General features: G+C 39.3%; 3 protein-coding genes, 1 long non-coding RNA gene and 1 pseudogene across 4 annotated transcripts; all 5 read right to left on the bottom strand.

Moving 5' to 3' along the window:
• Positions 1 to 1,694: 1,694 nt before the first annotated feature.
• LOC131256135 (trifunctional UDP-glucose 4,6-dehydratase/UDP-4-keto-6-deoxy-D-glucose 3,5-epimerase/UDP-4-keto-L-rhamnose-reductase RHM1-like) lies at positions 1,695 to 6,469 on the bottom strand. Its single transcript, XM_058257184.1, has 2 exons — positions 4,907 to 6,469; positions 1,695 to 2,161 (listed from the first exon to the last, which is right to left on the bottom strand). Exons 1-2 carry the CDS (start codon positions 6,434 to 6,436, stop codon positions 1,718 to 1,720), a joined length of 1,974 nt encoding a protein of 657 aa, XP_058113167.1. The 5' UTR covers positions 6,437 to 6,469; the 3' UTR covers positions 1,695 to 1,717.
• A 16,623-nt stretch (positions 6,470 to 23,092) lies between these two features.
• Positions 23,093 to 25,902, bottom strand: LOC131256134 (EG45-like domain containing protein). The gene is made up of 3 exons (XM_058257183.1): positions 25,774 to 25,902; positions 23,799 to 24,075; positions 23,093 to 23,292 (listed from the first exon to the last, which is right to left on the bottom strand). The coding sequence occupies exons 1-3, from the start codon at positions 25,874 to 25,876 to the stop codon at positions 23,268 to 23,270; spliced, it is 405 nt and encodes a 134-aa protein (XP_058113166.1). The 5' UTR covers positions 25,877 to 25,902; the 3' UTR covers positions 23,093 to 23,267.
• Positions 25,903 to 42,155: 16,253 nt separating this feature from the next.
• Positions 42,156 to 56,016, bottom strand: LOC131256474 (EG45-like domain containing protein; annotated as a pseudogene).
• On the bottom strand, positions 42,713 to 43,489 carry LOC131256854 (uncharacterized). The gene is made up of 2 exons (XR_009176987.1): positions 43,340 to 43,489; positions 42,713 to 43,107 (listed from the first exon to the last, which is right to left on the bottom strand). It is a non-coding gene; the product is annotated as an uncharacterized LOC131256854 (long non-coding RNA).
• A 5,419-nt stretch (positions 56,017 to 61,435) lies between the features above and the next one.
• LOC131256133 (EG45-like domain containing protein) lies at positions 61,436 to 62,840 on the bottom strand. The gene is made up of 2 exons (XM_058257182.1): positions 62,744 to 62,840; positions 61,436 to 61,719 (listed from the first exon to the last, which is right to left on the bottom strand). Exons 1-2 carry the CDS (start codon positions 62,838 to 62,840, stop codon positions 61,436 to 61,438), a joined length of 381 nt encoding a protein of 126 aa, XP_058113165.1.
• Between the last annotated feature and the right edge of the window lie 7,576 nt (positions 62,841 to 70,416).

The following is a 70,416-nucleotide window of genomic DNA, read 5'->3' as shown; positions in this document are numbered from 1 at the left end:
TAATCCATCTATTGATCATGTAGGTCACACATCACAAAGATACAGCCACATGGATGAACAAAATCAACTGTCTACATTTAAGATGAACGGGTTGCCTAATGAAAGATTAGAATGGCATATCCGTACATATGAAGTCCGGTCGAGAGGTGATGGCCGAGCCAGGCAAGGTTGGGATAAAATGATCTGAACGCAAGCCTTAAAATGATGTCGGGTTGGTTTCTGAATTTTTGTGGTCCACCTGAGATATGGATTTGCCTCGTTTTTTGGACCATGGCCTAAAATGGTCTTTCAGAACGGATGCACGGAATGGATAAACAACACATCCACCATCGAGGTGGGCCCACGGAGGGAACCGATCACAAACGTCTCTGTGATGTGTGAGACTGACTGCCATCCAAAAACCCTTCCATCACATGGGAAACGGATTGGCTAGTGACGCTGCCACCAGCCAGCCAGGTGGCTAGTGGTTGGTGCTCTGTGGGACCCACCATGATGTATGTGTTTTATCCACACTGTCCATTTATTTTTAAAGATAATTTTATGACTTGAACCCAAAAATGAGGTAGATCTAAGTCTAAGGTGGACCACACCATGAGTAAAGAGTAGTGATTGAATGTCCACCATTAAAAACCTCCTACCGCCCACTGTTATGGTTATTGACATCTAACCTGTTGATTAGGTCATACAGACTTGGATGAAGGGAAAAAAAATATATCAGCTTGATCCAAAAATTTTGGGGCCCCCAAGAAGTTTTTAATGGTAAGCGTTCAATCAACACTGTGCGGTCCACTTGAGATTTGGATCAACCTCATTTTTGGGCTCATACCATAAAATGATCTGGAAGAATGAGTGGACGGTATGGATGAAACGAATACATCATGGTGGGGCCCAGTCCACCGACCACAAGCCATTGGCTAGTGGCAGGGTGAGTAGCCAATCCGTTTCCCATCACGATTCACCTGTGTCACCCGTGTTAGGCCTAGATCCCAGAATCTATCCTGATCCCTAATTCAGGTGGCCCACACCAAAGGGAAAGATGGGGGACAATCAGGAGGGTGAGGCCCACCATAGAAACTTCCAGATAGAATGTGGCATCTAGAATGTTGTGTATATGCGATCCATCCTAGTCATCAGATCAACCCCACCGGTGATGAAGGGGCACCAAATGACCAAAACTCAGGTGGGCCACACTACGTGGACATCTAGGGTTTACATGTCATTTTACATTGCTCCTGGTGGTGTGTCCTACCTGAGCTTTGGATATATAAGGATGATTGTTGGAATGTATGATGAACAGGAGGCACACTAGATTCACGGTTTGGATTCCAATACACAGTACTGGTGGGCCCCACAGCTCAAATACATAGAACATATATGATCATTCCCCTAATATTGCACATCCTATAATATACATAATACAACTATCACAACAGATGGACTCGATCTGTCACCTTTCAACAAGTGGCCCCCCACCCAATAAATGAAATCAACCATCGTACACATGGCTACGTGTACGGTGGAGATTACCATTCACCATACTGTCTTGCAGATGGTAATCCACATCTACATACAACAAACATGAAAAGTCTTGAAAATTTCCATACAAGAGTTATTTAAAAATCCAAGAAATGAAACAACACTAACCATGCAAATGTCCATACTCCTTCACACCGTTGATCATTGGTGGGCCCCTGATCAAGCATCCAACCAATGATCTTCAAGTCTTCTTATTAGGTTCGAATACATACTTGATAATTGAGTCCTTGATCGAAAGCAGGTCCGGGAATTCCTTCTTTAGCTTGGATGCATCCAATTCGTTGTTACTCCGTTGGGCAACGATCACCTTCGCTTGTTCCTCCAGATTGAAGTTGGCCCACTTGAATTGAGGGTCGATGTAGTCCCTGTACATTTCCAAAATCTCATTGTGGCTGATCACGCCGGGATTCGTGAAATTCCAGATCCCACGGCAGTTACGCTTCGCCATCTCGATCGAGATTGGCAGGAGCTCATCAAGCACCGTCATGCTGTTTGGTATGTTGACCACCTTATTGTAACGGCTGATCTTGGTGATGAAGTTGCGTGGATTGCTCAGATCGGACGAGATCGGCATTCGGACCCTGAGTGTGCACACATTTTCGTACTCCCTCAGGAGCTCCTCTACCTGCAAAATTACCGTAGATTGTATACACATACGTACACATACGTATTTCAAGATCTCAACTGTATACATGTAGTAGTACATCGCTTGTAGTAATAGCTTTCACAACAGTTTAAAAACCCGAGTTGACTCACCTAATTCAACTCGACTCGACCAGATTTCACCAAGACTCAGGGATGAACTCCATCTGGTCATAACTCGGTCAATCAAACAAGTTTCTCGATCGAGTTGACTCGACTCGACTGGGTTTTGGGTCGGGTTAGGTTTTCATGCTTCTAGACTATTGTTTGTACAAATGTATGTAAGATAATGCATACTATATATACCTTCCAATTGTGCCACATGCCCATGAATCTTGGCCTTCAATTTGATGGGCCACCTCTAAAATTAAATGGGTGTAGCCCAAAATTTGCACTGAACAAATAATCTTAAAATCCAATCAATGGACTTTATGTGGCCATCCAAAACCATGCTATTGATCAGATGATAAGGACCATCTGATGGACACATGTTTATTGAAGGCTATGGATCATTGAATGATTAGTCAGTATAGGTGGGCGTGTGAGTAAATTGAATAATATTGGAGATGCTTAAACATATATACCAAATCTCATTCTATATGGTAATCTAGACACTGTGCGTCGTTCAACACCAGTGGTTGAGGGTTCCTTACTCTTTTTTCTTTTTTTTTTTTGTTAATAACCTCACATTGAGTCTGGTAATGTTGTAAGCATAGGGCCCACTTTAATGGACGTGTTAGATATCCACTCAGTTCATCCGTTTTCCCAGCTCATTTTAGAGCATTGGCCCAATAATGAACCCAATCCAAATCTCATGTAGACCACACTACAGGAAATAGTGGTAAATAATGTTCTTACCATTAAAAACCTCCAATGGTCCACTGTAATATTTATTTGACATCCAACCTGTTGATGAGGTCACATAGACCAGGATGAAGGGAAACACAAAGACCAGATTGCACCAAAACTTTTGTGGCCCCCGAGAAGTTTTTAATGGTGGGCATTTATTCACCATGTTTCTCATTGTGTGGTCCACCTGAGATTTGGATCTGCTTCAATTTTAGGTTCATGCCCTAAAATGAGCTAGAAAATGGATGAAAGGTGTGGATATGCAACACATACATCAATGTGGGTCACAATTACGGCCAGCAACAATTTGGTTCCCTATGCTCCTGCCTCTTGCCGGAGGCAGATTGGTGAGCGAACCCAACTCCATGTGCGGAGGTCTACTGCGATGTTCCTTTAAAATTCACTTCATTCATCTATTTTACAAGATCATGTTAGGAGGTGGGCCCCAAAATGAGGTATATCCAAGCTTAAGTGGCCACGTTGAAGGAAATAATGGAGCTTGAACAACTCCCATTGAAATCTTTCCAGCGCTCAGTATGCTGATTACATGACATCCGAACTAACCATAAATTCATTCCTAGATCCATAAGATCATATGAAAAAACCGGTGGATAGGTGGATGTTTCAAAAAATCAATGTAAGCTTGGTGACTATTTCAATAGAGGAGGTACAATACCACTGATTCAGGTAGTGTGACCCACTTGAGTGTTGGATGTATCTCATATTTAGACAAACAACCTAAAATGAGCTGAAAAAAAATGGTGGACAAGGTAGATTTCTCAAAAATATCATGGTGGGACACTCCATTGTTTGAGCTCCTCCCTTAAGATGGTGGGGGTTCAATAACAATGTTTCAAATTGCTTGGTCTACTTGCATTTTGCATCTTCATTATATTTTAGCCACTGATTGAAATAAGTTGAAAAATTGGTGGACATGTTGGATTCTCACAAACATCATGGTGGGTCATACAACAATGGGTGCAGTTCAATGGTGGGCATTCAATATCAATGGTGTAAGTCATGGGGCTCACATGAGCATTGGATCTACATTATATTTGGGCCCACCTCCTAAAATAGGATGAATAAAATGGTTGACTGGGTGGATTTCTAAAAAATATCACGAGTAAATTCTGCAACTGGCACATTCATTCATCATATTAGATCACACTCCTGGCCATGATGACAGTTTAAGTTACTTTTCATGAGTTAAAAATCAATAAAAAAATAACTAAAAAAATGATTTACTTTATTTAATAAATTACTTATTTAAGTTTATTAATCAAACTAACTTAATTTTTTTTTAAAAAGTAGCTTATTGACTTAAATAAGTTTTTTTTTAAAAAAAAATTACTTATTTGGTGGTGTCTGAACGGGCCCTAAATGACTCAATTCGATACTTGATAAAATTTCTTTTTTATTTTTGAAAGATCATTGAATATATTATTACTTCCGAGAGGGCCTAAAGTGTAAAAAACCAAGACGGGAGTAAAGCTTGAAGAAAATATAAAAACCTATTAATTTTAATTTATTTAATGCATGTGAAATCCAATCCTTCCAAGAGCTTGGTCTAACCATAAGGATCTCCTAATGAAAAAGCCAACCCTATCTACTAATCAAATGTGCCGCACTATTAAAACACTATGTATCCATTGATAAATAGTAAAATAAATACGTGGTCCACTCGATCAGTATATATGGCAGATTATTCCACAAGGTGATCCGGATGGTTAGACCAAGCTCTTGAAAGGATTGGATTTCACATGTTAGACAGCTGAAAGTTAACTCAGTCGAGTTCTGAGTCAACTCACTGAGTTTTAGAACTATCCCACACGCATCAAGCATACCACAATCAAAATCAATAGAGAATTAGGGTTTTTACCATAGCCTTGGTCTTGGAATAATAAGAACCCATGAAATTCGGCTTATCTTCCTCCTTAAAACCAATACCAGATCCTTCCTTGTGCTCACTATCATACTCGAATATACACCCAGTAGCAAAATTCACCACCAGAAGTCCTTGATCCTTACAAACATCTGCCAACGTCAGAGTCCCAACCACATTCGTCCGAATCGTCTCCACCTTATGCGACTCACACCAATCCACGTTCGGCCTTCCCGTCACACCGGCAGCATTAAAAACATGTGTTGGTTTCACCCTCTTTATATCATCCAAGATCGTCTTCCGATCTTCCAACCGTCCTCTCCCATACTCAAACTCAATCTTACCATCTCTACACAGATTCCCAAGTAACCCTCCAATCCACCCCGTCCGTCCATAGATCAAGAACTTTAATCCTGACCCTTCGTTAGGAATGGCATGGCCCACCGAACCTGGATACTCGATGAAGTACATATCATCATAAGCAAGCCCCACCATCGACATTCTAGGGTGAGGAAGGAGTGCTCCAGTTACATCTCCCCACCAATCTGGATTTTTGGTATACCATTCCATTGTCATTTTCAGACCATCTTCCCATGTAGTTCTCTCTTCCCATCCTAGCTTCTTGAGCTTTTGATCATCCAAGAAATATCGTTTGTCATTGAACGGACGGTTCTCGACGAACTTGATTACACTGCTTGCATCTTGATGGAAGAGCTTGCACACATCTTCCGCCACGTCGATCACCCTCCTTTCTCTCTTGGTACCAATGTTGTACACGTGGCCCACCGCACCTTGGTGGAGGATCACCTCAAAAGCCTCTGCCACGTCCTCGCAATAGAGGTAGCTCCTCACGTTCGACCCATCTCCATGAATAGGCAACGGCTCGCCTTTCATCGCTAGCAAGATGAACTTAGGGATGAGCTTTTCCGGGAACTGATTGGGTCCGTAGACGTTATTTCCACGTGTGGTGATTGTAGGAAGGCCGTACGATTGGCGGTAGGCCATTACAAGCATTTCAGCTCCGGCTTTGGTGGCTGAGTAGGGGTTAGTAGGGAGGAGCTGGGATGCTTCTGGGTTGCCCACGTCAGCATACACGTCAGTCTCGCCGTAAACTTCATCGGTGCTGACGTGGATGAATCGGTTGATCTGACGAGTGACCTTGCAGGCCTCGAGTAGAACATGGGTTCCGTAGATGTTGTTGTTGGTGAATTCAAAGGAGTTGCCGAATGAATTGTCGACGTGGGTCTGGGCTGCGAAGTGCATGATGGTGTCGATGCCTTCAGCGACGAGGAGATGGTTGACGAGATCTGCACTTGCGATATCGCCTTTTACGAACTTGAAATTGGAGGAAGAACGAGCGGGGATGAGGTTTTTGAGGCTGGAGCAGTAATCTAGCTTATCAAGGGCTACTATCTTGTAGTTGGGGTAGTTTCTGATTAGACGGTTGGTAAGGTGGGAGGCGATGAAGCCAGCAGCGCCAGTTATGAGGATTGTCCTCGGCGTGTATTTGTCTGGTTGGGATGACATTTCTGCGTTTCTTCTTTTTCCCTACTGTAATGATAGAAGAAGAGGATGTAGATGAGATTATGGTTGCGGTAGAGTGGAATGATACGTTGTTTTTAAAATACCTCAACAAATTAAAAAGGGTCAGAGTCCTGTAATGATGTAATCGTGGGGTGTACTTTTAATGTATTTGTTAGATATCCACTCCGTTCATCTGTTTTGGTAAATTATTTTAGAGTAGTTGCCAGATAATGAACTTGATCCAAATCCCAGGTGGACCACACCATGGAAAACAATGGTAATTACTGTTCACCATTAAAAGCCTCCTTGGGCCCACTGTAATATTTATTTTCCATCCAACCTGTTGGTAAGTTCGCATAGACATGGACGGAGGGAAACACAAAAACCACCTTGCTCCTAAACTTTTGTGGCCTCGAGAAGTTTTTAATGGTGGGTATTTATTCACCATGTTTTTTATGGCGTGGTTCACCTGAGATTTGGATGCTTTATTTTTGAGCTTATGTCATAAAATGAGCCGGCAAAATGGATGGAAGACATGAATGTGCAGGGCATATATTAAGGTGAGTCCACAATAAGATATTCTTGTTTGTTGCATTATGATTGGGCCACTTTATCACAGGTTATATTTAATGCAGCTGCTTACAACATCATCGATGACATGGACTAATCATGATGGTGGAAAATAGAAATTTTCTCTTTGTTGCGATCAAAAGATCTAGATTCTTTGTTTCCCTTTGCTCTGGTCATCTTGTCGGAGGCAGATTGATGAGTGAAGCCAACTCCACATGCGTAGATTCACCGTGATGTTTCTTAAAAATTCACCCCATCCATCCATATAATGGCCTTAGGAGGAAGGCTAAAAAATGAGGCAGACCTAAAACTTAAATGGGGAAGTAATGGAGATTGACAATTACCATTGAAATCTTCCCAAGGCCTATTATGCTGATTATATGACATCTAAATTAATTGTTCATAAAGTCATTCCTAAGCCCATGAGATATAAAGAAACCAGTGGACAGGTGGATATTTTAAAAAATCAATACAGGCCTCGTAACTATTTCAACAGTGAAGGTTCAATATAATTGATTCTAGTGTGACCCATTTGAGTGTTAGATCTATCTCATATTTAGGTCCATGCCTAAAATGAGCTGACAAAAGGTGGACATGGTGGATTCCTTGAAAACATCATGGTGAGACACGGCAGTTTTTTGAGCTCTGGTTTACTTGAGTTTCGAATCTTCATTATATTTTGGCCCACTAATTAAAATCAGTTGAAAAACTGATGGATGGGTAGATTGTCAGAAACATGGGCCGCACAACAATATGTGTGGTTCAATGATAGGCATTCAATACCATTGTTGTAAGTCATGTGGTCCATTGAGTGTTGGATATACATTATATTTGGGCCCACCTCCTAAAATGAGATGAATAAAGTAGTTGGTAGAGTAGATTTCTTAGTCACGGGTGAATTTTGCAACATGGCACATCCATTCATCATGATTAGAGCACACTCTCCATAGAGACGACTTTTAAGTTAAAATAGCTTAAGAAAATAAGTTACTTTATTAAATAAGTTGCTTATTTAAGTTGATTAATCAAACAAACTTATTTAAGAAAAGTATCTTATTGACTTACATGCGTTAAAAAAGCTACTTGATTATTTGGTGGTATTCAAATGAGCCCTTAATGACTAGTGGTCTAATTGAAAGTTTGGCCCTTGATAGAGTAGAATGGAAGATCATGACTCATGTAACTGACCCCAATTAATTGGGATAAGCATTAAATGATGATGATTTAGTAGTTGTGATCATCCTTTCTAATGCATGGAGAAGTGTAGGTGTGCTTGAGATCCAGGTTATTCATTTTCTGGGGCCCATTTTCTATGTTCTGTGGCCCAAAAATTAGGCCTGTACGGTTATAATAAGGGCCAAAAAGTTAAGCCAGAGCACATACGAAGTGGTTCCTGCCTTGGGAATGCCAGATCTTCTACATATGTGCAACATTGGGTTCCTTTCTTCCAGTGACAATGGATTGATATTTCTTGAGGGTCTGGTAACATTATTTAAGGTTTTAGTTGGGTGGGAATGGGTCTAGGCTGCCTGCTGATCAACTGGTTGGTTGCATCTTAGGCTGTCTGTCTAAGCTAAATTGGGAATGGATTGGGCTCCGGCTAGAAATTATGGCTCATTTAAGTAAATTGTCAGGTTTAGGTTCAACTCTACCGCATCAAAGTGCAATGGTGAGGATAACAAACATATGGTCAATGAAATAATCAGTAACAATGGATGAAGCAACAATCAACCTTTTAGAAGTTCAACAGTTGCAAATGCACTGTCGTAAAAGAGGTGGAAGTTGATGCCCCATACACAAAAGATTGTAAAACATGGAAAGGTTAGATGTAGTTTTCTAAAATTCCACCCTCTGAATGAAAACTTGATCAGACCATAGAGATGCACTGTGAAGGCAGGTCATCGTAATGGGCTATTATTTTCCTAAACTCAAAAACAGAGTCAAGGATGTTTTCATGGATAGCCGTGATTGAAAGAATTCAGGCCAGACCAAGGGGTCTAACACTCACTATAGCTTCAAATAACTATAATCTTGCAACAGGTTATATCCGTTTCGCACATATAATATGTCATTGGAAAGTAATTGATGAGGAATACATCTTAACTAATGCAAAAGGCCATTGGCCCTCAAATAGTTTTTCAAAACTCAATCATTCTAAGATTCAAATATGAATTTTAAGTTAAACTTTATTGTTTTTAATAAGTTATATATGTTTTTGTTATTTTGAGATGTTTTAGGATGTAGTGAGTCAAGAAATCACATAATAGTTTTTGTTTTTGGACTAAAAAGTTTATTATGTAGGAAAAGTTATGAATCTATGTCTTATATAAGTTATATTAATTAAGGACATTGTAAACATAGATGGTCCATTATTATTCTTTTTTAGAGGTTCCTATTTTGTGGATTCACAGTTTAATTATCACAGAAGAATAAAAAGGTAACCTCTTCCTCTCTTTACTCCACACACCTGCTAGAAACCATCTGATTAATGAAATATTTGAGACAACTAAAATAGATAATATATAGTCAAGGTTCAAAGTCTGCACTAATGAGAGGTTAGGATTGTCTAAGGGATTTCCCACTATTTGGACAGTTTAACTTAAGTTATATGTATGACCCATATAAAATTGGTATATGCATGTGTATGGAGGCATCACATGATATATTATCAAATAGCTTCCGACCATCCTTTTAGATCCCAACTTTTACAGGAAGATGAGGTCATCTCAGCTCAATCGACGGCTTAGGCTTGAGCATCAGTGGCCCATTACTAACCTCAGATTAAAGAAGTAATTTAAGATTAACCAGCTTTAGATCAGACAAAAAGTAAAAAAGTGATAAAAATAAACAAATTAAATTATTTTTTTTTCCTCAAAAAAATCTCCCCACTTCTCTCCATATGGTATGTGTGACATCCACTCCCTTTATCTGGTACATTCTTGGATGATATCCCTGCAGCTAAAAAACCAACTAGATCCACAACTCAATGGGCCACACCACATAGAACATTGGTGATGCGACACTGTGTGTGGCCACCAATGTGTTATAACTTTCATCAAATCTGTTAATCAAGTTTTACACACCAAGATGAAAAGAAAAATATAAAAATCAACCTGATCGAAAACTCAGATGGGCCACACTGTAAACATAAAAGTTTTAGGCACAAACTTTTATGTTCCTACTGGTATGGCCTGCCTAAGTTTGTCATTAGGCCTATCATTTATGTAGACTGTGAGAGTGGATTTTACATATACAACATGTTGGGCCCATGGATTAGAATTTACGTATAGAACATGTTGGCCCACAGAGGTCAGGTGTTTTATGACGGGAATATTCTCCGTGACCCTTTTTATGTGTAACATAAAACACCAAATTTCTGTGGTGCCCACCAGTTTTATTTGTAAAATTCACTCCATCCATTAGGTTTTTCCTGGAATCTAAGCCCTCAGGGTACAAATCAGCCACATCAACTCAGGTGGGCCACACCAACGGAACACTGAGGATAGAATGTCAACTATATATAGGTTTGTATGTGGAGTCACCATGGTCTACAACTCAGGTGGGCCATAGGTTTGTGTGCGTGGGTCACCATGGGGATAGGATAACAACCATAGGTTTGTGTGTGTGGGTCACCATGGTGTCCCATCATAGATTACTTATTCTTCTAAATAATCACTTTCTATTAGGCAATCCTGACAATCCCATCCATTGGTTGGAGAAAAATAGGTCTAATCTAGGATGGATTTGATCATCATATCAGTCTCACTTTTACGTGCTAGCCTTTGAAATATGTTGTAGACTTAATTGACGGTTTAGATCAATCTAGTGGAATCTCAAATTTTTTCTAATGCAACTAAGAGCACTATAATTAAAATGTTCTGAGAGAACGAGCATTTCTCGATATTATTTATACATTCTTCCCCATTTTTTTAAAATTTTCTGTCCTAACCAGTTTTAAGAAACTGCTAAAGCCGTTAATCTCAAATTGCTTGTTTAATCCGACGGTTAGTAATTGGCAACTGATGCTCGAGCCTAAGTCGAAGTTGAGGTGAGAAAGCCTTCAGGAAAATCATATGGTGTTAAACACCTATATCCAAAACTGATTGTGGATGATCAATGCCACCGTTTGATGCAATATTCACCCACAGCAAAGCTTCGGTGTGGGTGATATCAACCAATAACAAATCTACTCAATTGACCCAAAAAAAAAAAAAGACCATTGGATAGAGAGAGAGAGAGAGAGAGAGAGAGAGAGAGAGAGATCTTACTATTGTAGATAGCGGCTGTAGAGGTGTTATTTGAAATGGTGGAAGAAGCTTAAAGAAGTTCGTTATGTTAAGATTGATTAAATCTGAAGAACTTCAGAAATGGAATGATGGCTGAAAGTCTGAAAGTCTTAGTTAGTTAGAGAGAAAGTAGGCATGTCTTAAGAGAGAAAGTGAAAGAATTTCCTTTTCCCTCCATTGCAACTGAAGGTCGAAATGTATCGTCACCCACTGGGGCACACGTGTTGAAAATTTTCTGATAATTCAGACCGTTTATATTTCATTTATTATCATAAATAAGATATTAGTCCAAATTGATGATTCATGGATCATCTTAGCCTTCGATTTTTAGATCCAATTAAGGCCTAGAGAAAAATTTCTTTTCATTATTATAAATTTTTCTACAGATAGTGACTATAATGTTATCTCATGTGAAAATGTTTTCATAAAATGGACGGTTCCGATCACCGAAATACTTAACATGTGGACCTTGTGGGCTGCGACATACGCTGGTTTGTGTGTTGCGAAAGAGTAAAAAACACATTGAAAGAACGTGGACAAGTTCCGCGCGGGATAGAGAAACAAGGGAGGTAGTTACAAGGACAGGGCGGAAGGCGTGGGAACGTCCCACCTCCCACGTCCTCTTTGGATGTATGAATGTAGCAGGCATACAGGTTACATCTCTTCAGTTACAGTTGGCAAGTAACTCAAATCCAAACCGTCCAAATTTGGAACATACAGTAGATTGATTGTTTGAATAAAATGATGATTGATTAGGACAATATATGCACTTGATTAATGAACATTTTTATATCCAAATTGGACTGTTTAATGCCTCCGACTTTTATGGTCCATTAGATGCGGACCAATCAAACCAAATCTTATCATGCTTTCTGTGTAATGTCGAGATTATAATCTACTTATTAGTGGGTCCCACTAATTGCTCGGTTCTGATTTGAAGTACGTGACACGTGTATGGCAAAGGGCTGCACCATAGGGAACGTTGATGGTCTGCCGCGACTAACCATGATCTGTTCACAGCTTACTAGTGTAAACGTGGCTGTGCGGTTTTTGAATGGTGGATCGGAGCCTTTCAGTTTCAGGGTGGCCCTCAGATGAGGAAATTATATGGTAGAATGGACTCCATCATGGTATGATAGTGCTACCAATTCACCGTCCACGTGGAAAGGTAAAGAATCGCCCAATCTGGACCTTCAAATTGGTCGATCCCACGATGTATCGATTAAAAAAAATGATTCGACGGATTTAATTGGATCCTTTCAAATGGACGGTATATGCAAGCAATTGATGTTCAGGGGAAAGGTGAGAGAAAAAGGATGGCTAGGATTGTTCGATTGATGTGATCTTGGACAGTTTGCCATCAAAGGCAGAGTAGACTAAGTGGACCCGATCGCTTACATTCCTGTCACATGTACGGTGAAAAGCGGTTATACCATCGCTCAATCTTAACATTCCCCAAAACGAAAAACTACTAACAGCCCGTATTGTGTAGGCCATTTAATAGGTCCTAACTGTAAGGGCCATGAATAATTTAATTAATAAATATATATATATATATATAATTTTATTTTTATTATTATTTATTTATTTTAAATCTACTTTATCTCCTATCTTATCTAAAATTTTAACTCGTTTAGTTTAAATATATCTCTAAATACTCTTCACATCTCTCAAGATAAAAAGAGTTCTAGTTAAACTAAAATATTAACAAAAAGGCTACCTGTGACAATAGAAAAAGGGAGAAAGAAAATTTTGGAGTGCTTACATCGGGTATGTATATCGTCCTCAATCTAATATTTTTATATATCTAATATAAATTAATTCGGTGAATGCAATGAACGGTGTGGATTGGTCACACGTTCATTGTATTGGATTATGGGTGGAGGCCCTTTAAAGGTGAGGTGAACCTAAAATTATGTAATTGTAGTTGGTGCGCGTCTAATCAAATTAGATTTGGTCTGTACGGATCATATGATCCCTAAGGCCAAAATATACAAAGGCCCTAATATTCAGATCAATCTAACCATCAGATGGGCCACATTAGTTAGACCTAGAAGTGTTTGATAAAGGAATCTTGGATATTTTGCGCAAGTGTTACTATCACTTGGCGTAGAAGGTCAAGATGGGCCATAGGTGAATGTGTGGTTAGATCCACACCACTCCTCAAATGCATAGAGGTAAAACATGACAAGACCTCAAGAATCTGAATGATCTGACCATTCGATGGACCACCCTGATCAAGTAATTATCATTCAATTTTAAAATCTTATGAGGGAGAAAAAAATAGAATATAAATTTGAATTATTTAATTATTTTGGATCTGACCACTAGGATGTTAATCAAAGGTGGGCCCCACCATGTAATACAAATATATGAATAATAATACCGTTGATATAATTGATAGGACCCCGACATTCAAATCAACCTAATTACATTGCAGAGTCAATACTACCAAACTCAGGTGAGTGACCCAACTTGTCTCATAATTCATTAAAATTAAAATAAATCATTGTGATTGTTTGATTTATTTACTAGTTTGAATATTTTGATATGATGATTGTACGATAAATTTATAAGTGAATATTTTAATTGAGACAACTATGCTAAATATGAAAAATACGCATTTACTTATCATCCCTCATTCATTGCATTGCATAATGCATGGTTGATCCTATGGGCCCTCCCTGGAAGAAATGTCGATCCTGGTAGAGCGTTACCAGATGCGAGATATGCTCAAGCCTACCGAAAGGTGGAAGCCTACCCAACGGGTGGATGCGGGTTGACGACCTCCAACCTAAGCAGATGGACGATCACTCCATCTGATGCATTCATACCCCATTTTACATTCATATCTTTGTACATGTATTTTTGCATTATTTTAATTATTATGATTATGAACCATGCTGGGTTATATCACTAAGCCTGGCCAGCTTATATTTTTTTATTGATGGAAAAACCATACAGAGGAGCCATTAGCAGATGACGTGGCGCAAGAACCGGAAGGATCTACTGTACCTGAACACGACCCACCTAAATCATGGCCATACTTATTTGAGGATGAAGTGCCTGCATTAGAAAATTTTTAATTATATGTTTTATTTTGTTAGCACAGCTTAATTAACGAATAATACATACTGGTATTTATTTTGTGACTTTAAGGAATTATTTAGCTTTATTTCTTGGGACCAATATTAACATGGAATAAATATCATTATAGTGTAATGGTATAATAAATGAATAATTTTAAGGTTTATTTTATTTTAAGGATTATTAAGATTTATAAATGCTTAGTTGATTAGTGTTATGTATTATGTATGTGTGATTGAGATTATGGTGGACTTTATATTGAATGTAAATATCACATGTGATTAAACTGATTAAAGAATTAAGTTGGTATACTTTGTGTATAAGTTACGAACCAAAACTCGGGTCTGAGGGTGCACACTCTGTACCCGGATTTTGGGGCGTGACAGTTTGGTATCAGAGAAAAAAATAATAATAATAAAAATAATTTAATACCGCAAGTGACCTGTAGGGTATGAACCCCATACATGCATAATGTATAGGTCCTTGGAATTAGAAACTTACAACTTTCTATTATAGTGTTTTTATATAATGAAATAAAAAAATTATATATATATATAATTTATAATTCATTTATTATTATATGAAGTGAAAATTTAACTTATTTATATAATTATATTCATTGGAGACGTAAATCTGGACTTTTGAATAAATTTTAAAGTAATTTAAGTTGTAATGTACTGCTGGACAGCAATGGACAGTAGAAATCACTTATATTGAAAAAAATGTAACTAAATAAATACAACTCCGATTAAGCTGATTCAAAAGCCTAATCGTAGATATAGAAGTCTAAATTCAATAAAAAAATAATTGAATAATTTAAATATGACAGATACTATACTGATTTTAGGAATTAGTACAGACTGGTTAAAAATCGTCTAAATCTGAACAAGTCTGATTGCAGCAATTTTTGAAAATTTTGTAGTTGTCTGATTGAGCTGAAATTTTGTGAAAATGTTGTATGTTCATGTAAAAACTTTCAGAAAAATTTTGAGTTATATTTGAAATTTTTAACCATATAAACCAATGATTGGAATAGTAGCCACGGATAGTGGACTGGTTTATTTATAATGTAGCACAACTAACTTGATGATTTGTAGAATTTTTCTTTGTTAATAATGCTGACATATTTTTATAATATTAGAGAATCTATAAATTTTACTGAATTATTAATAATTTATCTTATAGAAGTTATGGCCCCTAAGAAGACACATAGTATTCGTGATTTAATACCATCCGTAAGTGCACCTCTCCCAAATACTCCCTTACCAAATCCTTCTATTCCCGAAGAATCTGGAACAGCTCCTGATGAGCAAGACGAGAATGAAGTCAATAAAGCAGGGCAAGCTCCTCCATCGCCTCCTCCTCCAGTTAACATGGCAGATGTTGGACCTAGTACGCAAATCCCGTTATCCTCAACCACTATTCGAACTAACCTCGCAGGACCAAATGTTCAGCCGTGGGATGTTGCCTTTGGGTTGGTAGCACAAATGGCGGGAATGCTAAAACAACAACAGGAACAGTTCGCCGTTCAGTGGGACATGTTAGCCACCTTAAATCAGACACCTCAACATCAACGGAACACATCTTCACTAAGGTTTGATCAACCTCGTGAGGTAGATTTGCTTGAAAGGTTTTCAAAGTTACGACCACCAGTATTCAAGGGTACATCTGACCCATCAATAGCAGAAGATTGGTTAAAGCAGATTGAGAAAGTACTAGAAGCCATGAACTGCCCTGATGATCAGAAAGTTAGACTGGCATCCTTTATTCTTCAGGGCGAAGCTGATGTATGGTGGAGAGCTGCAAAGAGAATGGTTCCAGCTAATCATGTGTGGACTTAGAATGAATTTCAGGAAAAGTTCTGTGAGAAACATTTTCCTAAAGCGTACCGCATCCAAAAAATGGTGGAATTTTCAAAGCTAGAACAAGGTTCCATGTCAGTAGCCCAGTATGAAGCAAAATTTGCTGAATTAGCAGGGTATGTGCCAAAAGTAATGGAAGATGAAGATTATAAGATTACAAAATTTGAAGAAAGGTTATGACATAATATCAGAACAAAATTTTGTTGTGTGGATGTGAAGAAATACTCAGAAGTAGTCGATGAGGCCTTACAAGCAGAACAAGATACAGAGCGGTTTCTCAAATCTCGTGTACAGTTAAAAGAAACAGGACAAAGATATAGGCCGTCACTTACCCAACACCAACCACCAGAGAAGAAACCTAGAATGGAAATTCAATCATCAAACCGAGAACCCAAGAGCGATATTTTTCAGGAAATTATGCGTGCTGTGGTAAGTATGGTCACATGGCTCAGGTGTGCAGAACTAAGATGAGAGATATGGGTATAACGCATCTTCAACAGATACCACCGCGATTGCAACTTCCAGTATCATCTCAACCAACAAGTCAGACATCACAAGCATCTCATACCCAACCGCCTCGACCACAGCAGAATCAGCAAAATCGACCATCTCCATCAATTCCTCAAGGCCAAGGGAATCATCCCAACAGGCAACAGCCACCACGTGCACGGGTTTATTCCATCTCATCTAAAGAGAATCTAAAAGAAAATAATAACGTTGTGGAAGGTATGATCGAAATGCATGGTACTTCGATTTTTGTATTATTTGATTCTGGGGCTACTTTATCTTTTATTTCATCGTCGTTAGTATCTCGGTTAAGATTGAAGTCAAAAATCCTAGATAAGCAAATTTTGGTAGAATCTCCCATCGGCAAGTCAATTATTTTGGATAAAATCTGTAAATCTATTCCCCTTATGATAAGCGATATTCCTATATTAGCTAATTTAATAGAAATGAGTATGGCGGGATACGATGTTATTCTCGGAATGGATTGGCTTACTCGAAATCATGCAACGTTGGATTGTTATGCGAAGACAGTTACTTTTGCAGCGCTAGGAAGAGAACCAATTATGATTCAAGGGAAGAAGAAGAATGAGAAGATCGAGCGTGTTATGACATTGATTGGTAATGAGAAACAAGAAAAAACAGTGGATTTGATTCCAGTTGTGCAGGAATATCCTAAAGTTTTTCAAGATATACCAGGACTACCACCTCGGCGAGAAGTGGATTTTAGTATCAATCTCTTACCAGGATCGGCACCAATATTTATGTCTCCATATCGAATGACGCTTATTGAATTGAAGGAACTGAAGGAGCAGCTGGAAGATTTGAGGTCCCGAGGATTTATTCGACTAAGTACTTCTCCTTGGGGTACGCCAGTACTTTTTGTAAATAAAAAGGATGGCACTCGACGGTTGTGTATTGATTATCGTCGCTTAAATCAGATGACGATTAAAAACAAGTATCCATTACCCCGTATAGATGATTTGTTTGATCAGTTGAAAGGAGCTCGATATTTTTTTAAGATCGATTTGAGATCAGGTTACCACCAATTACGTGTTAAAGAAGAGGATATCTGTAAAACTGCTTTTAGAATACGTTATGGTCATTATGAATTCTTGGTCATGCCGTTCGGGTTGACCAATGCACCTGCAGTATTTATGGACCTGATGAATAGGGTATTCCAGCTTTATCTGGATAACTTTATCATCGTGTTCATTGATGACATTCTGATTTGCTCGAAGACCAATGAAGAGCATGAGCTATATCTAAGGACGGCGTTGCAGACTTTAAAAGATAACCAGTTATATGCTAAGTTTTCTAAGTGTGAGTTCTGAAAAGAGAGTGTTAAATTTCTTGGGCATATTGTTTCAGAAAAAGGTATTGCGGTTGACCCTATGAAGATCGAAGCTGTAGTGAAGTGGGAACAACCCGCAAGTGTGTCAGAAGTTAAAAGCTTTCTTGGGCTCGTTGGGTATTATAGAAGGTTTATTAAGGATTTTGAAGATTGTCGGAGCACTAACGAGTTTAACTCGAAAAGGAGTGCCCTTCAAGTGGACTGAAAAGTGTGAAGAAGCTTTTGCTGAACTGAAGCAACTCTTAACCTCAACTCCCATTCTAACCCTCCCGAAGGATGGGTTGGTATTTTAAGTTTACACTGATGCATCAACTAAAGGTCTAGGTTGTGTATTAATGCAAGGGGGCAAGGTGATCGCATATGCATCAAGGCAGCTTAAACTCCATGAGCGTAATTATCCAACTCATGACCTAGAGTTGGGTGCTATTGTATTTGCATTGAAGATTTGGCAGCATTACTTATATGGCGAACAGTTCGAGCTTTATACAGATCACAAGAGTTTGAGGTATCTATTCTTTCAGAAGGACTTGAACATGAGGCAGAGAAGATTGATGGAATTTCTTAAGGATTATGATTTCTCGTTGTTCTATCATCCGGGTAAGGCTAATCTGGTTGCTGATGCTTTGAGTAGAAAAGAATATAAACAAAAGAGTGTAGCCAGCTTAATGGTACACGAATGGAAAATGTTGAATTTCATTAGAGAGTTTGATATTCGATTGAATTTTTAAGAAAAGAAGATTTGCATATGTAACATTATGGTAAAACGGACTCTTGTGGAGTGAATAATTGAAGCTCAAATGAATGATGAGTGGTTTTTAAAAATGATAGCCAAGTATCAAAATGATAAGACTTCAGATTGGAGTATGGGGGATGATAAGGGAATTCGGTATCAAGGTCGACTCTGTGTGCCTAATATTCCATATCTAAAAGACGATATTCTAAATGATGCACACCGAACTAAGTTTACAATTCATCCGGGAAGCACAAAGATGTATCATAGTGTGAAACGATCATTTTGGTGGCCGAATATGAAGAGAGAAATTGCTGATCATGTGTCGAGATGTTTTGTGTGTCAACAGGTAAAGGCAGATCATCAGAACCCATCAGGATTATTGCAGCCTCTGAAAGTACCCGAGTGGAAGTGGGATTGTATTTATATGGACTTTATAGTCGGTCTTCCTAAGACACAAAAGAAGCACGATTCAATTTGGGTAATTGTCGATCGACTGACCAAGTCAGCGCACTTTATTCCTGTCCGTATCAATTATTCAATGGAGGAACTCGCCAAGCTATACATCAAGGAAATAGTGAGACTTCATGTGTCCCTAGTTCTATTGTATCGGATCGAGACCCACGTTTTACTTCGCGATTCTGGACAAGTCTACAGGAAGCTATGGGTACGACTACGGATTACAGCACAGCATATCATCCACAATCTAATGGGCAAACGGAACGTGTGAATCAAATATTAGAAGACCTGTTGCGTGCATGCGCTCTGGATTTCAAGGGGAGCTGGGACGATAACATACATTATGCCAAATTCGCCTACAACAATAGTTACCAAGCAAGCATTGGTATGGTTTCGTACGAAGTCTTGTATGGACATCCTTGCCGAGCACCAAACTGTTGGGCCGAGGTAGGTGAGAAATGTTTAATTGGGCCAGATGTTGTTCAAGAAGCTGCTGAAAAAGTTGAAATTATTCGAAAGCGACTACAAGCTGCCCAGAGTCGTCAAAAGAGGTATGCCGACAATCGAAGACGAGATCTAAAGTTCACAGTAGGAGACCACGTATTTTTGAAGGTTTCTCTCATGAAGGGATTGATGCGATTTGGTACTAAGGGAAAACTCGCACCACGTTTTATCGGACCATTTGAAATATTAGAGCGGATTGGAGCAGTGGCATATTGACTTGCATTACCTCCTCAGTTGGCCAATGTCCATAATGTTTTCCATGTATCGATGCTACGGAAGTACAAGAGGGATGATTCTCATGTGATTGAATAGCAAGATCTCGATTTACAGGAAAATACAACTTACGTGGAGAAACCAGTTCGAATACTGGATCGCAAGGAGCACGTGTTACGCACTAAGATGGTGCATTTAGTCAAGGTTTTATAGAGTCATCATGAAGTTGACGAAGCATCTTGGGAGCAGGAAAGAGAAATTCGTGAAAAATATCCTCATCTCTTTGAGCAGTAATTTCAGGTAAATTTCGAGGACGAAAATTTTCTTTTAGGGGGGGTAGAATGTAAGGGCCATGAATAATTTAATTAATATATATATATATATATATATATATATATATATTTAATCTTATCTTTATTATTATTTATTTATTTTAAATCTACCTTATCTCCTATCTTATCTAAATCTTTAGCTCGTTTAGTTTAAATATACCTCTAAACACTCCTCGCATCTCTCAAGATAAAAAGAGTTCTAGTCAAACTAAAATATTAACAAAAAGGCTACCTGCGACAACAGAGAAAGGGAGAAAGAAAATTTTGGAGTGCTTACATCGGGTATATATATCGTCCTCATTCTAGTATTTTTATATATCTAATATAAATTAATTCGGTGAATGCAATGAATGGTGTGGATTGGTCACACGTTCATTGTATTGGATTATGGGTGGAGGCCCTTTAAAGGTGAAGTGAACTTAAAATTATGTAATTGTAGTTGGTGCGCGTCTGATCAAATTAGATTTGGTCTGTACGGATCATATGATCCCTAAGGCCAAAATATACAAAGGCCCTAATATTCATATCAATCTAACCATCAGATGGGCCACATTAGTTAGACCTAGAAGTGTTTAATAAAGGAATCTTGGATATTTTGCGCAAGTGTTACTATCACTTGGCGTAGAAGGTCAAGATGGGCCATAGGTGAGTGTGTGGTTAGATCCACACCACTCCTCAAATGCATAGAGGTAAAACATGACAAGACCTCAAGAATCTGAATGATTTGACCATTCGATGGACCACCCTGATCAAGTAATTATCATTCAATTTTAAAATCTTATGAGGGAGAAAAAAAATAGAATATAAATTTGAATTATTTAATTATTTTGGATCTGACCACTAGGATGTTAATCAAAGGTGGGCCCCACCATGTAATACAAATATATGAATAATAATACCGTTAATATAATTGATAGGACCCTGACATTCAAATCAACCTAATTACATTGCAGAGTCAATACTACCAAACTCAGGTGAGTGACCCAACTTGTCTCATAATTCATTAAAATTAAAATAAATCATTGTGATTGTTTGATTTATTTACTGGTTTGAATATTTTGATATGATGATTGTACGATAAATTTATATGTGAATATTTTAATTGAGACAACTATGCTAAATATGAAAAATACGCATTTACTTATCATCCCTCATTCATTGCATTGCATAATGCATGGTTGATCCTAGGGGCCCTCCCTGGAAGAAATGTCGATCCTGGTAGAGCGTTACCAGATGCGAGATATGCTCAAGCCTACCGAAAGGTGGAAGCCTACCCAACGGGTGGATGCGGGTTGACGACCTCCAACCTAAGCAGATGGACGATCACCCCATCTGATGCATTCATACCCCATTTTACATTCATATCTTTGTACATGTATTTTTGCATTATTTTAATTATTATGATTATGAACCATGCTGGGTTATATCACTAAGCCTGGCCAGCTTATATTTTTTTATTGATGGAAAAACCATACAGAGGAACCATTAGCAGATGACGTGGTGCAAGAACCGGAAGGATCTACTGTACCTGAACACGACCCACTTGAATCATGGCCATACTTATCTGAGGATGAAGTGGCTGCATTAGAAAATTTTTAATTATATGTTTTATTTTGTTAGCACAGCTTAATTAACGAATAATACATACTGGTATTTATTTTGCGACTTTAAGGAATTATTTAGCTTTATTTCTTGGGACCAATATTAGCATGAAATAAATATCATTATAGTATAATGGTATAATAAATGAATAATTTTAAGGTTTATTTTATTTTAAGGATTATTAAGATTTATAAATGCTTAGTTGATCGGTGTTATGTATTATGTATGTGTGATTGAGATTATGGTGGACTTTATATTGAATGTAAATATTACATGCGATTAAACTGATTAAAGAATTAAGTTGGTATACTTTGTGTATAAGTTACGAACCAAAACTCGAGTTTGAGGGTGCACACTCTGTACCCGGATTTTGGGGCGTGACACTACCGGATGGACGGTCAGAATCTTACCATCACGTGTCTCTTTGTCGGTAGTGGGATTTGATCCCATTTTGGTTAGTCGCGACAGACGAGAGACAAGATCCAATTCCATTTGCTAGGAGGACGTTTTAGCTTTGGCGCGTCTGATCCGGATGGGCCTTTGTCGCCCAATATCTTTCACGGGACACGTGGAACAGTGGATCCTGTCCATGGACGGCTTTCAGTCGAAAGTCACAGCTAAATGAACGGTTTTATTCACTTGCACGGGCCTCAAAATGTACGGTCATGATGAAACTGATTCGATGATAGAAACTGGTGACGAGGATCGTCCATCCAGTGTGACTACCTACCAAGGGCCATCTAGGGTTAGGACCCACTAGTTGAACGGCTAGATACCCCTCCGCATCAGCAACATTAGCTAATGAGCAGCAAACTTCCTTCATGGTCCATCCATCAGCTATTTTTAGAAGAAGATTATCTCCTCTTCTAGTCATGGAAGGCCCATTAAATGGACCCTTGATGATTAATCGACATTTATAAAGAAAGTTCCCATTCAAACGGTATTAGAATGTTGAGGCCAGGTCTATCTGTATTGTTGGGCCTTTGTGAATATCCAAGATGAGATCCACCATCAGTAGTTATTGGGCCTCAACATTCATTTCCAAGCCCAGTCTGCAAGCTTTTGCCTCAGCCAAAAGCCGGATTGAACGGCCATGCCTGTTTGAGCCCAGCCCAATTTCACCATTGGATGAAGATGATGACCAACCAAGATCATGTAAACAAGGGAGAGAATGGTGCATTTATTTGATATTATCATATTTGGGTCCATGCATTAACATCATAAGAGGCAAAGTACATGATCCTCATGATCGTATATGAAGCATGAGCCACAGCCAAGTAGAAAATACATGAGATATGTTGATTGCACCACCATTATTGCTGCTGTACTCCTCACTCCATCTTTATCATTTCAACCCTACATTTTCACAACATAAGATCAGTAGCTAATCAATGGTGATAATGATGATGATGACGGTATAGTGTATGTAGACCATCTCCGAGATTTATTTTGTACACATGCACACTGATCAATGGGCCATGGTCTAGATATTGATATAATGATCTGATTGAATGACCCAAATCATCTGATCAATGGCACTCTTTTGGATCGTGGCCCATAACTTCTGATCATGATCTAGGTGATAGCATTATCGATTACATGGTTAGCAACATCCCATCTACGTAGCTTTCGGGCTATTGCACATCCAATAGGTGACCCACTGAATTTGGGTCTCAGATCAACAAGCATATGCAATTATGCATGGATTTTGAATGGCCCTGGCCCGTGTACTAAGCCTGAACAGTTCAAAATACCTTCATTAGATAGCCCAATCGATCCCCGACCCATTGACATCTTATGAGGACCACACCAACGATAGTAAGATCATTTAGAAAAAATGAAGGACGATAGATGGGCCCTACAGTTCATAGTCAATCTTGATCTTGCTGGCTGTGAGGTTGGCAATGATAGAGAATGCGTCTTGAGATAGATTGAGGGTCTCATCGCAACCTGGCGCCGGACAGTGATCGACGATCTTGACGATGACGCTTTTTCCTGTACAGGGATGGAGGAACTGGTCTGCAGGGCCAGTGCAGTTCACGGAATAGTATGTCCCACATCCGGCTCCGTTATCATAGATAACATCAGTCGCCCCAGCGATTAACACGCCTTGGTCTTCAAAGCCGTAGCATGCTGACGCTGTCCATTGCAAATTTAAGGAGGTCAGCACACATCAGATGGAGATATCTAACTAGTATTAGAATGCAGTGGGCCTGATGAAATATCGCATGCCCCAGCAGAATACGGAAGCAGTTTGGCTAATGTACCACACACCACCGATCTGGCTGGTGTGGGTACGTGTCGTGCGCGAAGATGAGCGCTGCCGCCCTTCGATTTCCGAGTCGTATAAACGGTTCAAAGGAGATCAAAGTTACATGGCCCCCCAAAATGATGTATTTATTATATCCACACCGTTCATCCATTCTAAGATATCATTTTAGAGCATCATCCCAAAAATAATTCACATCCAAAGCTTAAATGGATCACACCACAAAAAGGAGTGGGACAATGAATGTAAGGCCCACCATAACGTTTATTTTCCATCCAATCTGTTCATAAGGTCACACAGACCTAATATTATAATGATCCAAAACTTCTGTTACCCCCAAAAGGGTTTCAATATTAGACTTTCAATCCCTCACTTCTTTTCGCCGTGTGGTCCACTTGATCTTTGGATCTGTCTTATTTTTTTGTGTCAAGCGTTATGAAGAGCTCTCAAAATAGAAGGACGGTTGGGATATAACACAAACCTCATTATGGGACCCATATAACTTAGTGACGTCAGCACACAGCCAGATCGGTGGCGTGTGGTACACCAGCCAATCCGCTTCCAGGCCACACACGGTCCTACCCGGACGCGGCCCAGACAGTAATCCGTCCTGGCGGGGCTCTGTGGGGCCCACCTTGATGTATTGTTTTATCCACACCGTTCAACGTTTTTAGCAGATAATTTTAATATGCGAATCAAAAAAATGAGACAGGTCCAATGCTTAAACGGACCACAAAGTGGAGATTGAACATCTACCATTAAAAACTTCTTGGGAGCCGGAGAAGTTTTGGATGAAGCTGAGATTTGTGTTTTCACTTCATCCACGTCTATATGACCCTATGAATAGGTTGTATGGTAAAAAATAAAAATAAAAATACATCGGCTTTTAGAAAGGTTTCAACGGTAGCTGTCATCATCAGTGTAGGTTCCTTTGGTGTGGTCAACTTAAGCCTTGGACCTGCCTCATTTTCCAATTGGCATATTAAAATTATCTGCAAAAAAACATTCAACGGCGTGGATAAAACACTTACATCACGGTGGGCGCCACAGAGCCCTGCGCCGCCCGGACGGTAATCCGTCCGGGTAGCACTATGTGTGGCCCACCGTGATGTCAGTGTTTTATCCACTCCGTTCGTCATTTTTCTAAAATCATTTTAAAATGATACCCCAAAAATTTGAGGCAGGTCTACAGCTCCAGTGGACCACACCAATGGAAGCTGCACTGATAATGACACCCACCGTTGAAAGCTTTCTAAGGGCCACCGTGATGTTTTTTTACCATCCAACCTATTAATAAGGTCACATGAACGTGGATGAAGTGAAAAAACAAATATCAGATTGATCCGAAACTTCTCCAGCTCTAAAAAGTTTTTAATGGTAGAAGTTAAATCCCTACTTTGTGGTCCATTTAATCCCTTTACCTGCTCATGTTCTGGTCCATAACTTAAAATGATCTGCGAAAAACGATTAACGGCGTGGATAAAACACTTACATCACGTTGGGCCCCACATAGCTCTGCCCGGACGCAATCCGCGTCCGCCACACACCATATAGAGATTCGTACTCACGAGTATAAGGAGGATCATAGTAACGGGCAGTTCCTGAAACTGCAGTCACCACCGAAATGAAACCTAATATCATTACCATCACCACCACAAAACCCTTCTCCATATTCTCTCTCTCTCTCTCTCTCTCTCTCTCTCGTATGATAACAAAGGAGAGGAATGGTCCCCTTTTATAGGAAAAGGTGGGACGCGGTTTGGCTGGTGACCCAAACATAGCCAGCTAGCTGATGTCAAAGCTCTGTGGGCCCGGCAATGATGAAGATGTTTTATCCATGCCGTCCATCCATCTTTTTCAGATTATTTTAGGAATGATTCGAAAGTTGAGGAATATGTAAAGATCAAGTGGACCACGCCACAGAAAACAATGGGGGTAACGATGTCCACCGTTGAAACCTTACTAGGACCCAAAAGTGATTTTTTTTTGGTCATCCAAACCTGTTCATAAGGTCATACAGACCTGGATGAAGGGAAAACGCAAATATAAGATCGATCCAAAACTTCAGTGGCTCCCAAGAAGTTTTCAATGGTACGCGTTCAATATCTACTGTTCTCTATGGAGTGGTCCACTTGATCATTGGATATGATTCAAATTTTGAATTATAACCTAAATTGAGCTGGAAAACGGATGGACGGTGTGGATAAAACACACACATCATGGTGGGGCCCACATAGCTTTGAAACCAGCGAGCTGGCCGGTGGTCACCCGCCAAACCGCGTCACCTTTCTTCCATGACCAGTCTCCTCGTCAGATTCTCGTGATAGTTGATAATCACCACGAATATGGTGGTCACTCATCCTCCTATGTGGCGCAAGCGTACGGCTATCAAGGCCATCCAAATCGAGGGGTAGTCTGTGGATGGAGAGTTATCTAAAAAATAAACCAAGAAATCCTAACCATCCAATAGATAGTTATCATATGCATCGGTAAAATCAAAATGTTGAGTTGTCAAAATTCTAAGCACAAAATCAGGTGGTAAGATCAGATTAATTTTGGGTTTTTGGTCGTTCTACAATTTGATAAACCAAACGTCTGGATTCTAAGTGTATCCATGACATGCCTAGTGTGGAAGAGGAAAGTACATCTCTGGAATGGTGGTAAACTATCATAGGAGCCACGCTACACCCACGACATTGGCATGAAAGAATCGTGCAAGGCTAAAGCTGCCCATTCATATGTCCCATCGATGGAAATCACCTCCCTTGGATCAACCCACTTAAATAGGACGCGGTTTCGATGGATCCCTGACTGTGGGGCTAGGTTGATGCGTTTGTCTTACATCCATGCCGTCCATCTATTTCACCGGATCATTTTAGAGCCTAAGAGCACAAAAACAGCGCATCCAAATCTCAGGTCGACCACACCACAGAAAACAGTAATGTTAGCTATTAAAAACTTCCTGGGGACGACAGAAGTTTTGTATCAAGCTGAGATTTCTGTGGTCACTTCATTCAGGTTTTTGTGACCTTATCCACAGGTTAGATGGCAAATAAACATTCCAATGCTCCCCAAGTAATTTTTAATGATGGTAATTCAATCACCACTTTTTCTTGAGGTGTGGTCAAAATGACATTTGGATCTGCTACATTTTTGATCTCATGTCCTAAAATAAGCTAGAGAAATGGATGGACTGCATGGATATAAGAACCATACGTTAACATGGGCCCTACAGTGAGGAATACATGATCCACCGAAACCGCGCCGGAAAATATGGACCCGAATCATCTTCGGATAGGGTACAGGTTTTATCCGCAGCGTCTATCCATTTTTCCGCGCTTTTTTACACCACAGGCCCAAAAATAAAGAAGATCCAAGGCTCAAGTGGATCATACAGTGGAGATTGAATACCTACCGCTGGAAACTTATCAGGGACACAGCACTCTCGTACAAAGCTGACATTTGTTTTTGTTCCTATTTTTTTTATAAAAAAAAACTTCATACGAGCCAGACAAAACTATGGCCGGTGGCCATCCCTGTTTTTCCCTCTGGTGCCCTATAACACACTAGCTATGTGAGTCCAATCAATTGTATTTTAAGATCCACTCCATTCATCAGGTTCTTTATCCGATTCTGGGCCTTGGAGACAAATAATCTGGATCAACAACCAAGGTGGGCCATGCCAAGGGGAACATGACTATTGGATGCCAACCCTTGGTTTGTGTGGGTCAGCTTGGGGTGTATCTTTCATCAAACCCGTTAATCAGGTGTAACTGATTAAGATAAAGTGAAGATTAAAAAAATCAGCTTATCCAAAACTCAGGTGGGCCATACCGCGAGAACTTAAAGGTTTTAGGACCAAATTTACATCTTTCCCATTTTTGTGGCCCATAGGAGTACTTTGTTAGGTTGATCTTGATTAATGTACGGTTCAGATAAGGGTTTCTACCTGATAGAAGGAGTGGATTTACATATAAATATGGTGGGGCCCATAGAGCTTGGATCTTACCCAGCTGGGTAGAATAGGTGATGTAGATGATTCCAATGAAGTAAAGCTCGTCCGTACGATAAACCTCGTCTATATGGGCAAACCACAAGGATCCTACAACACGTGAACACCTAATTTTGTCAGATCATCCACGTGGTGGGGCCACCTCATGTACGGCTCGAATGCCTTTGAACAAGCAAAGCTCATCCGTCTAATACGCTCCCAGACAACCAATTTGCAGAAAATAGATCGATGATATTAATCGATGCACACGTGCCAAAGTATCACACATGTGCAATATGTACCGACTGGGGATTTAAAAAATAAGTACATGTCCCGAAATCTAAGATGGTCCTATCATCTGATGTGCTAAATGCATATGACAAATAAAAACTAGCTGAGACTTTTCCAACCGTCCATTTTCATAACTTTATTTTGGCCCACTTGACGAGAGGATTATATAACCAGTATATATAGAGTGGTCGTAACTAATAAATTATCTTAGAAGATGTCACATAAGTGTGACCCACTGACAACCTTGCCGGGGTTCATCTCTTAAATTTACAACCGTGCGACTAGCTGAATTACATGTGGTAGGTATGAATGATTGGATACAATGGATAGATCAGAAGTTCCAAACAGCTACATTTTCCACACAACCTATCATAATTCTAGAATATCCAAACCGTAAAAAATGTGGGACTCGACATGCTAATTACGTAATCACAAAAATCAGAATAATTCAGTCCTTAGATATGCCATATCAATACCCTAAATTCTACCATTGGCTGTCCACTATTTTCAATTTTTGTCTTACTCAATAAGTGGATCAGTCTGATTTTAACTTCATTTGATTAACGTATTATTGAAAAAAACAAAAAAAAAAATTAAAAAATTAAAAAAATCACGGTTCAGATATTCTGGGTATGAAAAGTTCTTTGATGTGTTTTGAAATCACATTATTTTGGACGGCGGATTAGCTGCTTACGGCTTAAGCTAATTGATCTATATGGGCCTCATCATGATGTATGTATTATATCCACACCGTCCATCCATTTGGAGAGTTATCTAAAAAATAACACTGACCAAGAAATCCTAACCATCCAATAGATAGTTATCATATGGATCGGTAAAATCAAAATGTTGAGTTGTCAAAATTCTAAGCACAAAATCAGGTGGTAAGATCAGATTAATTTTGGATTTATGGTCAATCTACAATTTGATAAACTGCATGACATGCCTAGTGTGGTAGAGGAACGGACATCTCTGGAATGGTGGTAAACTACACTATCATAGGAGTCATGCTACACACAAAACATGGCATGAAAGAATCGTGCAAGACTAAAGCTGCCCATTCATATGTCCCATCGATGGAAATCACCTCCCCTGGATCAAACCACTTAAACAAGACGCCGTTTCGATGGATCCCTGATTGTGGGGCTAGGCTGAAGCATTTGTCTTACATCCATGCCGTCCATCTATTTCTCCGAATCATTTTAGAGCCTAAGAGCACAAAAACAGTAGATCCAAATCTCAGGTCGACCACACCATAGAAAACAGTGATGTTAGCTATTAAAAACTTGTTGGGGCGATGAAAGTTTTGTATCAAGCTGAGATTTCTACGGTCACTTCATCCAGGTTTTTGTGACCTTATCAACAGGTTAGATGGCGAATAAACATTCCAATGGTCCCCAAGTAACTTTTAATGATGGTAATTCAATCACCACTTTTTCTTGTGGTGTGGTCAAAGTGAGATTTGGATCTGCTATATTTTTGGTCTCATGTCCTAAAATAAGCTAGAGAAATGGATGGACCGCATAGATATAAGACCCATACGTTGATATGGGTCCTACAGTGAGGAATACATGATCCACCGAAACCACGCAGGGAAATATGGACCCGAATCATCTTCGACACGGATAGGGTACGGATTTTATCCACAACGTCCATCCATTTTTCCACGCCATTTTACACCACAAGCCCAAAAATAAAGAAGATCCAAGGCTCAAGTGGATCACACTATGGAGATTGAATACCTACCGTTGGAAACTTACCAGGGCCACAGCAGTCTGGAGCGAAGCTGACATTTGTTTTTGTTTTTATTTTTTATTTTTCCTCATACAGTGGTGAAGACCGTCGTATTGACCGTACGAAAGAATATATGATTTAGACACCCCCCATGTGAGCCAAACAAACCTTTGGTCGGTAGCCATCACCGTTCTTCCCTCTGGTGCCCTAAAACACACTAGCTATGTGAGTCCAACCAATTGTATTTTAAGATCCACTCCGTTCATCAGGTTCTATATCTGATTCTGGGCTTTGGAGACAAATACATTGGATCAACAACCAATGTGGGCCATGCCAAGGGGAACATGAGTATTGGATGCCAACCATTGATTTGTGTGGGTCAGCTTGGGGTGTATCTTTTATCAAACCCGTTAATGAGGTGTAACTGATTAAGATAAAGTGAAGATACAAAAATCAGCTTTCCCAAAACTCAGGTGGGCCGTACCGCAAGAACTTAGAGGTTTTAGGACCAAATTTACATCTTTCCCATTTTTGTGGCCCACAGAAGTACTTTATTAGGTTGATATTTATTAAAGTACGGTTCAGATAAGGGTTCCTACCTGATAGACGGAGTGGATTTACATATAAATATGGTGGGGGCCCATAGAGCTTGGATCTTACCCAGCTGGGTAGAACAGGTGTTGTAGATGATTCCAGTGAAGTAAAGCTCGTCCGTACGATAAACCTAATCTGTCTGGGCAAACCACCGTGATTCTACAACACGTGAACACCTATTTTTGTCATATCATCCACGTGGCGGGGCCACCTATGTACGGCTCGAATGCCTTTGAACAAGCAAAGCTCATCCGTCCAATACGCTCCCAGACAGCCAATTCACCTATTTTTGTCAGAGCATCCACGTGTTGGGGCACATCATGTACGGCTCGAATGCCTTTGAACACGCAAAGCTCATCCATCCAATACGCTCGCAGACAACCAATTCGCAGAAGATAGATCGATGATATTAATCGATGCACACGTGCCAAAGTATCACACATGTGCAATATGTACCAACTGGGGATTTATAAAAATAAGTACATGTCCCGAAATCTAAGGATGGTCCCATCATCTGATGTGCTAAATGCATATGACTAATAAAAACTACTCGCTGAGATTTCTCCAACCGTCCATTTTTATAACTTTATTTTGGCCCACCTAACAAGAGAATTATATAACCAGTGTATATGTAGTTGATGACAAGACGTGGCATGCATCTTTCTCTTTCATTGCGGTTGTTGACGTAAAACGCCGGGCAGGCCCAAGGGCTACGCCTTGGACGAATGAGCTTCTTTTATAGGAGATCATCGAGTTCCCTTTTGTTAAGCTTGCGTCGTTATTTGCTCATCTGTTCTGCACGAGCCTTTCATGGAATATCTTGATCTCTAAAACCTTTCTTATAGGGCAGTAGTATATATAGAGTGGTCGTAACAAATAAATTATCTGAGCAGATGTCACATAAGTGTGACCCACCAACAACCTTGCCGCAATTCATCTCTTAAATCTACAACCGTGCGACTAGCTGATAGATTATTTTCTTATTTATACAGCTTAAGAAAATTTTGCCATGCGAGGAACTTTATTTTGTAGTCTTTCTTGAATTAACATCTGGTAGGTATGAATGATTGAATAAAACGGACATATCGGAAGTTCCAAACAGCCACATTTTCCACACAACCCATCACAATTTTAGAATATCCAAACCGTAAAAAATGTGGGACACAACATGCTAATTACGCAGTCACAAAAATCAGAATAATTCAGTCCTTAGATATGCCATATCAATACCCTAAATTCTACCATTGGTTGTCCACTATTTTCATTTTTTGTCTTACTCAGTAAGTGGATTAGTCTGATTTTAACTTAATTTGATTAACAATATATTATTGAAAAAAAAAAAATCTGGGTTCAGATATTCTACACATCTGAAATTATAGTGGGAAAGCTTGTATTTATGGTAGCTTTTGATACAAATGTTGTATCCAACTATCACTGTTTCTCCTTCCTATTAAGGGGTCATTTGGCTGGTGTGAATTGATGCGATTTGGAGCTAATTAATGTGAATTGAAAAAAGTAAGGCTGCGTTCGTTACAGTGAATGGCGGGTATGAAATGGAATGAAAAGTTCTTCTTTGACGTGTTTTGAAATCACATTATTTTGGACGGCGGATTAGCTGCTTACGGCTTAAGCTAATTGATCTATATGAGCCTCATCAAGATGTATGTGTTATATCCACACCGTCCATCCATTTGGAGAGATCATTTTAAGGTATGAGGTAGAACTAAAGATCAAATGGGCCTAATCATTTAAAAATAAAAAATAAAAATGGAGACAATGACACCCACTGTTGAAACCTTCTTAGGGCCCACCGTGATGGCCCTAATGATTATTTGACATCCAACCTGTTCATAAGTTCACGCATACATGGACAAAGGGAAAACATAAATATCAGCTTGATTGAAAACTTCCATGGCCCTAAGAAGATTTTAACTGTAGGAGTTCAATCCCCACTTTTAACTACAGGAGCTCAATGCCCACTGTTTTCCGTGGTGGGTCACTTAGAGCTTTAGATCTGCCTTTTTCTTTGGGTTATGCCTTTACATGATAAAATTACCATCGTATCTTGATTTTGATGTGTTTGATGAAATATTCGTGAATTGCTACTGTTGTTTTGCACACCCTGAGAAATTGAAGGTGCATTTCATGTGTTTGAGAAAATGTCACACAAGCTTGGTTTGACCTCCGAAATGAGTCTGGCCAAATAGGCTTGAGAACCGAGTCGAGCCAAGTTCAAAATGGGGTCAGCTATTGGTCGAGCCGAGTCAAGCTATGCCAAGCTCGACTCAATTGGACTTGTGTACAACTCTAGCTTTTGATATATCTCCTTTTTGGGCTAGTTGTCTAAAATGATTTGTTAAAATAAAAGGATGGAGTGAATTAAAGATATAGATCATGGTGGGCCCTACGAAGACCTTAATATTGCCGTTCATGTCTTGGTGGGGGGATGCGAATTTCCTGCGAAAGCCTTTTTTAGGAAGTTTTGGCACTAGGATGCAAGGTGGGGGCCCATTGTGATGTTTGTGAGAAATACATGTCGTCCATGCATTTTGCAATCTCATTTTAAGACATTTCACCAAAAATGAGGTGGATCCAAAACTCAAGTGGGACACACAAGAGGAAAAATTGAGGAAAAAATTCTTGTCGTTGAAACCTTCTTGGGCTCAACCTTGATGTTTATATGCCATTCAAACCGTTTAAAATGTAATTCCCATTGGGATGAAGTGAAAACAAAAAAAAGTTGACCTAATACAAAACTTTTGTGGCCAAATGAATATTTCAATGGTAGTAATTGAATTCCAATTGTTTCCTCTCGTGTGGCCCATTTGAGTTTTGGATCCACCTAAATTTTTGTGGAAAGTACTACTAAAATGATCTCAAAAAATTGATGGACAGGTTGATTTCCCATAAACATCACAGTGGGCCTCATCTTGCATCCTAGTGCAAGAACCTTTCACTATAAATCCGCTTCCTAGCAGGGGTAGTTCCCAATATGCGCACGTCTAGTTCCACCCAAGGTGAGTGCCATTGTCTCACTATTTCTTATGAATGTCTTTAATTCCACAACAACCCTTGCTTTATTGATATGTTGAAGATTATATTATATGTCACATCGATATTTGTCGATATAGATGTAACGTCTCGGATTTTAACCAATATATTAGGAAAGCTAGGATACCCTTATTTTATCGTGGTCTCAACTGGATCACTAGGCTCGGTGCAGCCGAAGCGACTCTTTACCTGTGTCCATTGATCTGTATTTAGGTATGCCACTCGGATGACAAACTCTCCAATTAATGTGAGGCTAACACTGGTCCGACCAATCACTAAGGACCTGGATAACACAGCCCAGATGCACAGGGTTAGTGTAACACCCCAGTTTTCAGAACTCGAGTATACAACTCGTCCCCTAAAAACCCGGGTGTTAACTAAACTCGTAAATAGTTATCAGAGTGCGATGACATTACCAAGTGTAGCAACCCATCACATAACCAAAATATTAAGATCCTGGCCCACTCAGCTGGGGGCCTTAAGTACAAAACTCACGAGTTTTCAAATGTATTAGACATATACTAGAAAGAAAATAACTATAACTACTGATTAAGTCCGTAGTACTAAGTCGCCTCCTAACGTGGCTCTTCCTTATAGTAATCCTCCTCCAATTTTGTCACAACGGTATCGGGACTTGTACTATAGTCGTCCTCACGTAAACCAATATTCTCTATACAGTTGAATATACGATGAATGAGTGGCCAACTCAGTGTGAATTCCCCTCAATATTACACATCGCCACCTTAGCTAAGTATAGTTAAAAACAACAAGGCATTTAAAATAATACATGATGCAGTCTTGATTAATGCATGGATGCATGAGTGCACATTAACTAGGGATGCTCATCCAGTTGGCTTTTGGGTGAAACCCATGCATGTGGCTGGTCACTAGCGAAAGTACATCTAGTACATGAGTAGTACAAAACTCACCGAAAGCGAGTCGATAATCGATGGTCTGGAAGCCAGCGAAACGATACTACGACTAAGGGCACGTGCTACAACATCCAAAATTAGCTACCCGTCATCGCTCGTATGCTATGAATGCATGATTAGCCCAACCATTAATATTCTATTTACAGCCAGCCAGTTTAATAAAGCTCAAAGGTCACTACAAGGGGTTCATCACCTAGTATAGGCCGACTGCTCATGTATAGTATCTCATTCCCACCATTCCCGGCTCATGAGATTTTCCACCTTAGGATATTTAATGGAAGCCCATCGACTAGTGGCCAATCAAATTTAATATGTGGGAATTACCATCGCCTGGTTATATGAGAATGAACCGTCGAAGCCACATAGGGCAAATATCAAACCATGTGATAAATACTAAGTCGAAGTGGTAAAAGGTTTCACCAAATAAATATTAAATCAAAATGGTAAAGAGGTTGTATAGGGTAGCGTTAATTCAGAGTCGTAAAGAAGTCATTCCCAGACCCACATAGGTAAGACAAATTATAGATGGTAAACCCACGTTGATATTCCACCTCCAAGATAACCTCCAAATCGATGGTCCATTTCTAACACATTTCGTCCCGTTACATCCTAAGTATGGGTTCATGTACGTAAATGGAGTTTTCCACTAATAGATGTAGTGAAGCGAATTCCATAAGTGACTTACAAACAATTTATTAACATGTGAAAGTATATAGATACAACATGTAAGATATATGTCAAACAGTATGTTCATAATTATCACAATAGATCATAAATCAAATATATAAGCTATCAACTGGAATTTAGATAGAAGTTAACATGTTAGTAACTATTACATGTGATCATGGTTTACAAGCTATCAATTATAATTCAAATGTAAGTCATCCCTTAAGAGTTGATAACTAGTATAAGTGACCACAAGTTATAAGATAACATTTGTAATTCCAATGAAAACTATTCCTTAGGCTAATTTAGTAATGGAAAGCTTAAGGGGAAGAAGTCATCACCTAACTCCATTGCTTGATCGAAACTTAATGGTAGGATATTTTGTCTTTAGGCTATACTTCGTCCTATAAGGCTGTTTCAATGAAGTTTGGCCCAACCACAACCTTCCTGTCGTACCCGATTTGGTGGAGAGTTGGGATAAAAGTTGTAACGTCCTGTATTTTCACTGTCTTAGATTTCCAAAAAAATTCATGAATTTTTTTATGTAATTAACTTATATTATCACTTACTAACCATTAACACTCAATGTTAGTTTATACACGGGTGGTACCAGTAAAGAACCACACAAATCCGATTAATCAACCGTAAAAAGCCAACGAATCCACCGATCACTTGAACATCAAGTTTAGCCCCATGATTTACTCACATAGGGCTCAAATCTAACCGACTCATCGTTAACTAATCAAGACAATCATAACTAAATTAAAGATCTAACCGAAGCCGAGTCAGATAAAGCCCGGATCTTGACTAATAGACCAAATTAACCCTATTACTCTTTTAGCTTAAAACCGACGGTTTAGAATAATCATGACCAAATCTCCACTTTCACTAGTTATAAATAAGTCACACTATGAACATAGTTAATCCAAACCTTAATTATTGTCCACGAGAAATCTCAATACCTAATTCATTCCTGAAATATCCCGATTTTCCGAACAAGCTCTAGACCGCTTGTTTGTGGGCTACTAGTTCCAAAACTATAAAATAATGTCCGTCTTACTGGGATCGACGTTCATCGCGGGAGTCGGACCTGGGTAGTGTCCAGAATTGCTCAACTTGAGCCGAGGGACGAGTGCATGAGAAGTGTAAATACCCCTTAAGTGAATTGGGTCGTCCACTTTTACGCGAAGTTGAGAATTTCGGACCGTTGGTTTACGACCAAACTTCACACGTATAGTAAGGATATTTTCCTACTCATATCCGTATAGCCGCGTAATCTTACGGCCTATGTTTAAACACATTTTAGTATTTCTCATGTACTAAATTTTGTAAACCTTGTATTTGTTGATATGGAGACATTGGTTTGTATAAGTCATTATGAGCAGCCTCTTCTATATTCTAAATGTAAATTTCAACTTTTCCTTTATGTTGATTTGTCCATTCTATGCTAAATTGATATCTCTATGGAATTTGGTTCTCTATAGGTTAACACTTGATTTTTTGGAAAACGAGTCATATACTTGGGTCATGAAAATACGGGGCGTTACAAGTTAGGCCAGCCTAACATCTGGTTCGATCGACCTAAATACCTTTGGCTAACCCAACATAATTCGGGCAAGTTTATAGATTAACAAAGATTTTCCGCGGCAAGTTCGGCCAGTCAAACATGTCCACTCGGCTAGCCCTAAGGATGTTCGATCAAGTTTCCAGCAATGCATTTCTTAGAAATTAAGGGAGATTCAGCCAGCCGAACTAGAGGTTCAACTAGCCGAATTTTGGCTTGGGCCAACCGAATTTTTAAAAGATCTTATCCTGCAAAATTCGAGTGCCGTTGAAACGTAATCGTTGGAATTCAGCTAGCCGAACTGATAATCGAGCCAACCGAATTTTCAAATTATTTGGCTATAAATAGAGGCCTTCTCTCATTCATTTTTATAACGAAAATCTATGAGAAACCTCCTCAAAGTAAGAAAGAAAGTCAAGCCCTCCTTAAGCTATTTGTGTGGTAATTCTAATCTTATATTGGCTTATTTTATTCTCTTACTCAATTTAGTTTTAATTATTTTTAAGAGAGTTATTTAAACTTTACTAGAGATTTAGAAAATAAAATTTTCAGCAATTAGGGTTTTGTTTATATATATTGAAAATACATTAGATCCTTATATTCTTTTTAGGTTGAACTCATACACAGCTTCATCATTATCCCAAAAAAGAATATCGCTGCAATCAAGCTACAGTAATGTCTTTGACTCGACATTTGAAGAAAGTACTGTATTTACATTCATTTCATTTTGGGTTTTTTCTGAGATAACCCGGAATCTTAGCGGAGTTGTTTTGTAGTGATCTCGTGAAAATCACAAAGTGGGTTTTGTAGTGATAGCCCATGAAAATCACAAGAACTATATAAGGTTGTTAAGGTGACCCTGTGAAAACCTTGAAATAGTAAAAGTCAAAATTGTGATGGTAGTAATTTTGGGAGTGAAGTAGGTGTGAGTTTAAGCACCGAACCACTATAACTCCTTTGTACATTGTAGTGATTGTTTTAATTCTTTATATGTATGTCTTGTAATTGATTAGCTCTTGCTCAGTTTGATATTTTGATCTCAAAGACATCATGAAATAAGGTTGTCCTACCTAAATCTTTTAGGCGAAGGTTATCTTACGAACTATTTGATATCAAGAATTCAATACTTTAAGCAATTGAGTACAATTGTTTTATTATTCCGTATTGTATCGAAATATTTTGTATTGTCATATTCATCCCCTCTCTAGGACATATATAACTCGTCCTTTCAGTATAATTAGTTGTGAAATCGAATGGTTGAATTCAAGGTTTACCTCCGGTTGCAAGCGGTGATGGATTCGGCAAAGGATTTGGTAAGTTCAAGGGTTTGATCAATGAGATACAAACCCTCAAGCACTAAGATTTTTCCCTCCCTCTCACATTCACTCTCTTTCTCTTTCTCTGTTCTTTTTTCTCTCTCTCATAAGGCATGAAATTCGTATGGGATCAATGGAGGCCCCTAAATACCCTCCTTATAGCATCAGATTTGGCGCAAATGGCCCTAAGGGTTGAGTTTTTACTATACTAGCCCTATGAGAGTGTGTTTCTACCCTTTGGGGGCCACTACAGGGCATAAGGGTCGACACCCACCATAAGATAGTTGGCCCTAGTGATGATCCACGCATAGACACAATCGGCCAGCCATTTAAACGCGTCAATTAAAGGGTATGATTATAAGTCAGTTCAATAGTCACCGACCATTGATCGGGCCCGCGACCATACGGATTTGTGTAAGACATTACTCTAGGTTGTTGCCCTAAATTTAGTCACAATCTAATCGCCCAAAAGCCCCAACTTCGATAAAGACCGAACACAGGCAACTAACTTAAGTTTTGTATTGATTTCAAGACATCACATGCACTTATCCTTACGAGTCCAAGTTGATCAATTCGGGACACTATCCCTGCTCAACATCCGTGATGGAAGTCAAGCTTGGTAAGATGGTCGTTATTTTATAGTTTCGAGTCTAGCAGACCCCTAACGTGCGATCTGGATCTAATCTAGTGAATCTGAGCATTTTCGGGACGAATTGGGTAGTGAGATTTCTTATGAGCAATTATTAGGGTTTGGATTAGCAAATTTCATAGTGCGACCTATTTGTAATTAGCGGAAACAATGATTCGACTCTAATCAACCTAATCAAGAACCATAATTCAACTATATTTGAAATTACCTGATTTAGTAAAATATACTAAAATAGAAAATTTTAATTTAATCATATACGATGATTTCTAGTATGACAAGAAGAAATTTCTTAAAATTCACTGAGGATAAAAACTCTCAGATGAAAATGATACACGCAGCCCATCGACAACATATAGTTGTAGAAATTTTTTAGTTTCAATAAGTCTATTTCATATGATATTTTTGGCACTTTCAGTTACTAAATTATTTTTATTATTTTTCTATTAGTTTATTATCAAGTATACTTTAGCCCCACCAAATTTCATTACATTTCAAATTCTAATTTTTTTTAAAAAAAATTTCAGAAGTACCAGCTGCCTTAAACCAAAAATTTTGGTAGTTTTCAAAACTCCATAAAATTAACCTCCTTTGAAGCTTTTATTTATTTATTTATTTCTTTATATATAAAACTACACTCATCGAGCTTCAATTTGGCTTTTAAATCACCTCAATTGGACTTGTAAACTAAAAGATATGAATTTTTGAAGTCAATGCAACGAAATTATCAAAATCTGAAATGTATAATGTTGTTGAACAAGGGATGGCGGTGGCATTGCCACCTGCTGTCCATTTTTGTTCCGGTGGGACCGCCGGAGACTATCTAAAAACCTTTTTTTTTTTTGCGGTGGCACTGCCAGGGTTGGTCCACAATCATTAATGTTTGAACTTCCATTCTTTTAGTTGCTTTTGATGGACCCCACATTATTCATTTTGGTCCTGAACAAATGCGAATGCATGCACAGATATGCACTCAAATCTAAAAATCAGAGATAATACCCGAGGACGTCCAACTCCAAGTTAGCAAAAATACTCTTGCTCTGGTGATAGACTCTCAGGAGTTTCAACACCTCAGGGGTTCAAGTACCCATAGGTGGTGAAATCTGATTTCACTATGGTCCGAGTGGGTGGTGGTGTGTGTGCGTGTGTTTATAAAAAAAAAAAAAAAAAAGGAAATCCAATACGTTACAATTTGGTTGGTGGTTCACAAGAGATAACTATTTAGGTTGCCGCAGGCTGTTTACGAGGAAGATGGCCTTTCGAACATTGAATAGAACTCCCTGTTATGAGACGGCAGTAGGTCCTACAAACTCTACAATTTAGATTTTTTGAGTGTCTTTAGTATTTCTGATTCAAAAGCCCTCAGCGGTCACACATTATTGAAAGAAGTGGTGAGAAAATAAAATTCTAGACGTTATGGGCTTTACTGGAATCCATATAGGAATCAAAGATCTATCCGATATATATCGTCTATGTCATGCTTCTATAACAGGAAAACCAGGATAAGTCTATTCGAATGTTGTTTCCATGCTAGGGAAAACTATCGTTTTTTAAACTTTTACGCTTGCGTGCCAATTGGACTAGTTCACATGTGTGTAAGGTTAGAGGTTGAGCTATAGGTTTATTAAGGATTGTAGTGCTTAGTGGCCCACCCATTGAATGGTTGAGATCATCAAAAGTTGATGTCAATCACTTATTCTAAATCTGACAATTAGAAGATGTTGGATTTGAAATTAACGGTCAAATTGCCTTCGAAATTGTAAATAAGGTGTTTCACGGGGCTTTTCTTAAGGTGTTTGGGTGTAGATGAATGGTCAATCCTTCAGATCGATTGTCGGATGATGATTCTCTTGAGTGAGGTGCACAATGTAAGATGTATATAAGATCATCACATCTGATCTTTTTTGTTTTAGAAATGATAAAATGTGTAGGATTCTTCCTATATGGCTTAGGGGCTCTGAATATACGTTTAGACATTTTCCTATGTGAAATGTAAACCATTAGATTTATTGGGGGTCATCATAGATCGAAATGATAGCCTTTGACTGATTTTCAAGCGGGTTATCCCATGGATATGATGGAAATTTCAATGGACAGTAGATCTTCGGAGTCAAATGCTAAGATTGAAAGTATATAGCTCAATTGGATTTAGAATGCATTAGTTAAATTTTAATCACGGTTGGACCCGCATAAATAGATTTTCTGAAGAGTGATGTAAGGTATGGACATCTACACTATGGAGATTTTAGATGATCGATGATGTACTACTAACCGTTGGGATTAAAACTCAACAGTAAGATACGATCACGTAAGGGTATAAAATGCGAGGAATGGTTTAGATTCACAAATGGATAAGAGTGAGTATGAGGGATGGTTTAGATTCACAAATGGACAAGAGTGAATGTTGTTTGAAAGATCTTTTTTACTCTTTTTAGTAATTTTACTTATCAAATATTCATTTGTAAAGAGGTACCCCTGATGATAATGACAGCCTATTCTTGATCCGACACAAGTGTTATATAACTAGCCTGAGCCCAACCTAGCCTACTAGAAAAGCATTTTGGTCCAAGTCTAGCCCAGCCTGCTAGCTAAGTGCCCATTCCAATAGACTTAGAATGGTCGGGCCTGGCCCGGCTGTCATGTTGGGCCCATACGAATGTCACCACTAGTAGTCATTGGGCCTCAATACTCATGCCCAAGCCCAGCTACAGGCCTTTAGCCTCATCCCAAAGCCGGATTGAACAATCGTACCCGTTCAAGCCCAGCCCATTTTCACCATTGGGTGATGATGACGACCCACCAAGATCATGTAAACAAGGGAGAGAAGGGTGCCTTTATTTAATGTATCATATTCATATCCATGAATTTAACATCATAAGAGCCAAATGGTACATGATCCTCGTGAACGTATATGAAGCATGAACCAGACCCAAGTAGAAAATACATGGGAAAGGTAGATTGCACTACCATTATTGCTTCTATACTCCTCTCTCCATCTCTAGCATTTCAAACCCTACATTTCCAAACATAAGATCAACAGTTAATCAACGGTATACGTAGACTACCTTCAAGATATATTTTGTACACATGCATAGTAATCCGTACAATCCAATTAATGGGCCATGGTCAAAATATCAATCAGATTGAATGACTGAAACCATCTGATCAATGGATAACAGATGGGCCTTGCTGTTGATAGTCGATCTTGATCTTGCCAGCTTTGAGGTTGGCAATGGTATTGAAGGCGTCTCGAGATAGATTGATCACTACAAGAAAAGGGGGCATTAGCCTCGGTTCAAAACTGTGGCTAAAAAGGTTAAAAACTGAGGCTAAAGCCTTTAGCCTCAGCTTTGCCTCAGTTATCCAAACCGAGGTTGAAATCCCCGTCGCTAAAGGCTTTAGCTTCAGTTTTAGCAATCGAGGCTAAAATGACTTTTATAGCCTCGGTTCTTCAAGTGAGGCTAAAAGAACCTTTTTAGCTTCAGTTTTCTCAAAATGAGGCTAAATCTAAATATTATCCTCAGTTGCCTCCAATTGAAGCTAAATCTATTTTTAACCTCGGTTCTCAACAACCGAGGCTAAAGCCTTTAACCACGGGAGTTGTAGTCTCAGTTTAGGTAATTGAGGCAAAACTGAGACTAAAGATAGATTTAGCCTTTGTTGGCATCAAGTGAGGTCAAATTCAATTTTTAACCTCATTTATCAATAATTGATGCTAAATCTAGTTTCTATCAACAAAAGCTAACAATATTATAATCAACCAATCATTGAACCTGTGCATGTTTCACCCATTTAACATCCATCAAGACAACAATCAGCACAATACCAACAAAACAATTAATGGTCTATTGAAAGTTTTCAAAACAAACAAACTGCCACATAGCCTTCCACATGAACTATTTCAGTAAGGTCCCCTTCCACGTGACTATTTTCTCTCGGATCAGATCAATCGGTGGGTTTGTTACCTGAGCAAACATCTGCTTGAAATACTCAAATGTAAGTTTCTCTCTGTTGGACATCACAGCCAAAGGAGCATCATTTCCCATTGAGCCCAAGAGCCTCAGTGCCATCTTTTGCCATGGACATCAATAGCATCTCCAGGGCTTCTACAATGTATCTGAATGAGGAAACTCGATGATTTATTTCATTTTTTCAAACATGAGCAAGAAAACAGCACAGAAAAGGTCTGAAACTACTTACCCAAAAGGCTTTTATGGAGCCAACAATCCATGAATTCTCATGTTTTCCATGTTATTATCATCATGTCGATATACCTAAAGTATATATAAAAATGGCAGTAATGATCATGCTCAGAACTTATTAAATCAGAATACAAATAGAAAAACTACCTGAACAATCAAATCCTTGAGAAGCTTTGACTTATGAGGTTTTCTTGACTAATTGAATGAGAGCAAATCAACTTGTGCCTACAGCATATAGAAAAAATCATCACAATTTCTAAGTTGGCATTATACTATTCCTCCCACTCTCATCTGTCCATTTCCACAAGCTTGAAAATACAACCATGACTGTATTTGTATTCCAAGTTTTCTGAATTATGAATCATATCTAGGATGCTTTAATTCAATCAGCCATATGTTGATGATAACACGAAAAACCAAAAAGACCTTGCTCGAGTCTTTTTCTAGTGCAAGAAGAAACTGATTTCAATATCACATGAAGTTTATTGTGCTGCCAAGTTCAGAACAGGAAACAATGAATAAAATTTGGCTGCAGCAATCATAACTAATGACAGTTTAGATTCTAATTTTAAAAAGGAATGGATATCCCACCGTAATAGGAGCAACACCATAACACCATTTGTTCACCGGATTTTTCAGGTTGGTTACAGTTGCCATGCAACCATTCAAACTGGCTGCTACAATGTGATAGCAGATATGTTACAAAATGCTTGCATACAATGATGGTGGGCCCATACAAAAACGATGGATGAAAATAGGCAACACTGCTACACTTCTAAGACACATTCCAAACATCATATTGTTTGAACAGTCCTAACATATGAATTAGTGGGCATCTTTTTTGTTAAAACAGGAACATTGGATTTTTCACTTTTTAACTTTCCAATAAATATCCCATGTTGGAAATGTGGCTACATGGCCATTAAATTAGCCATATGTTGATGATGGTGACGCAATAGCCCAACCCATGACCCGATTCCTGCTTTTAATCATAAGAAAATTCTCTCTAATTAATGAGGAACGATCACATACAAACATTGGATGCTATGCTTACTATGCTACCCTGTAATTAGGACTGCTCATAGTAAGCTATGTACTTGAGCTTCACACATGGCGGATCCTCTGTTCAGGAAACACATTGCCTAATTTTCAGTCCTGAACTGGAAATTATGTTTGCCATACTCCAGTTGAAGGTTTTGGATCTTCTGACATAGTGGACTATTGCTAGCATATGGGTGACACTCCCCTCTATGCAAACAGCCTAAAAACAGAATATGCATGGAACAAGAATTTCAATGGAACTGTTTACTACATTGTTCCCCATGTGAATTGGTGCTTTGGGAACTCCAAACTCAGCAAACAGACAATCAATCAGAGTAGGGATCAAGGATGACAGGTACCTTGAGTTCTGCACCAGTTTTTGCAATATTTTGCCAGAATATCAGAAAAGAATCAGTTTTTAGAAAGTGCAGTTTTCATACCTAATATATCCATAGCTCAAGACCCTTGCTGACAAGCCCCATGAATGCATGAGTAGGATTCCTAGCACAACCCTGTTTAGTATAATAGAACAAAACCCATTAAAGGTTGAGTTAAATCAAATCAATTTTAGTTTCTATGATAATGTAGCTAAAGAATTTTCCAATTTGCACTGAAATAATTGACAATACAATACATTGTATCCAACATTACACTCTTAAACAGAGGATTGTTCAAGAAAAGAGAACAATCTTTGTTCTGATAGAATCAGTCCACATGGAAATCCTCTTCAATGAGTATCTTCTCGCGTGTAAGTAACAGGCGCCAAGCAAGAAATCCTCTTCAATGAGTTCTTGAGAACCAAATCTCTAAATTTACAATGTGCACATGATTAGTCAAGAAAAAAAGAAGTGCTGCTAAAGATGTGAAGAAATAGCAACTCAAGAAGGATCTAGAAATTTTGGCAGCAGCAACAGAGATGGTAGCAAAGATTATACTCATCAATCCAAATATATGCATCTAATATTTTCTTAAATTTGGCAAAAATTCTTGATTAATTTAAAAGCCAGTGGACTGCTATGAATTCCACAGTCTTGCAAGACCCAAACATGCACGCATACACATGAAAAAATTGGATCTAATTAATGCAGGATGACATTTCTTTTTGTTTATTTTTTATACCAGACATCATTCTCATCCTACACAATTTATTTACAAAAATTAATTATAATAGTTCATGCATAGTGGAAACTCTCCATGATACCAAACTTCAAAAGCGAAATACCTGAGTGCAACTTGTCTTGAACAAAATTTGAATTGGTTTTAGCTTGCAATAATGCCTACCATAAAACAAGAAAATGGAACTAAATTATTATTTTTAGCTTATAATCATGAGCTTAAAATCGAGTTTCTTGCAGTAATTCACCACAATTTCTTCCAAAAAAGGAAAACCCATAGAAAATTCGATTTTTATTTAATTTTTTTAAATTTTATCATAATGTCATAACCTTCAGGCATTGAACCCACTGTTCAGGATAAAAAATTTACGTAAGGGAACCTAAGTGCCCATCCTTGATGAAAATGTCACATCTTTTCAAGATAAAAATCATGTAAGAGAAGCTAAATGCATTTCCTTGATGCATTTTCGTCACTTTTCAGGCTAAAAATCAATATGCCTGCATGTAAATTTGTATCCTTGTGGCATATTCCCACTTGTCAAGGTAAATAACACCAGATATAAAAATTTCAAAAAGATGTAAGTGCATTACCTGTAATCTGAAAGAATATTAACACTGATTTCAAATCCTTGTGATCTAAAACTCCGCAAACTGTCAATACTAATTAAATGGAAGACCTAAAAATGGCACTTCCCTTTTCTCACTAGCTGTGCATTTGATTGCACCTAATCATGAAATTTCATGATATTTGATGCAACCAAATGCACTCTAAACCACAAACTGATAAAAAAGAAATTTCAGATGAAAGAAAATGAAATTTGTGGCCCTCCCCTATAGTAGCCCCTTTAAAATAAGAATTCAGAATTACAGACAGAATCATATATAAAAACAGGAAATTCAGAACATAGAACCCATACCATGAAGGACCTGAGCTCATTCTTCATGTCAGCAATGCCATTCAGAATCTCAATCTTTTGGACATGACCAAGTTTGCTGAGAAAATTTAACTCCACTCCTTCCTGTTGCTCCAATTTCTCCTTCCTCTTTTGGAATCTTGAGCTACTTCAACTGACCACACAATCTGTTTTCTTCTTCTCTATTGTTTCTACAACAGGATTTCCCTTCTCTAATTTCAGTTTGAATCTGTGTGTGTGTGTGTGTGTGTGTGTGTGTGTGTGTGTGTGTTATACACGCTCCTGAAACTGAGAAAGAGAAAGAAGAAGAAGCACAAACCTACTGCCATTCACTCGACCGTTCCATCCAAGCAATAGAAGCTGATGGCAAGAAATCCCTCCCAAAGTCATTCCTTTGCTTGTAAAGAACTGTCATCCCGTCCACTTCAGCAGCATTCCATTCCATAATCCTCTCCATGAAACAAGCCTCAAGGATCGGATCTAACCCTTGCGAAACCCTAATTCTCCCAATCCTCGAAAAATCCATGCAATACTCCCCTAAATCGCCGCCTTCTTCCACATTCCTACCAAACGTGGCCCTGCTCTTCGATCTGTGCCCACGGATCTCTGTTTCCTTCACATCCTCCTCATCATCCGCCTTCCTTAACATGAACCGGATCATCTCATCCCGCTCCTCAGCGTTCTGCCGCAACTTCTCGACATGAACCGGATCATCTCATCCCGCTCCTCAACGTTCTGCCGTAGCTTCTCGACACAGATCCGCAACTCGGCCTCCGATTTCTCCATATCCTCGATTCGGAGCGTCGGATCACCGATTTTAACGATACTTACCTCGATCGAGAGAGATGTTCCGAACGGAAGGTAAAGATATTAGGAAGAGAGACGATTTGGTGGGGATGAATTGAGGTCAAGTGAGAAAAGCTAGCAGAGATGGAGTTTCACGAAGTGAGAGAGAGAGAGTTGTAGAATTCGATCGAAGCTGAGAAATGAAATTGGGGATTTCAGATATATAGGATGGGGTAGCCGCGGATTAGCTACTGACAGGTCGAGTAGCGACGTCACCAACTTTTGCGGGCCCCACCGTGATGCACGTATTATATCCACACCGTCCATCCATTTGAAGAGATCATTTTAGAGCATGATCCAAAGAATGAGTCAGATCCAAACCTCTAGTGGACCCCACCACAGAAAACAGTTTTCTCAAAAAGGAAAAAAAATCAAGATTCTTAATTTTCTTTTTTAATTCTAAATTTTTTCAAGATTATAAATTTGTTGAAATTTATCAAAAAAATTTAAAATTCTCAGTTTTTTCAAAATTATCAAAAAAAAAAAAAAAAAATCAATTCTTAATAGTTTTAGAAATTCTTAATTTTTTTCAGAATTTTCAATTATTTGAAATTTCTCAATTTTTTAAAATTTTCCTATTTTTTAAAATTTTCCAATTTTTTTCAAGATTCTCAAATTCAAAATTCTTTTTTTTTTCAAAAATTTTAAAAATTCTCAATTTTTAAAAAATCATACTTTTTCATAATTATCATTTTTTTAATTCTTAATTTTTCAAAAAAAAAAATCTTAATTTTTTAAAAGTTCTCAAATTTTTTTTAAAATTCTTAGTTCTTATAAATTTCAAAATTCAAATCTCTTCAAAACTCTCAATTTTATTTTTTTTTTCAAAATTCTTAATTTTTTCACAATTGTCTCAATTTTTTTTCAAAATTCTCAATTTTTTCATAATTGTCAAAAATTTTAAAATTTATTAATTCTTTCAAGATTCTCAATTTTTTTCAATATTATTAAATGAAGACTTTTAGCCTTAGTTCATATGCAACTGAGGCTAAAAAGTAGACTTTTGGCCTCGGTTCCTAGGCAATTGAGACTAAAAAGTGGACTTTTTACCTTGTTCCTATGCAATTGACGCTAAAAAGTAGACTTTTGGCATGACTCAAATTGAGAAATCCACTGGCTTGGATTTCACGGTCGGTGAGCATTCGTGATTTCATGAAGCTACACGTGAAAAGTGCAAGCCATTTTATAAACATATGAGATCTCTCACACGTATCATGTTAGCATGTGTGGTGCATTTGTATTCATGGACACTTGATTGTTGAAGTAGGACCATTGGATATTTTTCATTTTAACCATCCAATAAATGTCCACCGATCTAGTCAAATCATCAAATATCACCATACACCAATTAATTCAAATTACAGGCATGCCATTTATACAATTTCTAAGTACCTGCGTATCAAAGGTAGATATTTTGCCTCGGTTCCTATGTAACTGAGGCTAAAAGGTAGACTTTTCACCTCGGTTCCTATGCAACTAAGGCTAAAAAATAGACTTTTCGCCTCAGTTCCTATGCAACTGAGGCTAAAAGGTAGACTTTTTACCTTGATCCCTATGCAACTGAGGCTAAAAGGTAGACTTTTCGCCTCGATTCCTATGCAACTGAGGCTAAAAGGTAGATTTTTCACCTCGATTCCTATGCAACCGAGGCTAAAAGGTAGATTTTTCGCCTCGGTTCCTATGCAACTGAGGCTAAAAGGTAGACTTTTCGCCTCGGTTCCTAAGCAACTGAGGCTAAAAAATATACTTTTTACCTCGGTTCCTATGCAACTGAGGCTAAAAAATAGACTTTTCGCCTCGGTTCCTATGTAACTGAGGCTAAAAGGTAGACTTTTCGCCTCGGCTCCTATACAACTGAGCCTAAAAGGTAGACTTTTCACCTCGGTTCCTATGCAATTGAGGCTAAAATAATATACTTTTCACCTCGGTTCCTATGCAACTGAGGCTAAAAGGTAAACTTTTTGCCTTGGTTCCTATGCAACTGAGGTTAAAAATAGACTTTTCGCCTCTGTTCATATGCAACTGAGGCTAAAAGGTAGACTTTTCACCTCGGTTCCTATGCAACTGAGGCCTAAAGGTAAACTTTTCGCCTCGGTTCCTATGCAACTGAGGCTAAAAGGTAGACTTTTCGCCTCGGTCCCTATGCAACTGAGGCTAAAAGGTAGACTTTTCGCCTGGGTTCCTATACAACTAAGGCGAAAGATGAACTTTTAGCCTCAATTCCTTAGCAACCGAGGCTAAAAGACACATTTAGCCTCCATATTTTTAACTGAGTCTAAAAAATTGTGGCTAAAGGCCTATTTTCTTGTAGTGGATGGTACCATTGCCGCCTGGTGATGGGCAATAATCAACGATTCTCATGACGACGCTGGTTCCTTTACAAGGTCAAGGCATTGAGTTTGCCTGAGCAGTGCATTTCACTGAATAGCGCCTCCCACATGCGGCCCGATTACCCCAGATAGTATCACTGGCCCCAGCGATCATCACACCGTAGTTTTGGTTGCCATAGCATGATGAGGCTGTCCATCACAAATTTATGGAGGTCAGCATACATCAGATGGACATATCTAACAAGTATTAAACCATAGTGGGCTAGATATTTGATCGGATGGACCTAGCTAGAGATGGACGGTCCGTCCTGTCAGGGGTTCTGTGGAGCCCACTTTGATGTATATGTTTAATCCATGCCATCCATCCATTTTAAAAATCATTTTAGGACTTGAACCCAAAAAGGAGGAATATTGAAGGATCAAGTTGACCACACCACAATAAGTAGTGGGGATTAAAATCCTGAAAAGGCCAAGCTATATGTCCTAGAGGGGGGGTGAATAGGACAATGCCAAATAAAAACTTATAACAGCGGAATAATAAAGAAAATGATAGCCAAATTAAATAACAATGCAGGAAAGTAAAACAACCTCAAAATTCAGATCTTGAGAGGTTGATACAAACGTTATTCTAAGGACAACCTTACACCAAAAACAGAGTTTGTGGTAGGACAACCTTATTTCTAGAAAGGTCTTTGTATCAAGTCTCAAATCGAAGAGGAATACAGAATTAAATATAAACTGAAATGAAATAACTTGTAATTAAAGATGTATTGTTCTAGGGACAGCCATACACCATAAAAATGGCAGGGCAACCTTGCTGGAACAACTTTCAAATGAAATTGAAAAACAAGCTTATAAAGGAATAGCAGAAAGTAAATTCTAAGCTATTACAACATTCTCACAAAGCTTGAAATAATTACAACATTCACCACCATACATACATCCCACAAAAAGAATAAAAAATTAGAAAAATAAAACAATCAACCACAACTCAAGGGATTATAGTGGTTCGTCTGTGTGTTCACCAACTGTTATACAACAGCCACACAAAAAGCTACTCCACTCCTAATATCCTCACACGGGGGATATTAGCGTTCACTAAAAATAGGTTTTCCCAGGTTCACCCAAAACCCTTACAATTGTGTCTTTGTATGTGGGCTTACATAATTAAAAACCCACTTTCGAGTTTTCTTGGCTTTCCTCAGATAACCAAAATAACAAGATTTTTCTGGCAAATCTTGAAAGAAACCAAAATAATAGAAAGGAATTTACAATATGTAAAATACCTGAATATCTCCTTCGTTGTAGCAGCCCGGTAGAACCAAATCAAAGTAGATGATTGAATGTCCAAGTTCAATGTCCAGTACTCGATTACAATGGTTCTAGTTCTAATTGATTTTAAATTAAACCAAACAGGGCTTGCCTTAATTGATTTTGATTCCAAAGAAAGGGAATAATAATTCCTCTTTATCAAATCAGATTGGAATATAAGAAACAAAATCAATTAAAATAAAGCTAAGGAAAGAGAATATTAAATAAGCACACTTAGCTTAGATGGAGCACAGAATTATCTCTCAGAAGTTCGACGAAGATTGGCTTGAATACTATAATTAAATCGATGATTTCTTCTGAGATTCGTGCACTATTTATAGGTGAGAAGATCAGGTCTTCGACTGGTCTAGAGTGCTCTACGACTAGTCGAAGCTCTAACAGATATTTGAAAAATCTGGCGGGATTTGCTTTGACCGTTCTACGACTGGTCGTAGGTCACCTACGACTGGTCGTAGGTTTCCTTCGACTGGTCGTAGGTCCTGCAAAGGTTCGGCCGGACTTGAGTCGTAGATTCTACGATCGGTCGAAGATGCGAAACACTGCTTCCTACGAGTCGAGCAGATTCCGTGACTAGTCGAAGGCTAACTTGATTTTATCCTAATTTGTAACAAACTTACGATCGATCCAGGATTTTCTTAGACTGGTCGAAGCAAGTCTAGGACTAGTCGAAGCAGACCTAAGACTGGTCGAAGAACAGACCAATCACATGAAAAATAACATTCGACTTATGTATCCGAAATGACCTACTTCTAAGGTCATCCTATGGTCAAACAAACCTCAATCATGAAGTATGGACATTGAAACAAGAGACCATGAAGAATGAGCCTTGAAGTCTTGATGAAGATTAAACCTTGAAGTAGCTCAATCTTGAAAGTGGCTTGAGTTCCAGCTTGAGTCTTGAGTTCAGCTTGACTTTCAGCTTGAGTCTTGAGTTCAGCTTGAGTTTCAGCTTGAGTCTTGTGAGCAGTTCTTTCATTCAAGATCTTGAGTCTTGTACTTGAGAGCTTTGCTTGTTGTGAACTTAGCTTGTTAATGAATGTTGATCCTTAAGAAAGCTTCACTTATGCAAGTTATATATAACAGAGTATAATAGTGATTTTGGCACTACAAATTTGACAACAAAGAGGGATAGAAACTATAGCACTTACAAATCCTACCGTTGAAAATTTCTTGGGGACCAAGGAAGTTTTGGATGAAGCTGAAATTTATATTTTCCCTTCAGACTGGTCTTTGTGACCTTATGAACATGTTAGATGGCAAATAAACATCACGGTGGGCATAAAAAAGTTTTCAACCATAGGAGTCCAATCCCAACTACTTCTTGTAGTGTGGTCCACTTAATTCTTTCATCTGCCAGTGCCCAATCCATGCCCTAAGTGGTCAGGCTGAACTGTTGATTGAAAACTTTTCCATTAAGGCTGAACTAGAGCTAGGCATCGAGTCGAGTTGGACCGAGTTAGGGCTAACCCGACTTGATCCGTTTTTGAAATAGGCCTGACCTGAACTCGACTCGACTCAGTATTGAGTCCAGCATAACGGAACCGATCTGTAACATCCTGGATTTTTCACTATTTTGGATTTCCAAAAATTCTTGAAATTTTCTTCTGTAATTAGCTTATAATATCACTTACTGACTATTAGCACTTAATGTTAGTTGTACACGGCTGGTACCAATAAAGAACTGCACAAGTCCAATTAATCAACTGTAGGAAGCCAACGAATCCGGCTGGATTTTGACTAATAGACCAAATCAATCCCGTTACTCATTTAGCCTAAAACCGACGGTTCAGAGTAATCATGATCAAATCTCCACTTTCACTAGTTATAAATGGGTCACACTATGAACATAGTTAATCCAAACCCTAATCATTGCCCACGAGAAATCTCACTACCAAATTCATTTCAGAAATGCTCCGATTCTCCGAACAAGCTCTAGACCGCCCGTTAGTGGGCCACTAGTTCCAAAACTATAGAATAATATCCGTCTCACGGGGCTTGATGTCCATCGCGAAAGTCGGACCTGGGTACTATCCAGAACTGCTCAACTTGAGCCAAAAGACGAATGCATGAAAAATGCAAATACCCAAAAAAAAAAGGAGCTGGAACTTAAGTAAATTGGGTCATCCACTCTTATGCAAAGTTGAGGATTTCAGACCGTCAGTTTACGACCAAACTTCACATATAGAATAAGGATATTTCCCTGCTCATATCCGTATAGCCGCGGCCCCGATCGACCATCGATGACCGTTGAACAGACTTTTAATCATATATGTTGATCGGCGCGTCCAAATGGTGGGCCGATTGTGTCTGTGCGTAGATCATCACTAGGGTTAACTATCCAATGGTGGGTGTCGACTCCTACACCCCATAGTGGGCCCTAGAAGTTAGAAAAACCCTCTCATATGGTTAGTATAGTAAAAACCCAACACTTAGGGCCATTTACACCAAATCTGACATTATAAAAGGGGCTTCTTTGGGGCACCCCTCTCCCTATACGAATTTGCCCTAGAGAAAGGAAAGAGAGAAAAGAGAAAAAGGGAGAAGAGGAAGAGGAGAAAGGAGGAGAAAGAGAGAGGAAGAAGAAAGGAAAGGAGTGTGTGGTAGGAGGTGCGGCCCAAGGAAGCTTAGAGCCTTAGAGAAATATATTCCCCTTCCCATATCCACAACTATAAGCCACTTCCATCCGAATGGGGAGGTAAGCACCCATCCTTTTTGTTAATCTTTGAGTTTGAGGTAGGAAATGCATGTAATCCTAACATGCAAGTTCATTTGGCTCAAGATCTCTACGAATCAACCCGTGAATTTGGCAACCCTAGATCACTTCCTAACGTCTTCAACGATCCATAGGTGTGGACTATTGTTCTTAGGTGGCTTAGCATCAATTTTAGTATGAGTTTAATGATTTTGCTTGCTTGGATGATGCATTTGGAGAATCTAAACGAACCTAGGAAAGACCCTACCCTTGATCCTATCGATTCACATGGAATGGTTATAGAATATTGTTGCCTTTCGTATGATTTGATTTGAATGGATGATTGCATGTACTTGTCTTGTTTGGTTCTCATATAATGTTGCCTCATAGCATGTATGATCCATTAATTCTTGTGTATTTGGTTCTATTAGGTATAAGAAGTGCTTAGCTTCCTCACTAACCCACACAAAACACATGCACTCTTGATTCATGATATTGGTAGCTTTACTTGATAGGAAAATCTAAATTGTATGTTGAGAAAATATGAAACATGATATTGTTTTATGCTAGATGATAACCTTGCTAGTTGGCATGCTATAGATTACCATCAAATCCTTGGGTTGGTCAGGAATATGAGGAGAGTGAAGGTGGTCCCGTTGGTAGGACTGTCATGAGGTTAAACCCATGGATTTGGAAGGGTGCGTGTAGGCGACAGTAGTTAGGCTACATGAGTCGCTCGTACCCGATGTCATCTGTCCCATACTCGCCTAAACTTGTGCGGTCTAGCCTACTTATTGACCAACCTTATTTGTTAACCATGTTTGTCCACACCTATATGGAACCTGAAACACCCTTCAACCATTGGAGCCCATTGCCAATCATTTGAAATCGATCCACTGACTCGAGAGCTGAGCATGATGGAATGGGAAACTGTGTCCGAGCTGTCGGCCTACGCTGGGGTGATGCGCCTCCCCATAGTGACCGCGAGCGATCCCACATTTCAACACTCCCCATGTGCTTAAAGTCGGGGATGGGGGAAACCCGACGGGATCAAGGATCGCGGGGTCTCGGCCTCACACGTTAGGGGCATTGGCCTCGCAACCGGTTTAGGGCATTGATACGTGGGGTGTACCAGTTTTCTCAACTTGCTGGATGAATGAACTTAACTAAAAACTTGGCTAACACGATCATTGCATCGCACTAGTTAGGGTGGTGACTCAGTAGTCGAGGTCGCTCTTAGGGAATGTTGGTTATACGCGACCGTTAAATGGAGTTGCTCGAGGGAGTGTTGTGGCGAGGGCATGCATCATATCATCTATCATGCATATGCATTAACAAGATTAGTTAAGTATTTCTGAATGATTGTCTTTCATTAAATTCATAATATAATTGATGTTTGTTACGACTTAAGACTAATAGCACCCACTGAGTTAATTATTCACTCCCACTCTGGGACGGTGTTTTAAAACACCAACCAGACTCTTTAGTAGCTGCAGGTAGCGATGAGTTCGAGGAGCCAAGCGGTGCTGGCATTGACGAGGAGGACGAGCTGTCCTACTTCCAGCTGATGGTGTGGTTCGCCATAGATTAACAGCCTATTGTGGATCGCTGAGTGGTGAACTTAGCTTATCATTCTTTTTGGACATATTTTTGTAATTCTGTCGGGTAACGCCTTGCGCGACCCTTTTATATTATTTTGGACTTATATATGTTGACCTCTTTCATTTCAGTAAACTAGTTGTGATTATACTTCATGTTCCAAGGAATTCTATGCTGCGCATTTTAAGCCTGATTAAACACAAATTAGTGACACCCGGGAACTTGGGAGCCGAGCGTATGCACGACACCCAATTTTCAAGGCATTACACGATCCAAATCCAGGTCTGGCCTAAACAAATCCGAACCGAGTCTGACCCAGTAAAAAATACTGAGTCAGTTTGAGTTAGCACCGATTCAAATCGAGAGATGAGGGAGGGAGGGAGTAGAGGGGAAAGAGAGGAGGACGGTGGTGAATCCAATGATGGTGGTGGGTAGCTGTCGTGCAACTATCAAGCTTGGAAGAGTAGGGTGGGAGAGAGAGAGAGAGAGAGAGAGAGAGAGAGAGAGAGAGAGAGAGAGGTTGGTGATGGTAGTGGGTGGTTGCCAAACTTGGAAGAGGAGGATGAGTGAGGAAGAAAGAGTTTGGGATCGGGTGGGGTAGGTCGGGTCTAGCATGTAGGGTTAGAGATATTTAAAATTTAGAATTTTTTATTATATATACCTGAATTTGAGTCAAATCGGTTCGTCCTCGTCTCCACCCAAGCAAAAAGAATCATTTATGTATTTCCAATCTGATGATAGGTGAGGATGTTGTACACGTTTCTTTAAATGCACACGTGGATAAATAAATACACACGTAAATAAATAAATAAATAATGAAAATATAGGACACATAATTATATAGGTACTCACGAACATAAGGTGGATTATAGTAAGTGGCAGTTCCTGGCACTGCTGTCACCACCCAAATGAGACATAACATGGTAACCATCTCCACCATAAATCCCTTCTCCATTTCCTCTCTCTCCCTCTCTGCGGCCTAAAAAAAACGAGAGGTATGGGTCCATTTTATAGGAAAAGGTGACCGTTCCTTCTATGCCAACTCTCGGGATGATAATTATCTTGAAAATGGTGGTGACTCATCCTCCACTGCGGCGCAAACGTATGGCTTATGTCCATCCAGGCCATCCAAATCGAAGGGTAATTTGTGGATGGAGAGTACCTCAAAAATCATACTGACCAAGCAATCCTAACCAACCAATAGATAGTTATCAAATGAATGGTGAAATCGAAATATTGAGTTGCCCAAATTCTAATCTCAAAATTAGATAGTAAAGTCAGCTTAATTTTTTGTTTCTGCTCAATCTACAATTTGATAAACTGTTTGGACGGTCTGGATTGTAAATGTAACCATGCAATTTTTATTGTGTGGGGAGTCACGCTATCTCTGGGATAGTGGTAAACTAACATAGAAGTAAAAACATGATATTTCCTTTATCGTTACTTTTTAAGCAAGTCGTGTCGCGTGGCTAATAATCGGGCAGACACCGACTACACGCGCAACATAGCATGAAAGAATTGTGCAAGATCTAGGCCGTCCTTTCACACGTGTCCCACCATGTAAATCAGTTGTCTTGAATTCAAACCACTTGAAATATATACCGGAATCATCCACACCATCTATTTTAAGCAGCCTGTAAAACGCCCATGTTGATTGGGCCCACCATGTTTCTTATTGTGTGGTCTACTTGAGATTTGGATGCAGCTTCATTTTTAGGACCAAAATCCAAAATGAGTTGGAAAACTGATGGAAGGAGTGGATATACAACACATACATCAAGATAGGCCCACGGTCAAATCGGCGTCCAGCAAAGGTGGAGTCCTCTAACTTAAGCAGCCCCTAAAATACCAAAGCTCTGTTGGTCCCACCAGTTGTACGTTAAAATCCACACCGTCTATCAGGTTCTGTCATCGATTCTGTACGATATAAACGAAATTATGCAATATCCAGAACTCAGGTGGACTATAAAAGGGGAAGATGAGAATTCGATGCCAACCATTGGTTTGTGTGTTGGGTTATCTTGGAGTGTATCTTTCATCAAAACCGTTAATCAAATGAATCTGATCAGGATGAAGTGAAAATACAAAAATCAACCAGATCCAAAAGTTAGGTGGGCCATACGGCTGGTTTTGGGAGCAAATTTACATTATTCCTACTGTTATGGCCCATAGGAGCCTTTTAATAGTTTAAATATTTCATGTACGGTTCAAATAACGGTTTGTACCTGATTAGCGGAGTGGATTTACATAGAAATATGGTGGGCCCTATAATGCCTGTGTCTTACGCAGCTTGGTAAAACAGGTGCGGTAGATGATTCCAGCCAAGCAAAGCTCATCTGTACCAGATGAACCACCAGGACTCTACAACATGTAAAAACCATTTTTTTTTTTTTTTCAAATCATCCACGTGGTGGGGGCCACCACATGTATCGCACGGATGCCTTTGTACAAGCAAAGCTCATCCGTCCAATATCTCTCAACAAACCGAATGATAAACTTGGAAATACCCAAGCAAGCATTCGCGGGAGGATAGATTGAAGTCACACGTGCTGAAGTATAACACGTGTGAGAGGCCAGGGATATGTACCAGTCAGGAACCTACCATGAGAAGTACCTGTCCCGAAATCTAGGATGGTCCCGTCATCAGATGGGCTAAATGCATATGACTAATAATGGTTAGCTGTGATCTTTTACTAACCGTCCATTTTGGTCATCTTATTTTGGGGCACCTGATGAGATGATCAATACAACCAGGCTATATAGTGGTCTTAAACTGCGTAATCATCTGATCAGATTTCATATAAGTGTGACCCTTCACAAGGTTGCTGAGATTCAACTCTTAAACCTTCACCCGCGCGATTAACCGTCGAAGTTCTTAGTTAGTGGACTCGGAGAAGACTGGGCTATGTGAGGAAGTCTATTTTTCAAGCCTTTCCGAGTAGAATTTCTTAGGAACGATGAGATTTGGAATAAGATCCCGGCACCTGAATTCGACCATCGGCATCCGAATTCTACAGTAATGGCATCACAGATGGTTAAGGTATCTCTCTCCTTTAATCTCCATATCCAATGCACAATAACGTCGTTCGACAATTCCACAAATGATCTTACAATATCCACATAATCTATCCATTTTGCTATATCATTTTACGAAGTCATATTTGTCAAAGTTCTGTGCCCCAGTATGCTGTATGTGTTATATCCACCATTTATCTATTTTGCAAGTCATTTTACTGCATGAGTTCAAAATTGAGTTATATCCAAACCTTAAGTGAATCATTGAAAACTTTTTAGGAGCCATAGAAGTTTCAGATCAAGTGAATATTTGTGTTTGTCCATCATTCAGGTCTGTGTGAGCTTATGAACAGGTCAGATGGCAAGTAAATATCATGGTGGCCCTAAGAAGGTTTCAACTATGGGTGGGCATCATTGTTCACACCACTGTTTTCTATAAGGTGGTTCACTTGAGCTTTGGATCTGTCTCATTTTTAGGCTCATGCCCTAAAATCATCTGTAAAAATGGATGGATGGTGTGGATATAACACATACACCGTGCCATTGTTTTGGTAACCGCAAATGCTGAGGCTGTCCATCACAAATTTAAGGTGGTCAGGACATATCAGATGGAGACATCTGAGAAGTATTAGACAGCAGTGGGCTTGATGAAATATCGGACGGCCCAGCAGAAGATATCAAGCCTTAGATTGATCCAAATCCACCCGACAAGTTAAGAAGCTGAGTCCATTCCCAACGCAGAAGAACATAGTTAAATGACTCGGAATCGAGTTGAGTCGTGACTCAACTGACTTGATCCTGAGTTGGTAAACTCGTTGAGTCATTGGTGATTTGTCTAAGCAGTCTCATGGAGTTGAATCGGACTGGGCCTGAGTTTACTCGGACGAGTCCAAGTCTTAAAACCCGAATTGGGCCGACTGAATCTAAGTCACCTTGAAAGTGGTGGTGACTCATCCTCCTCTGTGGCCCTTCTGTACGATTAGACAGGCGGTCCAAATCCACTCCATCCATCAGGTTCTGTTCTTGATTCTGGGATGTGGAATTAAAAAAAAAAAAAAAAAAAGTATGCCAGATCGAAGACTCAGGTGGGCCATACTGCGCGAACCTAAAGGTTTTTGGAGCAATTTTTTCATTATTCCCATCTGTGTGGCCCACAGGAGTCTTTGATCGGTTTGATCTTCTGTATGTACGGTTAAAATGAAGGTTCCTGCCTGATGGGCGGAGTCGATTAATATATACAACATGGTGGGCCCCTCAGAGACTCTATAACCAGGGAACACCCATTTTGGTCAGATCATGCACGTGGTGGAGACCACCTCATGTACGGCTCGGATGCATTTAAACAAACAAAGGTCCTCCATCCTAACCGTCCATTTTCTTCATTTTATTTTGGACCACCTGAACCTGATGAGATTATTAATATAAGAAAGATATAAAGTAGTCTTAACTGTCTAATCATCTAACCGGATGTAGTAAATACGTGTGATCACCCTAGTTTCGTTCACCCGACCTCTTGATCAGCCTCATCTTTTGGGCAGCAAAACTGATGGACGGCTAGGATATTAAAAGACAAACATCACGGTGGGCTCCACATATTCGTGCCACCATGGATACCAGGCAATCCATTTTTAACCACTTGATGATGAAAATAAAATAAGGAGATGTGTGCCTTTATTTAATGTATAACATTGAAGTCCATCCATCTAACATCACAGGAGACGGACCACATTATCCTCATCAACCATACATGAAATATGAACCATTGAAAAATAGAGATACACACATATATAGCACCGCACACCTCTCTCCATACGCAGCATTTCAAACCCTACATTTCATAAGATAAGATCAGTAGATAATCAATGATGATGATAACAACATAAATAGACAAGGTTGTTTGTACGATGGCTCATGGTCAAGATATTAAGCTGATTGAATGGCCCAAACCATCTGAGCATGGGTTTTGTTATGGATCGTGGCTGATAACATCAGCTAACGATCTAGATACTGGTAATGTTGATCTCATTGTTAAGAACATCTGATTAATATAAATTTCAGGCTATGGTACATCCACGTGGCAGCCCATTAAATTTGCGGTCCAGATCAGTAAGCGTGTGGATGGATTGCAGGTCGAGACAGATAGTATACCCATGTGGGGATCACCTTGATGTATTTTTGTATATCCACGCCATCCATCTGTTTTTCCATCTCATCTTAGTACTAGATACCAAATCTTAAGAATACCCAAATTTCAGGTGAACCATACGACTAGAAAAAGTGATGAATGATCATTAAAAACTTTTGGTGGGCTACAAAAGTTTTGGATCAATCTGATATTTGTATTTTCGATTCATATGGATCTTCTTTACATTATCAACAGGTTGGATTGAAAATAAACATTACAATAACCTTACGATGGCCCTTTGGAATTTTTAATGGTAAGCCACTCAATCAACACTGTTTCATATAGTGTGGTCCATCTAAGATATGGATATGCTTAATTTTTCGGAACCAATTCTAAAATGAGATGGAGAAACGGATGGATAACATGGATATAAAACATATCATCAAGGGTGGGCCCACTGCAAGGGTAACACCCACTAAGGTGTCGGTGTGAACTGGGTAACTAGGGGTGTACATCGAGTCCAACCGGGGCTCGGCTCGGCTTGGCCACTAGCTGACCTCAGCTCCAACTTGACTCAGCTCGGTCCTTGAACTTGACTAGCCAGCTCGGCTCAGTTCAGTTCGGTTAGCAACTCGGCCAGTTCGGGCCAAAATCAAGTTGACTCTGCCTTTGTAGTATTTTCACAAATATCTGGACTGCACCTTCGAAATCTCACTATATTTAAGACAACAGCAATGGTTTTATAGTTATTTTATCAAACACTTCCAAAGCAACATAAAAATCAAGAAAAAAAAAAGGTATTGGTTTTATAAAAATCAAGAAAAAAAAAAAGGGTATTGACTTTATATACATACTTTCCTTGCCACTGAACACACTTCATTGATTCATTTCATCAAACACTTAATGAGCAACATCAATATCAAAGTAACCGAGTCACCGAGCTAGTTTGATTCAAGCTAGGTTTGATCCGAGTCGAGTCGAGCTGGGGCCAGCTTGAAACTCATTTTCGAGTTCAAAAAATTAGCTCGAACCGAGTCGAATCGAGTCGAGCTAGCTCGATTCATGTACACCTCCACGGGTAACACATCCGCTCCCGTTTCCATGCTCGTATTGTAGATATGATCATTGGCCAAAAAAAAATAGTTATGGTAAAGGATCATAAATGGGTCATGGACAGGTTTTGGCCCCGGCCCATTGACATCCCTTGCCAAAATACATAGATGATTGATGGGACTTACTGCTGGTAGTCGATGTTGATTTTTCCGGCATTCGGGTCGGCAATGGTGGAGAAGGCTTCTTGAGATAGATCAATGGTCGCTTGGCATCCCGGAGATGGGCAGCGATCAACGATCTTTACGACGACGTTTGTTCCTTTACATGGTTGGGGCACACCTTGGTTTGTAGGCCCAGTGCACCTCACAGAATAGCGCCTCCCGCATGCGTTCCCGTTGTCCCAGATAGAATCACTGGCCGCAGCGATCATCACGCCATTGTCTTGGTAGCCATAGCATGCCGAGGCTGTCCATTGCATATTCAAAGAGATGAGCATGGATCATATTGGAGATGTTACAAGTATTAAACCATGGTGGGTCCAATGAAATGTTGGACCATCCAAATCAAGCCCATGAATTAAGAACATGAGTACGTGTCGGGCTATAGAAACGGTCCCTATCTAAATACTTAAACGTCTGGGAACGAGTTTCGGTTCCAGCCCTATATGGGAAGGGCTTGGACTCGGTTGGGCCTTGGTCTGGGTTAGAAGCTGATCCTGACCCAGCCAGCCATCAATTTCAAATAAGTTATGATGGACTGGGCTACGAAAGTGGGCCTATACTACTCAGCCCAAAATAGTTATGGTAATGGTCTGGCCCAACCTTGGCCCGAACCCAACCGTAGTTCCTTGAACACTGGCCCGGCCCTGGCCCTGGCCCTATAGGGCTTGTCAATCCATAGTAGAAAAACAGGCACTCGACCTGACCCTGATCGGGTCCATTGAACCCTTGTGGCCCACCCGACTTACTTAGAATAAATTAAATAATAATTAAAAAAGGGTGAGAACCTCTAGGAAATTAAGTGGTCAAGGAAGGTGGGCTTTACCATTATGTATCGTTGACATCCAATCGATCCATCAGATGTATCCCATCTTGCTATGTTTAAATACCAAATATCAGGATGATTCGTAATTCAGGAGGGCCACACCAACCGAAGCAGTTGGGAGACCATCCACCCTTGATTTTCATCAGGGCGTACCTGATTTGCGAAATGTCTTGATTTTTTTTTCTTTTATGCGATTAACCATGGAAAATGAAGGGGATGAATGGTGCAAATTCAGCATACAGAGCACGGTGGGGCCCAGAAAGGATCGTGGGCTTTCTTTCCCCAACAGTTTCCCTTCGTGAAGCCACCTAAATCACAGATTGACATGATTTCTGGGTCCTGGGCCTAACTTGATGGGACGCATCTGATGGTCGGCTTGGATGTCATCAAAAAATCACAGTGGGGCCCACCAGCTTCTGGTTAGAACTGTTTGTCAGGTACTCACGAACATAAACCGTGTAGTAAGTGGCAGTTCCTGGCACCGCAGTCACCACCGAAATCAAACCTAACATCATTACCATCTCCACTACAAACCCCTTCATCTCTCTCTCTCTCTCTCTCTCTCTCTCTCTCTCTCTCTCTCTCTGTTTGCATACACGGAAGAATAAGAGGGTTGGGCCCTTTATATAGGAAAGGGTTTGCCCTTCTCTGGCTACTGAAAGTTCTACACCATCTTGAAAATGGTGGTGACTCATCCTCCTCTATGACCCTTGTGTACGGTTATCCACCATCAAAATCCACTCCGTCCATCAGGTTCTGTTCCTGATTCGGGGACCTGGAGACAAAAATATATGAAATCCACAACTCTGGTGGACCACCACAAGGGGAACATAAGGATTCAAGGCCAATCATTGGTTTGAGTGTGGGTTCACCTTAACGTGTATCTTTCATCAAACCTGTTTATTAGGTGTAACTCACTGGGGTGAAGTGAAGATACAAAAATTAACCTGATCCAAGACTCAAGTGAGCCATGCCACGTCAATTTAGATGTTTTAGGAGCAAATTTATATTTTTCTCATTTGTGTGGCTCATAGAAGTTGATGCATAACTTGTCACGGATGTATTCCAAGTATGGCTGCGCCAGAAGAAGGTGGACCCTAAATTAATCATAACTTTTTAATCATGTATCGTTACAGGACACACAACCTATTAATCTTTATTAAAATGTGCCATCCGAGATGAACCTACTCACATAGTTGGTTGCATCTGTTCGTTTTGTTAAAAAAAAAAAAAAAAAACGCACTTTTAGCTCAAAAATAAAATTTTTAAAATTTTTTATTATTTTTAATAATTCTGAAAATTTTTAAATTTTTCTTATTTTTAGAGTTTTAAAATTTTCTTATTTTTTAGAATTTTTATTAGAATTATAATTTTGTTATTTTTGATCAATATTACGAATCTTGTTTGTTTGTTTTTTCTATTAATAGTGTACCGGGGACACATGCATATTAGACTAGTATTAATAAATTTATTTCGAATATTTTAGAATTATTGCTATTTTATTTTTCTCGTGGATTTGATGTTTCTTTGTGAGGAGTCAAGAAAAGTACCGTGGATTCGGAACGGTTATTCCCGTGAAGAAGGCCGTGCTCGACCTCACGTCCTTCCCTGCGTCAAAAGTCATTTATCAAACGGATTTGTTATTTGAACTATTCAAATAAGGGTTACTACCTAATGGGTAGAGTGGATTTACATATAAAAATGGTGGGCCCCACAGAGCACCTATTCAACCTGACGCAGGGATGAACGTGATAAGGTCAAGCATCGTCTTCCTCATGAGGATAACTGTTCCAAATCCACGAAATTTCTCTGGACTTCTCACAGGGGCTTCTCGAATCCACGAGAAAGAAAGCAAGCAAAATAGAAAATAAATTTTATAAAATTCAAAATTAATTAATGAATGAAATAAACAAGTTCACAACCTTTAAATAGGATACCAAGCAATGGAAGAAAAATCAAAAGCAAACTACAACTAAAACTTCTACAATTCACAATGTATTATAAATAGTAAATATACTATTTAGTGTCCTACTTAGCTTCACCAAGATGTTCTTCTACTTTTTTTAAGCTCTTTTCGTGTTGGGTGCAACTCCTAAAGCCCAACAGATGAAGAGTTATAATCAAACTAAAACTTACTATTTATAATAAAAATGGAATTAAAATAAGGAAACGACTATCAATTCAAGGGTATTTTGAAAATCTGGCTTGCGCAACCCGGCGTAGCAGGATTGGTTGGCTAAAGTAGCTCGTTCTATTCCAAAATCATATATTTTATGCCCGATAACTCATTCTGGATTGTGAAATACGCCCGATCTAAGGTTTGACGGTCCAAATCACTTCTGTCATCGACCGGGCCTTTTCTAATCCATCTTAGCCATGAAACTATCCATGGCCACTCTACATAACAACCCTTCTCTAACACCACCTACAAGCAATTTTAGCACCTACAGGCAAATGAAATGGTGACATGACCGCTCCCCTCTACAAAGCTTATCTGTAAAGAGAGGTTTGGATGGGGACTGCTCCAGCCACAGGAGGCTTGATCAAGCTTAGATACTATGATGTTTTGGAAGATCCACACCGTTCACTCATTTTGGTAGATCATTTTACAACGTAATGGCCCAAAAGTGAAGAAGAACCAAAACTCAAGTGGTCGCATGATAAGAAAAAGTGAGGATTGTACATCCACCATTGAAACATTCATGAGGCTACAAAAGTTCTGGATCAACCTAATATTTTCATGTTTTCAGTTCATCCCAATAGAAATGAACTTAGGAACGGTATAGATGTCATATAAACATCACGGCAGACCCACATAGGCTTCAATAGTAGGCATTTTCCTACTTTTCTCTGTCTTGCGGGCCACTTCAGTTTTGGATCTGCCTCATTTTTTGGACTATGACCTATTTAAGTGATCTGAAAAAATGGATGGACGGTGTGGATTTCTCAAAACATCAGTGGGCCCCACTTAGATTGAAGATATTAATGAAAGTACACATGCCAAGTATCACACGTGCAAGATATGATATGTACCGCGGAGACCTATAAAAAGAAGTGCCTGTCCTGAAATTTAGGATGGTCCAATCATCAGATGGGGTTAAATGCATATAACTAGTAAAGACTAGCGCATATCTCTCTTTAATCATCCATTTTCATCCTTTTATTTTGGTCCTCTCATTGGTATAGGGTTTGAATCTATAGAGAACCTTTTCTCCTGTATGAATCGCTATTAGTACCTTCTAATTCCTTCTCAATACCTCCTAAGATACCTCCTAAGGAAAAGAAAATTCCGAACTGGACTTGATGAGAGATTTAATATAACCAACATATATAGTGAACATAATTGCCTAATTATCTAAGAGGATGTCACGCACTGTTAACAAGGCTGTTGTGATTCACCTCTTAAATCTACACCCAAAACTAGCCTTCAGAGTTTCTTAACATGAGGAAGTTTACGGTTCATATGGTATTGAGTATGATAGTGGTGCTTGATTTTAAAATTAAGTAGTTTGTTATAAATAAACATAAAAATAAAAAAATTCTTTTTTTTTTCATAAAAATTTCGATGAAAAAATTTATATTACTCAACTTTAAATTTTTATTGAAAAAAAAAAAAGAAGTTTGTTCGTTGGTTGAACATATAACTTTATGGTTTAAAGTCGATGTCAAAGTATAAGTGCAAGCAATTTAATTTTTTTTAATCATAAGCTTAGGATTTAAGAGATGTGGGGAAGATCATTATGCCTATATCCATAACTATGAAAATGATGGCTTCATTATCTTGTTAATATATATGAATAACATGATGGTTATAAGTACGCATGAAGTTGACTCGGCTAACGAGGCAGCAATGTCTGAAGGGACCGACTGAGGCCCAAACGCTAGAAGCCTCTTGACCGACCATAAAATCGTTCATATTAGGTCGGTTTTAATGTCAGCTATTAGATTAAGAAAGGATATCGGCTACGGATCGACTGTATTTCCTCCGACAGAAGGTAAAAAGCTTCATCCTTTTAGCCAGCCGAGACTCATTTGTTACCAGAGTTGGCTAAAGCCGAGCCGAATAAGGAATAGACGGTGAAAACACAAATACCATCCCGAAAATCTTGTAAAAGGATTCCCGACCCCGAAAATCTCGGGATCAGGCAGAATCCATAAACGGATTGCAACTAAATCAAATCTCCAACATGTTAGGAAGAAAATCCCGGCACGATGGGACCTCTTATTCCTATAAAAACAGGAATTCTTTACAATGAAAGGTACGTAGAAAACTCTTCTCAAAACCCCTTCACACGATCCTGTCCCTAACTTTAGCATCAGAGGGTCCCCGGCTCTAGGCAGGGTCTCCTTTGTCTTCTCCTTGTGCAGGTGACGGGTTAGGAGGGAAGACACACCAATTTTTTGCATCAACAAGTTTATTGGAGAGGATTTTTCATACGTGTGACCTTTCCTCGTTTGTGCCCCAATTCACTAACTAAATCTAAGATACACAAGTGGCCACAAATTTTCTCAATTACCTTGAAAGGTACGTGGAGCAGATAAGAGTTCGACTTGGTTATGACCGGAACTAGTGATGTGGGTGGTCAGGGCCCAAATGCATGCATTGTATATTCATGTAATCAATTTGTAATATCCGTCTATTTTATCATAGGAGTATTGTGAAAATATAAAACAAATATAAATACAGCACCACATAAAACAATGGTTATTAGCCATTAAAAACCTTTTATTTGGTCCACTTGTTATGTTAACTACCATTAGAGCTGTACACGAACCGAGTTAGCTCCGTTAGCTCGATCGACTCGACTTGAAGAAGCTTGATTCGACTCAGTTTGAAACTGAGTTCGATCCAAGTTTGAGCTTTTCCGAGCTCGACTCGACTTGGATCGAACCCCAACTCGAATTGAACTCGGATCGAACTAGTTCGGTGACTCGGTTATTTTGATATTGATGTTGCTCATCAAGTGTTTGATGAAATGACTCAACAAAGTGTCAGGTGGTGGTGAGGAAAGTATGGATATGAAACAAATATGAAATACCTTTGTATCTTGATTTTTATGTTGCCTATTGAGTGTTTGATGAAATACATGTAAACCGATGCTGCTTTACGTTACATGAGAAATTGAAAGTGCTCTCCATGTGTTTGAGAAAATGCCGTAGAGGCTCGATCTTAGCTCGAACTCGGCTCAAATTGGCCCGAGCTGCTGACTGTACCGAGTTGAGCCGAGCTGGCCAGTCAGGCTCAAGGACTGAGTCGAGCCGAGTTCAAGCTGGGTCAGCTAGTGACCGAGCCGAGTCAAGCAGTGTTGGACTCGTGTACACCTCTAACTACCATTTGCCGACGATGCCGTAATCCCAAAAAATTTTCAAAATGTATCAGATCATCCGTGGCATCAGTTTAAACCTTTCGATTTCCATCTGAAATTTTCAAAATGTATCGGATCATCCGTGGCATCAGTTTAAACCTTTCGATTTCCATCTGCATTGACAATAACCAAACGATCGAACTGTCAGAACCTGCTTTCCATGGAAGACTTTTCTTTGTTTGAATTTTAGCCCGTAGAAAAAGCTAAGTTACAGTGGCTGTATCAGAAGCTCCAATACATATCCCATATTTTGAAAATCCAAACCTCGAAGAAGATGGAAAATACAATTTCCATTGCGTGTGATGAAAATAATACCGATCTATTTGTTTGGTAGGACACACTAGTACACTGATTTTTACTATTGGTTGTCCACTCATTTTCATGTTGTTTCTTCATCTCGTATTGTGTAATTATTAATTTAATTTTAAGTGAATAATATTTTTTTTGTTAAATTTTCTAACAGATAAAATATTCTATATATTTGAAATGTTGGCGAGAAAAGGGTGGATGTACTGGAACTTCTGATACAGCCGCTGTATCGATCATTTCTCATTTCTCCGCACCTTCCCTTGATCCCATCCCTCACTCTCACGGAAACATAAAAGCACGTGACCGTGTGAGGCCAATGTTTCTGTAATCCAGGTGGCTGTTCTGTTTCTTCTAACGTTGATGGATCATGCCTAGAAATTTCCTTTGTGAGAATACAATTCTTCGTTGATATTAATGAGAAATACATAAACGGTCCAATTTCAATTGAAAAATATCCACGTGTTTGTGGCTAGAATCTCCCAATCCTGAAGATTTATTTTTATTTTTATTTTTTTAATTTGCATGGTCGTAGTAGTCTGTTCGTTGTGATACGTCATAGACCAATGTCTGGATGACCGAAGCATGGGCCCCACTCGTGAGAAATGAAACTTGTGTAATGTATCCAGACCCTCGTATCTCTCGAAGTGGATTGCCTGTGAGTCTGTGACCCGCACAGAGATATTCCTGAGCCCGGGGCTATGTGGGGTCCACAGAGATGTACGTGAAAATCCACTCCGTCCATATGTTTTGCAAGAACCAAATAGGACAGGAATCTAAAAATCAGGCATATCCAAAACTAACGTACGCTATAACACGTGAAACAGTGAGGATTGAACGCCTGGGGGTGACAGAAGTTTTGTATCAAGATGATATATGTGCCTACAGTTTATCCGGGTGGTAATAATCCTATGAATGGTTTGGATGGCATATAAACATCATTTTTAGCTCCAGGAAGCTTTCAACGGTGGATGTTTCCGTTTCTACTGTTTCATTTGATGTGGCCCACTTGATCTTTGAATATTCCTGATTTTTATATTTCTGTTCTAATTTGGTCTTTCAAAACAGATGGATAGAGTGGATTTTTTCATGGATATCTATGTGGACCCCACACAGGTCCACCTCAGGTATATCTCTGTGCTTGGGATCACATGCAATCCGCTCCCTGACGCGGATTTCCTGAGAAAAACTTTCGCAGGAAGTTCATGCGCTGGGAACTTAGGTGGGGCCCACTGTGATGTTTGTGAGAAATCCTCCCCGTCCATCCGTTTTGTGAGTTCATTTTAGGACATGTCGTCAAAAATGAACCGTATACAAACCTTGAGTGAGCCGTACTAAAGGAAAATGTGGTTAGGAAAATTCCTAGCGTTGAAACCTTCCTGGGTTCAACAGCGATGTTTAGATGCCATCCATACAGTTAATAACGTCATTCCTATTGGGATGAATTGTAAACAAAAATATTAGCATGAATCAAAACTTATGTGACCCCACAAATATTTCAACTGTGGACATTTAATTAACATTTTCGGCTTCACTTCAGCTTTGGATACGGTTCATTTTTGGAAACATGTTCTAAAATGAACTCACAAAACAGATGGACGGGGAGGATTTCTCACAAACATCACAGTGGGCCCCACCTAATTTCCCAGCGCAGGAACTTCAGGCTAAAGGCTTTAGCAGGAAATCCGCATCCGTGGGGCCACCATGATGTATTTGTTTCATCCACGTTGTTCATCTATTTTTCTAGATCATTTTATACTAGAGAAATAGACGACAGTGATGGTCGACTTTCTGATAGTCGATCAACCATCGGTTTACAATGCGATACTCGGCCGACCCTCCCTGTGTTTTCTCCAAGCCGTAGTGTCGACTTACCACATTTCCATGAAATTCTTGACCGAGTCGAGAGTAGGAATCATTAAAGGCGACTAACAGGATGCAAGACGCTGCTATGCTACGGCCGTGAAAGCTCTAGCCGAGGTATCCACGATCGAATCATTGGATCCCTGTACCGAGACCCACGAGCGAGGACAACCGGTAAAGGACCTTATCTCGATGCCTTTGGACGAGACAGACGAGTCCAAGACAGTACAGATTGGCTCGTCTCTGCAGTCTCCCCTAAAAAACATGCTGATAGCTCTACTCCGACGATACGCTGACGTGTTTGCATGGAGCCACGAAGACATGCCAGGGATTGATCCTTCGGTGATGACTCACCGACTCAATATCGATCCGACCTACCGGCCGATCCGACAAAAGCGACGTCCCCTCGGCCCTGAAAGGTACGTTATCATTGAAGAAGAAGTCAGCAAGCTCCTCAATGCTAAATTCATAGAAGAGATATACTATCCGGAATGGGTAGCCAATGTCGTACTTGTGAAAAAGGCTAATGGGAAGTGACGGGTCTATATTGACTATACCGACCTAAACAAAGCCTGCCCAAAGG

Source organism: Magnolia sinica, chromosome 9, assembly GCF_029962835.1.
Source record: "Magnolia sinica isolate HGM2019 chromosome 9, MsV1, whole genome shotgun sequence".
Lineage (NCBI taxonomy): Eukaryota > Viridiplantae > Streptophyta > Magnoliopsida > Magnoliales > Magnoliaceae > Magnolia > Magnolia sinica.
Note: the sequence above shows the minus strand (reverse complement) of the source record. Positions and strands in the feature narration are given on the sequence as shown.

Bases quoted from the DNA above. Each gene is read 5' to 3' on its own strand.
- LOC131256135 (XM_058257184.1), bottom strand. From the start codon at position 6,436: ATGTCATCCCAACCAGACAAATACACGCCGAGGACAATCCTCATAACT. The intron at 2,162-4,906 runs GTAAAAACCCTA...GTAATTTTGCAG, and splicing joins ATTCCAAGACCAAGGCTATG to GTAGAGGAGCTCCTGAGGGA.
- LOC131256134 (XM_058257183.1), bottom strand. From the start codon at position 25,876: ATGGAGAAGGGTTTTGTGGTGGTGATGGTAATGATATTAGGTTTCATT. The intron at 24,076-25,773 runs GTGAGTACGAAT...TGCAATGGACAG, and splicing joins CTATGATCCTCCTTATACTC to CGTCAGCATGCTACGGCTTT. The intron at 23,293-23,798 runs GTAGGGCCCATC...GTGAAAATGTAG, and splicing joins ATCAAGATTGACTATGAACT to GGTTGAAATGATAAAGATGG.
- LOC131256133 (XM_058257182.1), bottom strand. From the start codon at position 62,840: ATGAAGGGGTTTGTAGTGGAGATGGTAATGATGTTAGGTTTGATTTCG. The intron at 61,720-62,743 runs GTGAGTACCTGA...TGCAATGGACAG, and splicing joins TTACTACACGGTTTATGTTC to CCTCGGCATGCTATGGCTAC.